We start from the raw sequence: 68,977 nt of genomic DNA, 5'->3' as shown, positions 1-68,977 counted from the left end.
TTTTCTGATAGTTTTTGTGTTTTATCACATTACTTTAACAGTTAATAAGTAGTTTTAAAAATCATTTGATTAAATAACAAGAAGAATATAAGTTGGTTAATATAAATAAAGTATTTTTGCTATTAGGTAAAGCAAAGCAACTGTTAATAGAAAGAGAAGGTGGTGCTACAGGTTATGATTTAGATGAAAAAGTTTTAAGCGAAGTATTTCTACAAGATGAAATCAAAGATCTGCCTGTTGCTATTATTTCAATTGTGGGCGAAAAACGGAAAGGAAAATCTTTTCTCCTAAACCTCATGCTTTTATATTTAAAAGCCAACTCAAAAGGAGAAGTGGTTAGTTCTAATAATTATTAACGTTTTAACCTCCCAAAAATTGTAAAGTTAAAACGTAATACTGTTACTTAAAATGTATTTTTAATTACAAAAATTATAAATTTTAAATTAGAGATAATTAAAGCTTTTTGTGTGATCTGGTCATGATTTGCTTCAGTAATACTTGTTTACACAATCCCAGCTAAAAAAAAATTTTAATTGAGACATTCAGTTTTTACAGTAAAAATTAAATTTTATTTTGCTATAAAAAACAATTTAACCATTTTAAAATAATCTTTTAAAGATGTTTAAGGATTCTAATCCTGTGCAAATTCCGAATTGGTTTGACTGGCGAGGTGGCGATAAGGCAAACACAAAGGGAACTTGGATTTGGACTAAACCTTACATTATTCGCGATGCATTAAACAGGAAAGTAAGTACGCTAGCAAGATTGGATTACATGTAATCCTAACCCTTCTGTGTTGAACTCTGTTGTATTCGACTGTTGCTTAAAGCTTAAACCACAATTTTAAAATGGCTGGTAGCTTTATGTTCTGTAAGTAAACATATATATATTTTTTAAATGTTGTTTTAAGAGTAATAAAAATGTCACTTTTTAAACAGATTGCAGTTATAATATTGGACAATGAAGGTTCATTTGACAATGATTGTTCAGATAGTTTGAAAACAGCTTGCAAAGTATTTTGCTTTAGCACTTTACTGAGCTCGGTTCAAATCTATAATCTTCAGGCCCAACTTAACCAGAAAGATCTTGGACCGTTACTGGTAAGTTAAAAAGTAAAATGTAAATTGACTTGATTACTTTGGCCCCATAGCCTTCAAGTTAAGTTAATCTAAATGTTAAGTACATTGACTTGTTGTTTTTGTCTTTGTTGTTTTGATGCAATTGTTTTTGTCTCAAGTCATGCTTGACTAAAAATTTCTTTAGAGAAATACGTGTACATTTCTAAACGTAAAACGTTGTATTACACGACATCTAAAGTTTTAGAATTTTTAGTATTAACATTTAAATAGCCTAAATTATATTCAGGTATTTTCTGACTACACAAAACGAGTTAGTGAGGGGCAAATTTTAAACTCAGAAAAAAAATGCAAGCCATTTCAGGTAAAATTTTTATGTTTAATAATATTTAAAATCGTTAGTGGCAGTTCGGATATACCATCCACTTAAGGGACCAAGAAGGTTTTTTTTGGCTTGACTACAATTTTATCACGTTTAAACATAACTTAATGGTTATTTAAGTAATTTATTAATGTAAAAAATAAATAAACGCTTTTTTTCAGAATTTAATTTTTTCGATTCGAGACCGACATGACACTTCAAATTACGGTTTTGGATTTGATGAAGGACAAAGATATCTGAACAATGAAGTTTTTAAGAAAAGCGAGGAAAATCGAATGATCCAAGAGTCGTATGATTCAATCAAATGTTGTCTTTTTCCATTTCCCGGTAAAGGAGTAGCCGAAGGTAACCAAGAAACTACCAAAACTTTACCTGACGTGCGATTTACAGGGTGTTCGTCTCGGGGGAGTAGTTCAATGAAATATTTAGTACAAAGCGAAGGTAACTAAGTTGAAAAGATTTAGCGCGTACCCATAAGCACTTTAAATTAAACAAGTAACTCGTTTTTTTAAGATGTTGAACAAGATAAGCAGAGTGTGTTTAGTCTTCCGGAAGAATACAGAAGAATATCAAATGCTGGAGGTAAATATGCCGTCCAAAACCATCACCCATTGTACGTTTTATATCACTTAATAATATATCTACATTTAAAGTATAGCATTTTACCTATTAGTAATGCTTATTTTTTTATTTTGGTATACTAATCAACGTTGTTATTTGTTAGGTTGTTCCAGAAAGACTTTGTATCACACAGGTATATTTAGTTTTTATATTAAACATAGAAATAAAGTAAAATTTATTATGTTAAATTTTTACCATGTTCTTGTTAGCAAGACTCTGTTTAAATGGAATCAAAATATAAAAAATAATTTTAATTTTTTTTAATACCACTAAATAATAAGTTATGTTTTTATTTAGACATGCGATTACTATTTCGAGAAGAAATTGTTTCAATGTTTGACGAGATGTTTTCCCCTAAAAACATTGTGGCAAAAACGATTAATGGCAATGCCATACTTGCAAAAGATATCCCAAAATATGTTCGAAATTATTACAAAATTTTGAACGATGGAACTGTTGGCGAACCCAAGTCAATTTTAGAGGTTAATTTACAAAAGTTGTCACAAGAGTTTTCTAAGATTATAAACATTAGTTAATGTAATATTTTTAATTACTTAAAACGATATTTTTTTTGGTATATATCTATCTCCTTGATGTGAGTAGGTCGAATGCCCGACCTAAAAATAGAGTAAAAACTGTTACCCTGACCCAGTCTCGAGTTGTCTGTGGCAGGTTGAGATTTTATAGATTATAATTTCCCGATAATTATGGTGCTTATTATGTATTGGCTCAGCAAGAGTTCTTACTGTTTATTGCGCCTACCTTAAGAGCGCTACAGCATGAGAGCAGTGGGGGTTGAACCCACGACCTCTTGTGGTGTAGCATGTTTTCCCACCACTACACTAGGCTGCCGATCATATTACAGAAAGGCATGTGAGATATTTTGTAAACTAAATGCAACATTTTTAAAGCTTGTTTAATACTTGGCAAAGTGAAGTAAATGACAAAATCTTTAAAATATTTTAGGCAAATTTGTTGGCAAGTGCGCAAAGTGAAGTGACAGTGATATTGGGAAAATACAGCGAACAAATGGCAAGGGTAACTTTTTCTTAAAAGTCATTTTACGACTTATTTGCATTTAGACTAACACATAAATATATTAAATACCAATATTTGACAAATAAAATATCTGCAATATAACTATTTTTAAGTTAATACTATGTACAATATGTAATAAAAAAATATAACAGAAAACTAATAGTTTGAGCAACAAATAAATCAAATTTCCTGTATAAATGTAGCCCTTATAATATTTAACAAACTTGAATGGTCATAAACTGTTTTATTTTTTTTAATAAGCTTATGAACGACGATTATATTGAATCAGCAACGTTGGAAAAAACACACCAACTATTGGTTGAAGACTACGCTGAACAATTTTTGGAAACATTTCATTTTCCAGATAAGGAAGATGTCGACTTTATAAAAGACCTAAAAACACGCTTGGATAATAACTTTAACTGCTATACAAAGAAAAATGAAGCGTACAAAGTAAAAATTTGTTTATATCTTTATTTTATTTTTATTAACCTTAAGTTATCCCCCAAGTTGTTTTTTTTTTGCCTTTTGTTCTCATTTTTTAAATTTTAGTTGAAATATAAGAAATTAAAATGACTTAATTTTTAGGCTCAGTTGGAGCTGAATTACAAATCTACTATATCGGATCACATTTGCATTTTACAACGTCAGCTTCGTGATAAAATTAATCAGGTTTAAACAATATTTAGTAACCATTTTTTAAAACCATTTTTATCAAATTCGTGTAATGCTATTTTTGTCTTCAATTTAAAAAAGTCAAAAAATGTCAGTCTACTATAAGCTTTCTCCTTTTTAAAATAACCCCATTTTAATATTTTCCAGGAAAACCCAAGTCTTAGTTATAACACACTAAAAGAGGGGGAGATGCGAAAATTCAAAGACAAATATAAAACTAAACCATTATATCAAGTTTACAAGGAAATACTTGAAAACAAAATCAACGAAATTGTAGACACAGCAACAGAAAGAAAAGACAAAATGAAGGTAATACCGTTTGGTAAAAAAAAACTTTTTTTAATTCAATTTTTTTGTAAAAAGCTGATTTTATAGATTGTAATCATAGTGCATCATTTGTTACCTTGGTCTAGTTTCAAATAGGCAATTTTAAATGTTATTAATTTCGTTTGTCGGTTTTCAATCTCTCAGTCATTTATTTACGTCATCATTACTTGGCACCGTTTATAGTATTCTCGTTTAAATAATGAAACCTAAACCCAGAAATATAAAATTGATACATTTTAAATTAAACTTACTCACATTAGAAACTTGGTGAAGATGAAATAATGGAGCAACAAGAAATGGAAAAGCTGTTGGGTGAATTTCAAAATACAGTCAAAAAAACGGTAATTTTTTCATCACTTTCTTTATACTAGATAATGTAGTAATTCTTAAGCACGTTTTTTACATGCAAATATATAATTTTTTTGATTTTTTTGTATATATCTTCATCCTAAACATAGAGTAACATCAATTACTCCGACCCAGTCTCGAGTTGCGTCTAGCAGTTTGGGATATTATGAGTTATATTTGCCTTTTATCTATGCTGCTGATTAAGTGCTGGCTCAGCAGAAGTTTATACCGTTTATAGTGCCATACTCAACAATCTAACGTTAGGTATTTCAAATGCCTAACGTTAGCATTTTAACAATAAGTCTATTTTTAGATGGAAAACAAACAAAGGCTGCCAGAAGAGTTAGACAACAAATTGGAAGAAATAAAAATTGACTTTATTTCTACAGCAAAAAATAAATGGAAGGACAGTCAACAATCAGAGTATAAAGAAAGAAAGGAGCGAGGAAAAAAATTAAGGACTTTACTTGAAAGCAAGATCGAAGAAACTAGCAATGAGTATGAGGTAACAAGTTAGTAATAAAATATGTATTTTAACGTGCTTATTTTTTGATTGGTAAACTTATTTTGTCTTAGAAACATTTAAAAATGTTTATCATTAATTTAATAAAAATTAAAGAGCTTTTAACTTAATAAATTTCTAATTGGTGAACATTTGCGGTTTTTCAAATGCTCGTCCGCGAAAAAAAGTTTGCGAAAAAGGTTGACAACCCCTGTTTAAGCAACTGTACCAAGTCACCATTTCTAACTTTTTACAAATAAAAAATAATTTTTACTTTTTTTTTATTTAATTCAAGGTAACCTTCGAGAACCAATTGGATGCAGAAGTTAAAGACGTTGATGCACAATTCTCAGATTTTATAAAAAAGGTTGTTAATTTTTTTTTGTATATATCTTTATCCTCGATGTGGGAAAGTCGAATGCGCGACTTAAACATAGAGTAACATCAGTTACTCCGACCCAGTCTCGAGTTGCCTATGGCAGTTTGGAATAATATATAGAATATAATTGCCCGATATGTATAATGCTGATTAAGCAGGAATTTATGCCGTTTATAGCGCCAGGGCGCTACAGCATAAGAGCAGTGGGGATTGACCCTACGAGCTCATGTGGTGTAGCAAGTGTTTTTACCACTACGCTGCTGGTTTTTTGTCACTACAAAATTATTTTAAAAATTACGATAACAGTTTAACAAAAAAATTTAGACTTAAAATAATTACAACAAAAAGTCACTTATTATAGACACTGTTTTTGGTTTATAATTATATTTTTAATTTTAATGTGCCATTTATAGTCAATTGAAGGCAATAATATTGATGTTGCTACAGCCGATACACTCCACAGAATGTTTGTCAAAAAGATCGACTACAATACCAGGAACGGAACAAAAGGTTTTAACGACAAAGTTCGAGACTGTGTCGAAACCCAACTTAAAACCACGCTCATTCAATTCAAAGAAAAATGTGGAAACGCCGAAAAACAACTTTATCCGGATGCTAAAACCGAAGTTCTTACAACAGGAGAAAAATTAGCGGCGGGTTTGCATATTTCTGTTATTGTAGTAATAGCTATACCATTGGCCATCATAGCCTTGCCTTTTGCCCTTATTGGTTCCGTTGTGTATCTTTTTGTAAGTATCGGTCAAAAGGTAAAAGAGAAGTTTAGCAAACGTTAAAAAAATTAAACAAAACCCAATGTAAATATGTATTGACTATAAAATTTTGTCCAACAACAAAATACCGCCATAACTAAGTTAGCTAGTAGTATTTTTCCTAAGACCAACATTTGCAAAATTCGTGAATAAAAATGTTTGTAGGCTAACAACAAAAATATTTTTTTCTATTTGTTTATAGTTTTTACACATGTAACTTAAATGATCTGTTGTTATTCGACTATTGATCACATTCCTTGTTGTTTTTTATTAAAAAGGAGTTTTGTTGTGCAAATGTAAACTGCTTATGCATTTAGTATATCTAAATTGAAAAATTATTGTTTTAATACGTATTTTACTTTTTGCTTATTTTAATCATTTAAAGTTTTTTAAAATGCCTCTTGCCTACAAGTTATATGCAGTTGGTAAAGTTTTATATATTAGTTTTATATTCAATGTGTATAGAAAATAACAGTCGGACCTAAACTTTGATAATAAATAGTTTTTACAAAAAGACTACTAAATGTTTATTCTTTTTAAATTTTTCAGTGGAATTGACTTTTATCTTTTGTTAAATGTTCAATATGTAGACTTGCCCTTTATGTATTTAGTTTGTTTTTGAACTTCGGGGGGGTGCGACTGAACTAGAAATTGTAAAAATCAAACACAACATTTACTTGGTAGGCATTTAAAATTTTGCAGCCTTGTTTTTTGCAAAACTTTAAAAGAAAAAAATTAATTAAAAAAGTATATTAAAATTAACCCTTGCTCTGATGGTACTTAAACTTTACTGTTGGCTTTTAACAAACACCGATGAACCTTGGATCCAACATAATATTTACATTTTCCAAACAGTAAACATTTTAAGCGCTATTCAAAGGTCACTTGATAAGCATGCAAGTTTCAAAGTCAAGTTATCAACATAAAATAACCTTGATTTTAGTTCAGAATTTACAAATTTTAAGACAAAAAATCTTTTCTCAATCAAAAGTACCAATAATTTATAAAAAATCTAAACTAAAACTTTACAAACAATGTTAAACTAGAAAATTAAGTCAAATATTTTTGTTTTTGGGTAAATAATAATAAATAATATGTTTAAAATTAATTTTTAAACATTTTGTGTTATTTGACAAATACCATAAAATGTTAATCGAAGTAACATTTTTTGGTACAATATTAATTTAAAAATCTTAATTTTAAACTTGTTTTTTAATTAAAAAAATGTTTTTAAAGCAAACTAGACAAGTTTATTAAAGTATAATATAAAAAAATATTTTCGTTGTTACCATTTTAAGTTTTGCAATCTTGTTTCTTTTGTGAAACTTCAAAGACAAAAATGTTATTGTTTAAAATAAATTTAAATGATGGCCTTGTATTGATGTTAACTTAAACTTTACTTGTTGATCGTTAACAAACACTGATGAAACTTTGATCCAACATAATATTTACACTTTTCCGACAGTAAACATTTTAAATGCTATTCGAAGGTCACTTGATTGGTATATTAGTTTCCAAGTCAGGTTATTAACATTGCCTTTTTGCCAATTTAGTTCAAAATAAAAAAATTTTAAAGTTAAAAATACCATGAAACTTTAACAGCAGGTCAAAATACCAAAAAAACAAGTTACTAAACATTTCTAATGTGCGTCTGTTTGTAATCATACTGACTAAAATATTGATTAAAAAATAAAAATATGTATATTAAAATGTACATCCCAATAGATAAAAAAAAGATAGAAGAGAAACTAACATATAAAATCTTGTAAATATTGCTGTAAAAGAAATCGCAAATAAATATTAAATGCGCAGGTAATTTAAACAGAAACTTAGAGTTAGAGCAAGGAGAGTAATCTAAATATTATTTCGGTCATTATTCCATAAGTAAAATATCTGGTAAAACAAATCTTTAATAGCATATTTCCATTTTTTTCTAGTTAAAAATTAATTATAGGCTTTGGCACATTTTTGTAATATTACATTTGCTTTAATATTAAAAAAATTGAAAAGTTATATTCTTTATATATTTTGTATATTAATTCATGTAACCCAATTTTAAAAACAATTAGCGTTAGACTAATTAGCGTTAAACTTAAAACAAAACAGAAATAATATAAAATAAAGTTAAAATCTGGAATAGCTCAGCAAAAATATTTTTTTCACTTGAAGCAATATACGAACAGTTGTGTATTTTTTGGTTAAGGTTATAATAAAATGAAGAAATCAATAAAAGATTTTCAACGAGGGACAAGCGAAATGGCGATGAGGTGTATGGAAAAAATAAGGCATCATTTTCCCAAAACAGAAAGTAAGTATGCTTAGAATTTTAAACGTTTTAAATGTGGTTTATACAATTTTACCTAAATTAATTGACTGTGGTAATATTGCCATAAAAACAATTCGTTAATTGTTAGGTAGCCTGGATGTGCTGATGTATAAATAAGAAAAATATTATATAAGAAAAAAAAGGTTTTTTGTTTAAAAAATAAAAAATGTTTTTTTCTGTTTTTTTAAGTTTAATAGGTACATACAAACCCTTTTCATACTTAAAAATCTTAAACTTTTTGGCAAAATATAAATTTACAGCTGGGGAAATTCGCCAATTGCTAACAAAACAGTCACCAGACGTATCAGGCTATGACTTAGACGAAAAAGTTTTAAGCGAAGTATTTCTACAAGATAAAATCAAAGATTTACCTGTTGCTATTATTTCAATTGTGGGCGAAAAACGAATGGGGAAATCTTTTCTTCTCAACCTCATGCTCTTGTATTTGGAAATTAAACCTAATAAATTGGATGCGGAAGTAAAAAGATAAATATTTTATGATTGATATATTTGTTAAAAAGTGTATGGGTTGATTAAATCTTTTACTAAAAATAATTTCTTTGTTAATTTTAAAACTTTATACAGAATTTAAAAAATAATGTTCTCCCGAAATCGTTTCATTGTCAAGGAGGGGATACTGCATATACAAAAGGAACTTGGATTTGTACAAAACCTTACATTCTTCGCGATAAGAAAAACAGAGAAGTAGAATATTTATATTATTTATAATATACACTTTTGGGTTGCTTGTTGTTTATGATCGGCACCACATTTTTTCATTAATGTATAAATATTTACAGACGTAATTCCTTTAGAGGACAGTAAAAAACAAGTGGGCTTTAATTAGTAGGTCTATGGGTAAATTAAACCAATCTTTAAAGAAGTATATAGTTTTTTTTTTATTTAGTTACGAGATAAAGAATGTAAGGTTTATTTTATTAGATTGCTGTAATACTGCTGGACAATGAAGGATCTTTTGACAACGAAAACGATCAAAATTTAAGTATGGCTTGCAAAGTATTTTCCTTCAGTACTTTGCTAAGCTCTGTGCAAATTTATAACCTTCAAAAACAACTCAACCAAAAAGACCTTGGACCTTTAATGGTAAGAGTTTAAGCACCCTAACCTTAAGTGAAACTCCTTTATTGTAGACCGTACCCTATGTTCTCTATTTGTAATTCTAGTAACAATGTTTAGGTATTTTCTGACTACACCAAGCGAGTAAACAAGCGTTGCAGTTCAGAATCACAACACTTAAAGAAGCCATTCCAGGTAGAAACGACTTTACGCTTAATTAGTCTTTTAATGAATAACATATAAGCGTGCTGTATCAAGTTTACTGAAATACAAACACAATTTTCTCCTTTATACAGACTTTAACTTTTGCGATTCGAGACCGACATGATACTAAAGACTTTAAGTTTGGATTTAAAGGAGGTGAAGAATATTTACAAAACGATGTTTTTAAAAGCTCAAAAAACGAAATGATTAAAAACTCGTACGATTCGGTCCAATGTTGCCTTCTACCTTTTCCGGGAGATATTGTAGCAAGTGATAACAAACAAGATTCAAACAGTGGCGAACTGCAACTAGCTTTGGTGGAAAAATCAGAATTAATCCAGTTTGATGGTAAAAAATAATTTAATTTTTAAAATAATTTTACTATTTTTTTAATTTTATGTTGACCCACTAATAATACAAGTGGTAAAAATATTGGACGACATTAAATGTAGTTATTTTTTTAATCCAACGCATTTAAGACATGGAATCGGAATTTCTAAATGAAGTAGTTACAATGTTTGAAACAATGCTTTGCCCTGAAAACCTTGTCCCAAAAACTATCGACGGTAAAGAAATACGTGGAAAAGATATTCCTAGATACGTTCGAAATTATTACAAGATTATAAACGATGGTAGTATAGGTGAACCTATGGGAATAGTTGAGGTATTTTTATACAGAAAAATTTATTAAGTAAACAAAATGACTTTATTTTTGCTAAGCCATAAAAATAGTTTTAAAAAATAATAAAATTTCAAATATGCCATTTAAACGATAATTTAACTAATTTAATTTACATTAAGCATTATTTTTAAAGGCAAATTTTAAAGCAGGAGCACAGACCAAGGTTGATAAGATTTTAACTTGCTATGGTAACAATATGACACAGGTGAATAGATTTAAAGTTTATTTATTGAATATTTGTGTTTTACAAAAAAAATACTTCTTAATTTAAATGTAAAATTGATTGTAGCCTATGCAACTTGTACATTAATATAGTTATAGGCCTACAGGACTGCAGGATTGCTATACAAAGTATGACAAGTTGACTTAATTTAAAATAGTAAACCAAATTTATTAATACCATTTATTTATTTTTTATTATTTAAGTTTCTTGGTGATCGTTACATTGATCCAAAAATCTTACAAGACAAGCATCAAGATTTAAAAAAGGAATATTTAAAACAATTTTTTCAAATGTTTCAAGATCAACAGATCGACAGTGCAGACTATTTAAAAAATCTTGAAGAAAAATTAAATGCTAATTTTTGTACACATAAAACAAAAAATGAAGCATACAAGGTAAGTTTAAATTTATTAAAATCACATGTGTGACACACGACTGTTTAATATGTTTTATAATATAATTTCCACAGAGAAATGCACCCAATGATATAATTAAAACAACTCGCAAAACGGTGTGATACTTTAGAATATATAGATAGGATTTTTTAAAAATTCGAAACCGTTGGGTACACCAACAGTCAAAACAAGTTTAACTAATAAATTATAATTAGGATTATTTTTTTTATAATAAACAAAATGTTCTTTTTACTTAGGCTACTTTAGAAGCAAATCTGGTATCCACTGTTCCTGTTTCCTTTTATGAATTTCATCAAAAACTGGAAAAATTACTTGAAAAAGTAAATAATTTAACAGTTTAAATGTTGCTTAAGTTTTTCGGTAATTAAAAACGTGTAAACTTTTATTTAAGCAATGAATTTTTTAATTTATTGACAAAAATCTAATTTAACTCGGGTTAAATGATTACCTAACAATGATTTTATGTTAACTTTTTTGTTCTATATTTCTACAAATTTTTTTTTGTGTTTATTCAATAAAAATTCAGGGGGGCGATGAAACTAGCTTACATAAGCTAAAAGATTCCGAGTTAAAAGAATTTAAAAACAAACACGGAAAGAATCCAATCTTTAAAGCCAGGAAGAAATACTCAAAACAAAAATGAAGAACGCCATCATGAATGCGAAGCAACAGAAAGAAGTGGTATTTGCCTTTTTTCTTGTTTATAATATAAAATAATTTAAGTTTTCAATTTTTCTAATGTTGGTAAAATTGAACCGTGGTCACTTTGTACGCATACACTATTTTAAAATGTTTAAAGAAACTTAGCGATCTTGAAAAAGCGGACGAAAAAGCAATAAATGAAGTTCTAGCTAAATTCAAAACAAGTGCTGGCAAAAAGGTAATTGTAAAATAATAAAAAATAAAAATATTTAAAAATTACGATTCTTACGTACGCTTGCATCTTTTTAGTTATTGATTTAAAAAAATTAATAGCCGATAACCAATTATTGTTTAGTTAAAGGAAGTCGGTCAACTGCCGAGTGAATTTGAATTAAAGATAAGAGATATTAAAGATGATTGCGTTTATGAAGAAAAGAAAAAGTGGAAAAACGAAAAACTTAATGCTCAGACTATCAACAAACGATCAGAACACGTCAAAAAAACGCTGAACTCCTACATAGGGAAAGCAACTACAGATTTCTGGGTAAAATGACATCAAAAAATAGCAGCGTTCTTCAAAAAAAACTTTTAAAAGTGCATTTTATTTCAGATTTTTATGTTAAAGTTACTTAAACTTTCTACCTCTAAATGATGTTTTGTTAATTGAATTGTTTAGTTTAATATTTTTAGACGACGTTCGAGAAAAAGGCAAAAGAAGAAGTTATGAAAATAAATGCACAGTTTATAAAGTATATGAATGAAGTAAGTAAACTTTCACATTCAATAAAAAATAAATAAACTTATATGCTACTAAGCTTTTCTACAAAAATTGTTTATTGTTAGTCAATCGGATGTAACAGTGTAAACATCTCGACCGTGGATCAATTACATCAAAACTTTATGGCCAAGGCTAAGTTCGAATCGAAAAACGCGTCAACAGAGTATACTGAAGAAATCAGAGAGCGTGTTACTGCACAACTAGATGAGTCACTTTTGACTATCAAAGCTAAGTATGTTGACGATGCCTCTCCATATCATAAGGCAGACGTAGAAGTGCTCACAACAGGCATGAAAATTCTTGGTGATGCCTTAGCCTATTTTGTCGTAATATTGTTTTCACCATTCTTCCTACTACATTATTTATTTACTAGGCGCATGTAAATACGTAATTCCCTTTGTCTCATATATTTGTACATATTGTGCATAATTAACATTTGCTTGTATGATTTTAATCGTAGTGTAGCTTGTTATGGATAAAGCATATAAGCTTGCTTTAATTTTTATAAATTTTTTTAGAAGATTGCTAACAAGGGTTAACGTATTTTTCCTTCAGTTTTAAAATGTACCGCTTTAACAACTCTTTTCACAATTTTAAATGATGTTTATATAATGCACAAATGTGAGTTTTAAAAACAGATTTGGCAACATTGTTTTTCTTTTGAACGTATGCCGCTTAATAAATATAGAAGTAGATGTAACGTTATTTTAGCATTTATTTTTAGAAGAAATGGACCAAATTTTATTATTTTTGTTCCCAACCAGCCATAAAGACAATGTAAACAATAGCAAACCTCACTATCTTATAAAAAAAATTTTCCTTTATGCCATGTCACTACAACCTAAAATATTTAAAAACGGAAATTACCACTTAACTGAACAACTTATTCCAAATCTACTAACAAAAAACACGCGAATAGTTCAAGCAACATTTAAGCAAACCTCCCACATTAACTTTTGTTTCACGTCTATACAGTTTTTTTTAAATAGTTTAAAAAAAAGTTTTGTTTTTAAATTTAAACAACTCGGTAATAAAAAATATGAATAAATTTGCAGTAACCCTGCAAAACGGAACTAAAAAGTTGTTGCTTACTTTCTTGCTAAAGCAATTGGTCTAATCATATTTCATACTTTGAATCAGTTTATAAGCTCTAACTCAATATAAAATAGTTACATATTTTGTCCCTAATACTTCGAGTCTGCAGCAAAAAAAAACATAATTTGTGTTTCTACTTATTTATTTAATGTAGAAAATTAGACAACTCGGTTCATTTACTGAAGCTCCTAAATAAAAAGAAAAAATATTTGTTTCCATCGCTTTGAGCCACATAAGAGTTAGTCTAAGTTGAAAATACTCAAGATAGTTTATACAATAGAAGAAAGGGGGTATTTGCAGCATGGTGTGTTAGGTAGAGGATCCAAATTGTAGGTACATAAGATGTCCAAGTGACAAATAGAATTTTTGACTTATTTGCTTTGGAATGTAGGTTGATAATTATGCCAAAAACAAGTAATGCCACTTAAACAGCATCTTCTTTTTTTTGTATATATTTTTATCCTCGATGTGGAAAAGTCGAATGCGCGACTTAAACATAGAGTAACATCAGTTACTCCAACCCAGTCTCGAGTTGCTTTTGGCAGTTTGGGATATTATATAGATTATAATTGCCCGATAATTATGCTGCTGATTAAGTGCTGGCTCAGCAGAAGTTTATATCGTTTATAGCGCCATTACCCAAGGGCGCTACAGCATGAAAGCTGTGGGGATTGAACCCACGACCTCATGGTGGCGTAGCAAGTGTTCTTACCACTACACCACACTGCCGGTTTTAGTTGGAATGAACAAGTGGCAAAAAATATAAAGCATTAACAAACCCAAAGGTTATTATAATTTTGGGTTAATAAAACTTTGGGCATCATATGATAAGAAAAATTAAAAATATAAACTAACTTTGTGACAAAAAGCATATAATATTTAGATTTTACCAAAAAATTTAAACATGGTAAATAATTAAAGAAACAAATAATAAATTTATACTTAGAAATAATGCTGTCTTTTACTGCCAATCGATTTAGACAATCGTCAGATTCGCCCTGAAAGATAAAAAAAATTAATTTTAAGAAACATTTATAATAAGGTAAAAGTGCCTACCAACCAATAATAAAAGTGCTTACCATTCTTCTGATATCTCCGCAAATAGTGTAAGCTTTGGAGGTATTCTGAGCTCGGCCACTTTCATCAACATCAATTATTGCAATCTAAATAAAAGTTAAACTAAATATTTAGTACTAAACATTATTTTTTTTAATATTGTTTCGTGTGACATAGAAAGTACCAAGTATTCAAGTAAATGTATACAAGCTGGTACTTTCTACATGGGGACCAGAAGCCTCGGCCGTGAGAAGATTCAGCCAGAAGGTCGGCCTGCAAAAAAAACAGGGGGGGGGTGGCGGTGACGCAATTGCCGCGTAAAATGTCAGCACAAGACCATATTTTACTTCTACGTCATCAATAACAGGGCTTCCCTTTTCTTTTTCAATTAAACTTAATACTGTGTCGTCCATTGAGTTAAAGTCAGGAGAAAGGTGTTTTTTTTACTATTCCTGTATGTATACACATATTGCTAAAATAGGCCCCTAATTTGGTTCACATTATCTAATTTAAGATGAATATATATTAATATAGCCTATAAAAAAGCCATTTCAAATAAAAAACATAAAAAAATTTTGGAGAACATAATCTGGTATCTAAACTTTAACAGATATATACCAAAAAAGTAACAAAAGAATTTACAATATTTTTTTAAAAAATAATTTCTAATAGAAAAGCTATAGATATTTTAGTTTTGAAAAAATATAATTTACCTGAATAGAAGCATGGTCTTTAGCAGAGATGATTCTGCCACTAGCAGTGCACTTTCTTGGGATATAAAGATCCACAATTTCACCGGCGTCGTTCTGCATATTTGTGATTAGACGAGCAAAGTTCAAAGTTGAAATCTGTTACGATCTTCGATCTAAAAATTTAAAAAAATTTGTAAGAATTATAAATAATTATTAAGGTACACAAACATGTTTTAAAAAAATATTTCATAGTACTTTAGATCTAATTTTAAAAATACAACACAAAACAAAGTAAAAGTTGTAACTACATGTGACCACTGCTTTAAATTCTACCCTCTTAAAAATACTTGCATTTTTGGTAATTTGTTTTTACTACAGATCTCTTACTCTTTGGTCATGTTTAGTTACAACGCCTATTTTGTTTTGTGAAAAAAACTTGCTTTTAAATAAGATTTTATATATTACTTTACACAAGTGGAAAAAAAATTGGATCTCTATTAATTTCGCACGCCCTACATAAACAGGGTGTGTAACCGAAATACGGCACATGTAATTAAACGAAGAGGTTGCATAAATTAAACCCTTACCCTAACCCTCACATATTCAGTTTACCCATTAACACATCTGACTCGTAAAGCGGACTAAGTTATACTCATTAAAACATATTTCAACTAATTTTGAAGGTCTGGGTGAACAATTGTCATACTTAGGTTATAACGCCTTGTTAAATTCGGGCGTGCGAAAGTAATAGAGATCCAAAAGATTAAACCATATTATATTTTACATTAGAATAATCTTGTTAGGAAGTTTAAATGACTCACAAAAAATCATAATTTTCAACCATAATTAGCTACAAATTTTACGTAAATATTTCGGATTTTTACATTTAAAAGTTTAAATTTATCAAGAACTTCACAACTTTAACTAAATAGTTAAAATAGACGTAAAACTTTCGCTGTTTTATACAAAATTTAAGTAAAATAACTCAAAACTTACCAAAGCACACGTCTTTCAATTTTATGCGTGGTAAAAGAAAGAAAATGTGACACCGTCTAACGACCAAATTTATTTCGACATTAATTTTTGAATAATTTAAATATTTTTAGTTTATCCTCATTGCTAGTTTAAAAAATAATATTTTTCGTATTTCATTTATATAATCTGATTTATAAAGTTATTTGGTTTTATTCGTAGTGTTTAATTTTTATAAAATTATTTAATAATCAATCAAAGATTTAATTACAAAATATACACAAATCTGTGCTTTCAGTTTTGATTTTTTAGGATAATAAAACTGTAAGGAAATGTAACAATTTCACTGATATTCTATTTATAGTTTAACAATGAAATATTTTAATCTTAAACTATTATGCAATAGCCCTATACCCTATTTCTTTTTTTTTTATACCTTAAAAACAAATGAAAAATGTTTAAATATAAAAATGATTTTTCTTAACAAATAAAATTTGTGAATGTAAAAAGTGTGTATTTAAATAATATCTCTTAAAACTTCTTTAAAAAATATTTTTAAATCAACTTCCCATCATTAGCGAAAAAAAATAGCAACAAAATTTAAACTTTCCAAAACTAATAGATTTTGGTGAAAAAGATATCAAATTAATTCTAATTTCGAAACCAACACATTGTTTAAAAATTCTGCTTCATTTTCAAAAAAAAACAGTTCTAGCTTCCTAAAGCTTATTAAATTTAGCTCAAAGTGCTAAAAACCAGATCTATTGCAACAAATAAATAAAAAAACATAACTTTATAAAATCACATTGCATCGAAATGAAATCTGTGAGCTTCTTGTATTTTCTCTTTTTTGTCTTCGTGTCGTTCGATACAGTGCAGCAGGATAATTGCGATAGATATAACAATTAAAGTTGAAAGTAAGACAAATAGAGTTGACAATAGGTTCTGACTAGGGGTAACATACAACCTACTTATCCAACTGTTAAAAAAATGTTCAAAATAAATAGTATAAACATTTTTTTTTTAAATATAAAATTTTTTTTTAAATAAAATTTTTTTTTAATTAAACCTGTTTAGTTGATCAATTGGGTTGGGTATTACATATAATTGGGAATTAGGAATAACCATAGTCCATGTTTTACTCAGAGGTGTATAGGTTTCATTAGAACTGTCTGTAAAAAAAATTAGTAAAAAAAATGTAAACCAATCATTAAAACCAATTAAAATATTATATGTACAAATCCCGATCTTATTTTGGCATTTCTTGTGTAAAAATCATATTAAGAAATTTCAGTATAACAAAATAATTGCTTCTCATTACTTAACTTTTTTACCTTGATTATTACCAGTTGGTAGTAAAGGAGTTGGGACGAAAACTTGTAGAGAATCAATATAATTGGGAAGCCTGCCTAACCCAAACATAACATAAGGGAGTATAAGAGTAAAGTGAGCAGTCTGTGATAATTGGCTGGCAGATCCTTTTTGACTCCCTCCCTAAATTTTTTGATTTCAAAACAAAATTTTCAATAAATAAAAAAAAGAATTATAAGCTAAAAAATTCTGTCGAAACACAGAAAAATATTACCAGTGTGTTTGTAGTGGTGTAAGATATAGTAGGTCCTGGTATATTTGTGTTTATTCCATCTCTAGTTAAACCTGGCAGAACCTTAAAAATAATTTTAAAACTTTATTAATAAATTAATTTTTTTTCCAAAACACACTAGTGAATTATGTTTTTACAGCAAATTTTTGGCAGCATAGTTAAGTGGTTGGAACACTTCCTTACTATATGAGGTCCTAAGTTTGATCCCCAATGCTCTCATGCTGTAGCGGCCTTGAGTAAGGCGATGTAAACGGTATGAATCCAAGTTGGGCTAGCACTTAATTAGCAGCTTAATTATCCGGCAATTATAATCTAAAATATACCAAACTGCTAAAACCAACTTGAGGCTGGGTAGAGGTATTAGTTGTTGATTTATGTTTAGGTTGTGAAGTTAACTTATCATATCGAGGATAAAGATATATATATACCAAAAAATCCAAAATTTTTTTTTTTTTTAAACTGCAATGGTATCTACCTTAACCATTAAAAAGGTAGCATCTTTAATAGCAGTGTTTTTATAAGCTCGAACGTAAGATAATTTATCTGTTTTAACCGATACCATCACATCTAAAGAACCATCATTTTCAATGTCGAAAAAAGCAGCTGAAAACGATTCTTCAGAATTCGGAAACGCAAAACCGAAACTAAATTCGACGCCAACTTTTAAGCAGTTTGTATTTCTAAAAAAATAAATAAACTTTTTTATTCAATTTTCTAAAAAAGTTTATTCATACACCTTTAAAAAAACTTTATATTCATCCGGCAGCATGGTGTTGTGGTAAGAACACTTGTTACACCACACATGAGGTCGTGGGTTCAATCCCCACAGATCTCATGCTGTAGCGCCCTTGAGTAAGGCGCTATAAACGGTATGAACTCCTGCTGAGTCAGCACTTAATCAGCAGCATAATTATTAGGCTATTATAATTTAAAATATCCCAAACTGCCACAGGCAACTCGAGACTAAATCGGAGTAACTTATGTTACTCTATGTTTAAGTCGCGCATTCGACTTTTCCACATCGAGGATAAAGATATAGATAAAAAAATTATATAAAACAAACTTACAAGCATTTTTGCCCATACAGCATCACAGTTTTTGTTTTTAAGGTCCCATTATTATTGACCATAACAGCCAAGATATCAACAAATATATCTTGATCGTAATCTCCTGTAACCAAAGTTATAGGCCTACCAGAAGTACTAAAAAAAAGACCCGAAAAAATTATAAAACATTTTAAAATAATTTTTTTGTAGGCAAGTATATTTTTAATTTAACAACTACTGCTACTCACCTAAAGGGTACAAAATTCCAATCATCTAATGCTTTAAAGACTTCAACGAAATTCTGACCATCATACATTAATATCCGACTTTTAGTACACCTATTCAAAGTAACAAAGTCTTCATTAAATATCAAAAAAAAATTAAACATGAAAAAAAAAATTTTTATAAGATTTTTTATCAAAAAAATTTTTAAATAAATTTTTAATATTTTTCTATATATAATTCTATTTTATTAATATTTAAATTCTATCAATGTTTTATCTTACTTGTTGCCTGATACTTCACAAACTGGTAGTAAATGATCCTGTATACTGTCCTGGTTAATATCAGCGAACACTGATTGCCCAACTTCAATGTTGCTTTCGTTTAATTTGTAAAATTGATCAAGAACTAGTCCAAGTTTGGTGCCCTTAACAAATAATTTAAGAAATGTTAGAGGCTATAAGTAGTAAAAACAACAACAACACAACAAAAATTTTAAACCGTAAAAGTAATGGGAACAATGTGCATTTATAATCATAAGATATATAGTGGTTGTAGAGTATGAATTGCCTACATATATATATGGCTAGTGTATAAATAAACATATTAAAGTATATACTGTAAAAGTAATATAAAAAAATTTAAAAAGTAATCAGTTTATGCAAGGACCGTAAAGTACACATGTCCCAAAATGTTTTTTTTAAATAATTAACTTAATTACTACCCAAGCCATTACCTTCCAAACTTCAAATACATAGTTTTTATCACCATCTAACCCAGTAAAAAACAAATCAGCAGACCCATCCTTAGTTAAATCAACAAAAGCATGAGAATGTGGAAGAGTAGGTGCACTTAATATTGTGTTGTTAGAAACAATTGTAAATTTTTCATTTTCAAAAGTCCAATTTCCAGAGTTAGGTTTGCTAACCAAAAATTGTCTAAAAATAAAATATTTCTTTTAAATTTTATAACTTTGTATTTACTGGTTTAAAAACAACAAAGTTTTTTTTAAATTGACATAGCATCTGTTTACATAAGTTATAACTGTTAACACCTTACTTAAGGACACTATAACATGCAACCATAGTAGGTAAACTGGTGACCTTCGGGTATAAATAAATAAATGTTGTATATACCATTGAATTGCTTGTTGTAACATTGCGCAAAAAGTTTAAACCCATAGGCCACAACTGATTTTTTTTATTTCAAGTGTTAATATATTAAACAAATACACATTTAATTAATCCAAAGTATAAATGTATAGCCTATATAACAAAAATGCTCAAAAAAATAGTAGACCTTGTGTTATTTGGAAGCGTAACAAACAAATCCGGTATCATATCAGCATTTGCATCAAGTAATAAAGGTTCATCTTTAAGTTTTAACTTTGATTCAAAAACTTTGTCGCCAAACTTTCCTCCACTTTCTCCCCATATTATTTGAGTGGTAAACTCATTATCTGAAAAATCATAAATAAGTTAAGCCCACAAATATAAGCAGAAAATAAATTTTTAATTTTAAAATATTACATATGTAGCCTAAAAAAAAAAAAAAATTAAAATTTACTGAAACAAAAATACTAAAAATATCTACTATTTGAAAATTAATTTTAATGTAAGAACAGTAATAGTATACCTTCTATTTTCATCGATAATAATAAGTCAACTGTTCCATCGCCATTGTAATCAGCTGGAATCAAACCTGAGATTAGGGATTGGGTATTATTAAGAGATATAACTTGGTGTGTTGAATAACCGATTGAGTTTTTTGAATTTTCTGTCAGAATCGTAACTTCTAACTGACTTTCTAAAAAAACAACGTATTTATTAATTGTATTTAAAACAACTTATTTAAGTCTTGTATAGAAATACCAATTTTTTAAAACAAAAAAAAATTTAATAAAATAGGTAGCGATCAAAAAAACAAAATTTTAATTTTAAGTCAAGACAAATTAAAATTAAACAAATAGTATAACCAATCACATAATAATATTTAAACTTTATAAATATTTAACCTAATAAACTGTATTATATATATTCGTAAAGGTACATCACCTAATTTACATACATTTTTCCATTACCCTAATTACCATACATACCTAAGTGAAAAGGAAAAGAATTACATTAAATGTTATTGGTTATTTCCTTGTAAAGGAAACCTACTTAAAATATTTAGAGCAAAAACTTACCTGACAAAATAAAAATATCAGTATGTTTATCATTATTAATGTCACTAAATGCTGCCAGTTGTCCTTTTAATCCTAAATCATTTCCAAAAACCTAAAAAAAATTAATAATTTTATTTTTTTTATTCGTTTATTTAAAAATATAAAAACACTATTTTTTAGGTGCAAAAAAAATGGCACGATTTAAATATTAATGTTTCTATAAATCTTTAACTAATTGATTCACCTGCTCAGTTATATCTTGCATTGACAGTACACACTTTAAGAAAAGTAAAATCCATATTCCAAAATATTTAAACAAAATCATTGAAAATTTTCAACTACATTACAGGCCTTGTTTTGGGGACCTAACGGAAAAGACAGAGTTGAAAACACATTTAATTCACTCAAAAGCACAGAAAATTTCATTTTTAAACATACAAAATTTGCGATAGAATTTATGGCTAACGTTTCAACATAAAATATAATGCTATTTTAAAAATAAAAACAGTAGCCTATACAATAAACCAACTTTACTTTAAATGCATTAAAGCCAGAACAAAAGATTACAACATACGATACTGTGAGTCATAGTCATTATACTTTGTTTTAACTGTTTAAAAATCAATTCAATTTAATTCTGAAACCAAAAATATTAAAGTACAAAACATTTTATAAAGTAAAATAAAATAATGCAAAGCTTAGTTTTTGAATATATAGTTGCAACTTGAAATATATTTTTAAATAAAGTTTTTAACTTTAAATTTCATTAATCGTTCTTAAAATTTTTAGTTTAAAGCATACCGCACTTCAAAATTATCATAAAAAAATCACAACAATAATTTTCTTTTAAATATTAAGTGTACATCATTTCTGCCATTGTAGACATTTTCTTTGGTAAAACTAAATAGTTTTCCATATAATCTGCCAAAGTATCGGCAGAGATGTTATCAGCCTCAATATTTTGTTCAATAATTGGATTATTAAAATCGTCGATTTCAGTAATTCTTGATTTGCTTGCAAAATCTTCGCGCAACGCTTTTGAAAATTTAGGGATGACATTTTTGTATTTTGAACTCAAAGTGTTATAATTTTTTAAACTTCTAGAAACACTGAATTTTGCTGTTTTTCTAATTGTTGGCACTAACTGCGATTTTATTTTCGGTTTTCGAGAACGAAAAACATGTTTCCACGCTTTATCCTGATAATGTTTTCCAGTGTTGCTTGTATATTGTGATGTCATAATCAAATGTCTGTCGTCCAATACTACACTACAAGTTAACGCCGATGGAAAAGAAATTTCAAATAACTTTAGTTCAAGTTCTTTCAGCAAAGGAAAATCATTTGAAAAACTGCATTTTGAAACAGCATTATTTGGTTCTTGGTTATTCTCTGAGCTAATATTTGTATCTTTAAACCTTAAATTATTATTTGTAGTAAAAGGTACAGTGTTGATAGCAAAATTATTGTTTTTATTCTGTTCCAACGATAAGCTGTTTAAATGTGATACAAGCATAAAAGTTCCATTGCTGTTGTAATGAAACGTCGGCGATTTTATGATTATTCGATTTGAGTTTTTTCGAATTTTCATTTTCAGATTTTATCATTTACAAACACAATTCTAAATATAAAACATTACAATTTAAAAAGGATAGTACTAAAATACGGGAATGCGGGTAGTTGTGGGGCGCGGGAAATACAGAGGCCGTATGTAAACGTTAACAAAAAATCACTGAATGCGGAGAAGGACGGAATTTTTATACCCTCCCCCAATCTTCCTTTGTGCTTTATATTTGATTTTGCATCATTTCTTGGCCTTTAAAGTCAATCCCCCATCAACCCTTAGCCCTTTCAATAAATACAGCAATCTTCCCGCAGAAAATTACAAAAATTCTGTTTCGTCCCGCATTCCGCGAATTTATGTTAACGATTACATGCGGTCCCTCACTATCCCACATCCCGTATTTTAGTTTTGTCCTTTAAAAAGGTTAATTTAAAATTTCTATGATTTAGTCAAAAAGTTGGTCTAATTTTTTTATACTTACTTAACAAGTCAAACACATGATTACTTGTCATTTTTTAAATGTCTAAACGTCACATAGTTGGATAGTCTAATAGCAAAATAGTCAGATAGTTAGAGCTCTATTAGAGTCGTCCGCCCGACTAGTCTTAAAATAAATGCGAAAAAGGCGGAATTTACAGTAGAAGATTAGGGTAAGGTTATAAAAATTCCGCCCTTTTCGCATTCATAAACTTGGCCTGGCCCTGATGGAGGACGACGCTAATGGAGCTCTAAATAGTTAAGCCTATTTTGTTCTAGCGACTTACAGACTTACCACTACCTACCTTTACACACTGCCACTATCCAATACTCAATAAAATTAAACACATATACATTTTAATTTGTTTAAACTGATTCAAGACGGATTTTTAACTGAAAACTTTTAAGCTAACTACGTCATCCGTAAACATATCAACAAAGCAGTAACCATCCAAGATCAAAACAAAAACGTCATGTATGACAAATTTATTCGTGTGAAACATAAACTAAGTTTGTCCTCAAACATAATTAAATTGAAACAAAAAATCTAAGAAGCAACAAACAAGCCCACAATACAAAATAAAACAGTTATGGTGTCATTATCATTAAAAAATAAAAACATTTTAAAATACTTTAAAGTAACACTAAACCACATAAAATGGCTCATAGTTCAAATTGTTTAAATTCCTATGAGTAGCATAGTCACGAGACATAAGAATAGAATTGCGACAGTATGGTGTAAGGGGTTGTATCCATTACCAAAATGTTCTGATAATTTATTGCAACCGTCTATAAATTTAGAAGAAAATAACGATCAATAGAATTTCAACGATTTTGTCTAAATCTTTAAATTTTTCCACCAAAAATTAATGGCCTATCAAAATAGTTTTAACTTATAAACTTACCTGATGTACACGAAGAAGCGCACATAATCACATCCTCAAACATGTAATGTTTACACCCATCCACTCTGATTTCACTACATTCACGTAAAATCACAATTTCCCCCTCGTATGGGCCTGCAAATATGACCTTATTTTAAGATTGAATGTTTCTAGGTTGTAACGTCTTAGGTTTGTTACTAATAGCACTTATAACATACGTTTGCCTGTTTGAAAACAACTATCGGCATGTAATAAACGGGCAATACCAAATTTGGCTAGGATTGTAAAGATAGCCAGTTAATTTGAGACTCATAAAGTAACCTCGATTTGGTAATCTTTTTAAGACTGTAACGTTAACGTTACCCTTTATTACATAAACGATATATTAAAAAAAAATTTATTTTTTAAATATCTGTTGTTAATACCTTCTAGAGTAATACAGTAAAGGTAATCTTCTGGGCAAGTGGTTAAGCTACTGTTATCAATTGCTGGGTTTAAACATTTGTTATCCAGCGGGTCCATGCTACTATATGAGCATTCGTGACATTTTATTCCATTTCCTTTATTTAACAAATTTTTACAACAGTTATTTAAATTGTTTTTAAACGTTTTATTACCTAAGTATATAGCTTAAACAGTTTATATTTTAAACGAAAAAAATAGTTTAAAATAGTTACCTGGTATCGCAGCTAGCATCGAAATTAAAAGCAAATAAACAAAAAACTTTAACATTTTTTTAACATTTAAATTAAAAATCTTCTAGTTTCAATTTGTTTTGATTCTGAATAGCTTTAGACTTACCATTGACGGATGGAAAAGTCAGGTTATCTGATACTATTATTCATTCGTTGGTGTAACAACCTTTTGTATTATTGTGTTTTACAACAAAACATAGTTAAAGACTAAAACACATCTGGAAAGTACCCTTTGAACTGTTTTTTTACAGAACTTTTTTGAAAAAAATTAAACTTAGAACACAATTTAACTGGCAGCGTGGTGTAGTGGTAAGAACACTTGCTACACCACACATGAGGTCATGGGTTCAATCCCCACTGTTCTCATGCTGTAGCGCCCTTGAGTAAGGCGCTATAAACGGTATGAACTCCTGCTGAGCCAGCACTTAATTAGCAGTATAATTATCGGGCAATTATAATCTATAATATCCCAAACTGCCACAGGCAACTCGAGACTGGGTCGAAGTAACTGATGTTACTCTATGTTTAATTCGCGCATTGGACTTTCCCACATCGAGGATAAAGATATATACAGAAAAAAAAAATACTTTTTCATCAATTTTTTTTAAACTTTGTTTGTAAAAGGTTTTATTATTATACAGTACAAAATAACAAACAGCAGCTTATATTTTTTGTATATTTTGGGTTGACATTGATTTTTAAAAAACAGTATTATAAATATTAAAAAATAATTAAGTGACAAAATATTAAAATCTAATGTCATGATTAAAATATATTGCAAAAAAATTTAGAATTAAAATTGTCAGAAAAATTAAAGTAATAAAATAAAGTAAAAGCACACATAAAGTACTAGATACACCATGCTAAATAAATAAAAAAGCATTATTCCGTTCCAAAATAGCGGTCGCCAAAATTTCCTAAAAAAATTGAAGTTTTTTTTTTGTATATAAATTTATTCTTGATGTGGAAAGGTCGATTGCGCAACCTAAACGTAGAGTAACATCAGTTACTCCGACCCAGTCTCGAGTTTGACTTTAGCAGTTTGGAATATTATATAGATTATAATTGCCCGATGATTATGCTGCTGATTAAGTGCTGGCTTAGCAGGAGTTTATACCGTTTATAGCAACTTACGCAAGGGCGCTACAGCATGAGATCAGTGGGGATTGAACCCACGACCTCATGGTGGTGTAGCAAGTGTTCCTACCACTACACCACGCTGCAAGTTTGTAAACATTATATAAAAAATTTAAAAACTAATTCTAATCTAGAATCTATTTTTTTTAATTGTTATAACAAAATAAAAACAAATAAAAACAACTAAAAAGTATTTACCAAATCCTGGTACGATATGATACTTTTCGTTCAAATGTTTATCTATAGCAGTTGTGACGATTTCAACTTTAGGAAAAGCGTAAGCTACTGAATGAACTCCAGTTTCAGCCATGAGTAAAGACACCAACAAAATATTTTCCTCCTAAATTAAAAATTAGAAAAAAAATATAAATTTCTTTACATAAGAGCCAAAGTTTAATTCCAACTAATAAAAATATGATTATGGCACTGAACTACACCAGGGTACGAATTAACGGTTAAAAAACGATTCGCTAAAAATGAGGTCGTATTTTTAGAGCAATAGTTAGGTCCACTTCATGATCTTCGTTTTTTGATAACACTTGACGCGTTGCGTGGCATTTTTAAAATGTAACGCGTTGTTAAACAATCGTTAGTTATTTTTTGCACAAAAAACGAGACTTCACGACTGTCATGTATCTAAAAAAATGCGCAACTACTAAACAAACTGCGAGAGTGAAAACTAGGCATTGTGAGATCGTGAAAAATTTTTGTTGTTAAATGCCCTATAGTAACCTACATTTACGCAGGATTATATTGATGTATTTATAAATGTGTGGAACCGGTTACAAATAGATCGTAACAATACACAAATATACACGAAAGTTTTAATGTCGGTTGAACTTTTTTGGTTGATTCGCTAATTCTAATATATTTGTGAAAAATGATTCGCTTTTAGCGAATAGCGACCCGTTATTTCGTTCCCTGTACACTATCTGAGTTTACTTCCCACTGCTGCCAAAACTGATTCCCACTGCTGCTAAAAGCAGGGTATGTACACCTCTTTATCCATATTAAGCATTTTTAAACCAGCTTTACCGATCACAGGTGAAAGCATCTTAAGACTACGACAAAAATTGTTGTTCATTAAGACATTAAATTCAACCCAAATACCCCCCCAAAAAAGTAGCATATAGCATATACTTGCAAATTATTTAAGGTATTTAGTTATACTTGAATAAAAGGTATAAAAATTGTGGTCTTGATGTAAATCTTACCTTTACGTCATGATCCAGCAAAACTCTTATTGCCATCATCGCTGCGGCACCAGTGGCCACCGTGGCATCCATTAAAATCACATGATCGTCACAAATCTTCCGCGGCACTCGAATATAATGTAACTGAATAAACACAATAGTTTACAAAGTGTCTACCCAAAAATAATAAAAAAAGTGTCAACCCTAAAAGTTTTTACCCAAATATTCAAAAAAGTGCCTACTCAGAAAAGTAACCACTTTTATGTAAAAGTGCTTACCTCGGGTTCTGAAGTCAGTGCATTAGTTTGAATTAATATTTTTCCGAGTCTGATGTCTTTTGTGACAGAAAATAAAGCAGGCTCCATCGTTTCACCAGCTCTTAATATTGAAACCCCACACAACTATAACAAAAAATAAGACAGTGTTACATTGTATTAAAATGTAAATTTTCAAGTTTTAAAGCTAAAAAAGATATAAAAGTTCAGGTAGTTTTTTTAATATTTTTTGAAAATAACGAAACTAAGAATTTAATATTTAAAGTCTAAAAACTTAAAAAAATTTACATTTTTTAAACAATTTGTGTAAAAAATGGCAAAATATTCTGAGAGGTCAAAACTATGATTTTATGACTAAATCAAAAATGAACAAAGAATATGATGAAATTGTGACTTACGCCATGGCCACTGAATTTTCTTCCCTCGTATGTATTTTCTTGTGGAGTTACGACTTTGTGGTCAGAATGTGGAAGAAATGATAACGCAAACTCGAACAACAATCTCATCAATCTCTTAGAGTAAAACACAAAGTCGTCGCGAGATGTCGTCTTGTCTCTAAAAACAAAATCCAAATTCTAACATTTTTTAAACATTAAAAATTATATTCTTAGTGTGTAAAAATTAAGGCACTGGTAGGACCCTAACTTAAGACTACACAAACTGATAATAATTTACTCTAGTTCATTATCATTACTTTCTACTTTAAAAAATTGTAAAGTGCCGAAACTAATATTTTTAAACATAAAATATATATACATCTGATGTGTATATACTAGTATAGTAAACCCATTACCATTAGGCAAATAGTTTCAAATTAAACAAATAATAATAACTAACCTTAGAATAGTGTGTATGCCCTGTACTTGAGGTGTTTCCTCTAATACATTGAGAGTAGAAGGTAAAGGTTGACCAATGTGAGCAGTAGCTAGCTGGCTTCTACAACCATTTAAAGTTTTATTAGTGCTATAGAATTAGCAAATAAAATACACACAATTTAACATACATTTTTAATATCTTTTTAAACTTCAATTTTTAAATTTTTTAAAATTTTTTTAACTGTTATCTAACATTTTTTTATTTTATATTTGATTTGATGCATAACTTAAAATTAGAAACTTTTTTTAATAACTCAGGTTCTATAAAATTTAATTTTAAATTTTTTAACCATTTTTTTATCAAATCTTACAATTCAATGTTGTAATGTCTCTATCAAGATTTTGATCCCAAATATTTGTAGAAAGAAAGAAGATATAAAAGAAAAAAGGTAAAAAACACAATTAAAATACCACTAATTTAAATTGAAAATTCAAATTTCAAAAAAAAATTTCAAAAAAATTTAAATTTAAAAAAAAAATAGGTATATACAAACAAATCATTGTTATTACAATATAACATAGTTAAAAAAGTTAAGTTAAAAAATTATTATGGTATTTTATGTATTTACATAATTTAGTAAGGAATGGTTACTTGATTATGTCACTAATATAAAAAACAGCTATCAACAAAATGTGTTATCTAGGTCACTAACATTACTAAATCAATACAATAATACTAAAACCAAAAACTACAAATATAAATATGTATATTCTTAAAAACAAGAATTGCCCTAAAAGCCTAACAAACACACAGAAATAAAAAGTAGCATTTTTAAACTAACTTTAGGTGAAAACAATTTGTTCATGCATAGTGTATCTAATAATATATTGTGCTGATTTAAATACAGAAAAAAGAAAGAAAAATTTGAAATCAAAATCAATTTTTTTGCAAATAAAACTCTTTAAACTAAAAGGTGGCTATGTGTGGGTAATTATGGCTTTAAAACATGCATCAAATCAAATATGAAAATCAACCAAAATTTGCTAAGAAAATCTAATGTTTTAGACCCATTTGTCCATTTATTTTTGCAAATAAAAATAATTTTAAAAAACTATTTTTCATACTTCGCCATTTTTGTGTGAAAACTATAACATTTTGTAAAAATCATTTAAATATTATTTTAAATTTATAGGTTTTTTTTAAAATCTGATTTAATTGAACCGGTAGCGTGGCGTAGTGGTAAGAATACTTGCTACACCACCATGAGGTCATGGGTTCAATCCCTACTGCTCTCATGCTGTAGCACCCTTGAGTAAGGCACTATAAACGATATAAACTCCTGCTGAGCTAGCACTTAATTAGCAGCGTAATTATCGGCAAATATAATCCTTAATATCCCAGACTGCCAACGGCAACTCGAGAATGGGTCGGAGTAACTAATGTTACTCTATGTTTAAGTCGCACATTCGACTTTCCCACATCGAGGATAAATTTATGTGCAAAAAAACAAAAAAATTACCTGAAGTTTAAATTTCTCTTTAAATTTCCAGTTCATTTAGAAGCGCAAAACAAAAAAACTTAAATTAGTGATAGAAATAATGCTTTAGCTATAATGTTCATGCTGGCAAAATATAAGTCATGCCAAAACCTGATTTAATTGTTTTATTTAGAAAACTAATTTAATTAATTTAAAAAGTTGTACTCAAAAAAAACTTAAAATTAGATTAATTTCTAAATTGAAAAATGTAAAAAAATTACAAACTCTATTTAAATTAGTTTAAGTTAAACTCTAATTGCTAATAAAATTAATTCATAAAATTATAGTTTGTTAAATATTGCTAACTACTAAATACACATAAAAAAATTGAGTTTAATTCTAAAACACAAAAAACTAAATTAAAAACTAATAACTCTATAGTATAACTTACAGTTTCAAGTTGTGTATGAACGTGATGTGTTATAAGATCTATTGCAACTGCATTTGAACCACCTTTAAAATCATAAATAAATTAACGTAGCTGGTAAAGTAGTGTTGTGATTAAACACTTGATTTTATTACATGAGGCCCAGGGTTTGATCCCCGCTATTTCCATGCTTTGTGCTCTTGGGTAAGACACAATAAGCAAAACAATTGCCTGAGTCAAAAACCGGTTAATCAATTTTTAGTTGAGCAATCATAATCAATAATATCCAAAACTGACAGACACAACTGGAGACTTAGTCAGTATAACAAATGTTACCCTATGTTTAAGTACTAAGGTCAAGCTAATCACAACAAGGATAAATACATCCCCATAACAAAATGTTAAAAAATTACAAACAAAATAGATTTTATTGTTTGCTATTAAAAACCCATGTAATTTGTAAGTAATAGTTTTTATAACTTACCTCTAGGCACCACTATATCAGCATATTGTAAAGTAGGTTCAATAAATTGCTCAAAAGCTGGTTTAACAAATTTGTTATATTGATGTAGCACACCCTATTTCAAAATTAGTATTTTTTATAAAAGTATTGGTATATTTAATGTATAAGCAGACAGTTTTTAACAATCTTTGTTGAAGTAGCAAAAAGGATAACCTTTACTAAATTGACACATAAATATATTTAAATTAAAAAAAAAAGTAAATCTTACATGTAAGTTTCTTCCTCTTTGCGTAATATCTCTTCTCAGTCTACGAGCCAATCTTTCATCTGAGTCAGTTTCAACAAATACTTTCATATCCAATAACTAAATAAAAGTATATATATAACTTAAATTTAAACACAAATTTGTATATTTATTTTTAAAAAAATTTAAAGGGTTTTTAGCAATGATGCCAGTATTTCACCTAAAAAACTACTTATTTATTACTTTGACATTCTTAATAAAAAATTTTAGTAATTTTATAAAATTAGTGTTAATAATAGATAGATGGTAAATTAGACCCTAACCTATGTCCTTACTATGCAACAAATCATCTAAAATATTTAACAAAATGACATTATCTGTTTATTACCTCTCTTAGCTCAGGTTTAACAAATGACATTATTCCTTCGAAAATAACAACATTGGCACCATACAAAGTTTTCTGTAATAAAAATTAAAACCCAATTTTATTTCAAATAAAATTCATGAAAATAAAAAAAAATTATATAATAAATAAACAGTTACGCATACGAAACAATTGGTTTTAAAGCGCTTATTGCAAATAGAGCAATTGCTTAAACATTTTGACAAAATCTTTTTTTTTTAAATTGAACTTTGAAATGTAAAAAAATGTTGTTTGATTAAATTTTTTGTACCGTTGTTTTCTTTCTGCAATGAGTTGAAAAATCATACATCGGAATTTCCACACTTTTTCCTTGTTTCAAGTTTTTAAGGGTTTCGCAACATAAATCAAAATCGAATGCATCAACGTGGTCGAAATTATATTCATTCTGTTCAGCTATTTCATGTTGCTCTTTAGTCAATACCTAACAATTTAATAAAAATTATTTGATTCAATAAATGCAATATAAATATAAACCTTGGCCAAGATATATATATAATGCAATTAAATAAACCATGAAAAAAGACTTTTATAATTAACCCTTTATTTTACAATACTAAAATTTACAGTTGGTTATTTTTTCAATTTATACATAAAATTTAAGACTTTGGACTAACAAAACCCATCAAATAACAAATACCACCTTTTTTTTGTATATGTAAAATCTTTATCCTCGTTGTGGGAAAGTTGAATGTGCGACTTAAACATAGAATAACATCACATACTCTGACCCAGTCTCGAGTTGCATGTGGCAGTTTGGGATATTATAGATTATAATTGCCCGGTAATTATGCTACTGATTAAGTGCTGGCTCAGCAGGAGTTCATACCGTTTATAGCGCCTTCCTCAAGGGCGCTACAGCATGAGATCAGTGGGGATTGAACCCACGACCTCATGTGTGGTGTAGCAAGTGTTCTTACCACTACACCATGCTGCCGGTCATCGGTGTGATCCTTATAATCACACCAATAAATATATTATTTCACGGTTTAACTAGTATTAACCTACCTTATAAAATGAGTCCATTGACAACAAAACAACCCATGGAAAATCCAAAGCTTCGATAATTTTTTCAGCAACTGTTGTTTTTCCCGAAGCACTTCCCCCACTTAATCCTTGATACAAATAATCATAAACAATAAATTATAACAATATATTTATGTATATTAATAACAGAAAAAATACTGTATATATGATATAAAAATGAGGTCCTACTAATTACCACATAGAAATGTACAGGACCACACAGGAGCAACTATTTACACCAAATACCAACCATGAGACACTTTTTATTAACCCCAGGCCTAACCCTCTTTTAGAAAATGCCCTTAGATGCCCCAAATATTAAAAACAGTGATTTCGCATTTTATTTTTTATTCTGTGTGGCAAATGTATTGTCCTGTGTTCTGTGTTGTCCTGTGTGGTCCTGCATTGTCCTATGCGGTCCTGTGTGGGTATTAGTAGGGTAGATAAAAAGGCAAGTAAAATAATATTGTTAAAGGTTGATTTAAAGTCAGTTTTACCGATAACAAAAGCTTCTTTCAGTTCACCAGATTCGTTATACCAAGGTGGTCGACCAGCTGTGTAAATTGTTTTCTTATTTGTCCGAATCACACTGATTGGCTAAATATAAAAATCAGTATATATATATAAAAAATTATAATAAAAAGGTAAAATGGAATTTAGAAAAATAAATTTGCGAAATTACCTCGGAAACACTGGTGTTTCGCTTCCGAGTACTTCTTACACCAAGGTTTAAATTTCTTTCAACAATTCCAATCGTTTCATCTTTTTCACCTTCTCCACTAAAATTCAAATTTTTTTATTGCGATTACTTTCGATTAAAATTTGTATATATATATTATATTATATTATATAATTTTTTTAAAACAATATTTATACATGAAATCTTACAATCTACATCAATATTTTAATACCCTAAAGAAATTAATTAATTTATTACATTTTAAAAGTTTAATTGAACAAAAAAAATTTAAGCTGTCGTAAAAGACAGAAATACCAAGACGTATCTTAAACCTTGAAAACATATTACCTGTTAGAACGTGAAGACAACCGTCGTTCTTTAGAATTATTCACAACAATACTATCCATTTTGTATTTAAGATTTTATAACTACAACAAAAAGTACTAGATTTTAAATTCAGAAATTAGAAATTAAAACTACATAACTTTGTTCTTAGCAGAATTACTAAAAAAATATATATCTTTCTACTTTAAGGCTTGTCTGTAAAGTAAATGCAACTTCTTTATTTTATTTTATTAAATATATCACAAAACATTGCCACTTTTTGACTTCTATTTGTTTTTGTTAAACGACACGTTTTTTTTGCAAAAATTCTACAAGGTAATTTTAGCAGGCAGGGAAATCCCCTTTAGCATAGAAATCATATATTTTAAAATTACTTGGTTGATTTATCATGGATTATTAAAAGTAACTTAAATTTTAAAAACTGATGCTTTTATTATTTACAAAGCGCTAAAATTAAAACTACATAATATATAAACAAATAAACTAGTTATTTAAAATGTAAGACATTTAATCATTAAACGACTTCTTTATTCAAGGACGAAGAAAGATCGACATAATCAAAATCTGTTAAATATAACACATTAAGTAAAATAAATATTTTAAAATGCAACAAATTAAACAAAATAATCCAAACTTGGTAAAAAACGAAAGTAAAGCAAAAGTGTTTGCTAAAATATGTTTAAATAACCTTACTTGATTGATGTATTGGTATGTAATCAGTTGTCGGTTTATATTTGTCCATGTTCCTGTATTAAAAGTTTAAAAAAAAGTAAAGGATCATTATTTTAATTTATTGAATTATTCTATTCGATACAAAAAATATTACTTGTCGTCTGTATCTATAAACTTGATTTCTTTTTTATTCTTTAGTTCACTTTGGTTTACTTTGATAATTCCACCTGTTGCAACTAAATTGAAAGGTACTTTAAATGACCCCTTTTTTACAAATGTAAAATTTCTATAACAGCACTACTATTAAAAAAATATTAAAAAAATTAAAATATCATAATATAAAGTTGATTTTCTTAGGGTAGCCTATCAAATAATAAAATAACATTCTACCAGAGTTAAAAGAAGTTTCTTTTATTAGATTGTCCTTTTGTTCAGGTTCTCCATTCAAACCACACAAAACAGCATTCTTAATAAACAAACAGTTAATTGAATTAAAACCATAAAAAAGAGAGCAAAATAATTTTAAAGTACAATAAACTTAGCTAGGTGGAGAATCTATAAAGCACTGAAAACATTGCATGCTTTGTATGGCCACAATACAACGTACTTTTTTAAATATTAGTAAATTATACCTAAAGGTGTCTTACTTTTAATATAAATGATGCTGTTCCAAGACTAGAGAATGGATTATTATTTTTCTTATTCTCATTTCCTTTTAAAACTCCGTTTAAGTTCTTGGTTTCAACTTCAGTTTTTTTACCAACTTTATTTCGATATAAATCCTTGGTTCTATTTCCCCATGCTGTATAATCATAAACATGCACCCGTCTGTTAAATCAAAATAACAATCTTGTTTTACAATATACATTAATACATAACATTACAAATAAAACTAGGCATATTAGTTTTATTAAAGCTTGTTGTATTTTAACGTAATTTAACTTACGTAAATAATTATTGGGCCTACTTGATTTGTTTTAACTAAAATTAAAATGCAACTCTAAGTCTGTATAGTTGTTATAAAATGTTTTACAACCGTGCTTACGACATAGGTTCATTTGCCGCACTTTTATCAACAGAAGTATGTTTGTTCCAAACATTCCTGGACAATCTTCGTCTTGCCAGTTCTTGTGATCTTATATGTTGTTGCTTGGCGTATAATCTACGAAATAGACAAAGTAGATTAACAAGTGGTAAGTTAAAATGCTGTTGCAAATATAAATATATTTTGACAGTGTTAATCTACATAACTTAGTATGTAAAAGTGCATCAACGTGTTTGCATAAACCTTGAGAAAGCTTTAGAGCACTTTACTTGAGTCTTTACAGAAATATAACAATTAATACAAAAGCCTATTATAACTTAAAACAACCTGCACATAATAGTTAATGAAGAGATTGCTCCAAGCAAACCAACTCCAAATAAGCAACCTCCATAAATATTCAATCGAACCCAAACCAACCTTTCCGTATCTTTGTGATAACCTTTAATGCAAATATATATACAACAATAAACCTTAGATTTTTGGATTCTCTAGAAACTTTAGATAAAAAAATAAATAACATAAATACTTTAATTCACAGACAAGCCAAAACCTTTCAGACAAGCCAAAACCTTTATTAAAAACTTAAACTTTAAAAAATAAACTTTAAAAATTATGACTAACAACTATATTAATTATTCAAGAGATAACAAAACCTGAAAATGTTGGGTAAATTGTGCTTAAGTTATCTGATTTTTTGTTTAAACCATCGTTTGCCTTTAGGTAAATATCCTTTTCATAGCTGAGAACGTTTTCAAACATCCTGCTGACTGGTAAAACTTTTGCAATAATCATTAAAGACGTTCCTAAACAGTTTAAGGAAATAAGTGTAATTGATAAATAATAAAGTTTATAGGTTAATTCTGGCAAATGGCATATTGTAATACTACTAACTTACTTCAAAAGGCCATTGTTTAACAAACTAAATTAACAGGTTTATTAGTTCCCCAAATAAAACATCATTAACTACAACTAAATTAAAAAGTCCTGTTTGTAAATAACAAAGTTTTTTACATCATAAAATATTAGAACAATTTTCAACACACATGTTTAAAATATTGAGTTTTAAACTTACCTATTAAAGCATATAAAATATTGCTACACACCATTGCTGGCCCCGTAGAAAATTGATGATATACGAAGACGTTGTAACAAAATAAAGTGTAAGTAACTATGACCGAAAACAGTAGCAATATCATTCCTAAAAAAATTTTTAAGTTATTTTTAGGTTAAGAATTTCGTTAAGGTATATAGCATCTAGACAATCTTAACTTATACATTAGTTAATCAATTACTGCTTGAGATCGTTATATTCATATCAAATATTACAGCTACATGTTATTGCGGCGATTACTTTACAACTACTTCGAGTTGTCATTCTTAGATTTTAAAAACTTCGCTTACCAACTAATGATACTGCATTGACCACTGAATCTTGTAGTTTGACCATTTCAATTCCAACCATCACAATTCCTATTAGACCAAGAAGGGAACTAATCATTGTAATATAAAGCGAAATCTGTTTAAGTTTTTGTGTAGAAGGATGTCGTATCAAACTTTCGCGAACTGTATTGCCCATATTTTTGCTTAGCCTAAGTTATACTTAAAACAGAAGGTTAAAAAATTAATATGCCAAGTTTATTAATTTTTTTAAATATCAATTTTTCATATCAGAAAACTAAGTGCATTTTAAAGCTGAAAGACCAAATCAATCACCTTAAATTGCCTTTATTTTAAAAATAACACAAACTTTACTAAATTTTTTTTTAAACTTTTTAAGTCTACATTACATAGCAAAAATTTCAAGATCTTTAAAATTAATATTTCATTCGAAATTGGAAAAACATAGTTAATAATTAATGCTATTTTCATGCACTTTACAGCTTTAAGCTCGGGTAGAAATTTTCTTTTAACTGTTACCAAAAAGATTTAATATAGTATTTTATTTTTAGAACATTTTGGAAATTATAAACACTGTATTTGTAAAGTGATTTTAAATTTTACGCTATTATACTGAAAAAACTGTTTTCCAACCTTTTTTTAAGATGTTTTAAAAAGTCACAAATATTTATGTATTTTATATTTTTTTAAGCAATACTTATTAATGACACCTTTTTGCAATATTAATGACAAGAACTGCTGTAGCTTATCTTGGATAAATCCGCAAAAGCTAAATTTAATTTTTATTTTTATAAAGCTTTAATATTGATTTACAGTAGAGTTGTTATTAATTTGCTGACAAGCTTTAACGTATTTTTCCTCCCCTATTTTAATAAGTACACCGAATGCTTTTAACTACAACTTGTTTATCGAATTTGCGGTTTATATTTGACAACTCTTTTGACATAAAAACTTTGAACTCCTTTTTGCAAAATTATCTATATACTTAAACGATTTATTTTTGCTTTATATCAAATGTAAATGTTGGTATTAAAATCAGAATTTGCAATTTCGTTCCAATAAACAGGCGCCAACCTATAAACGTAGATTTAGGCAATACGTAAATTTAGTGTATTTTGAGTAACATAAATTCAAGAAAAAGGTCATAGGTTCTACTGATATAATTTTATATAAAGTGGTTTGTCAAAACAGATAAAAATTTAAAGCTCATCTAAGTACTTTGTCATAAGGCTTAAGGGCATACACTTTGGTTATTGAAAAAAATGAAGCTAAGTTAACACACTTTTTTCAATTAAAGTAATACAAGCAGTTAAGTAATATATTAGTTGGCAAGACAAAAAATTGAAATATTTTTATAAAAGTATAGGTAAAATTTAGTAAATGAATATTAGAAATTTGCATTGTTATAATATCATCCCGAAAGTTAATGTTAAATTTGTAACTTAAAAATTTTAAAATAATAGACTAAAATTTTTTTTTAATTTTCCTTTTAAGTTTTTTGTAGTTTAAATAGTAAAAATACAAACAACTGAGAACTTTAAGGGCAGCAAAAAAGCTAGTAGTTTAATTTTAAATGCATTGTATTTATATTTTAAACCTAATGCAATTTTTTTTTAATTTTAGAGATGTTTATACAAATAAGATAATTACATAAAAAATGGAAAAATGTAATAACAACCTTATATCAGATTTATTTCTTAACGCTAACAAAAAGGTAAGCAAAGTAAAAGTTGGTATTTTTAATATAACACCAACAATTTTTTAAATTTTTTGAAATGTAATGCAAGCCTACTTTTTTACTTTTTTTACAATAGCCTACTTCATTATGTTAGGTTATATATTTTATTAAAAACAAGCGTATTGGTGGATTTTTTCTAATACTTAAATATTTACCCAATAAACCACACCTTTGTTTTAGGCAAAACTATTAATTTTAATTAAGCTCAATGTATTCTCGTAAACTTTAATAAAGATTAAAAGAAAATTTAAAAATGTTTAGACAAGAAATTTCTTATCATTATTCCACGTACAAGAGACCAACTTGAATACCGTGGACGAAAATGTTATAGAGAAAAGTGGCAACATTTTAAAACCTGATAATGTCAATATTTTTGATAAAAACTTAAAGGTAACGTATATACTTATATACAAACGAAGTCGTGCCTGGCCTTAAGCTATTAATATTAATTGTTTTTTTATTATAAGGAATTTTTTATAGTTAGTAAAGGTCTATAAATATTTAAATATAAATTATTAAATTGGTGATTTCGAAAAATGTTAAAAAATTAAAAAATGTAAAAAATTGGTAGTAAATAAATGTATTGCAATAAACCACAGTTTATATAGTATTTAAATCAATTAAAAAACCAGGAGAGTTTGTGTGAAATTACAAAGCGGTAATCAACGAAAAATTCCAAGTTAACCGACGCGCGTCGGATTAAAATTGGAAATCATTTTAGGGCCAGAGTGTACGTGTTCTCTTTCTTAACGTATATGTTAACATAGTAAACGCTACACAAAAAATATTCTAGTAGTTTAAAAACTATAGTTTTTAAATAAAAAAAATACTATTTAAACAAAAACTAAATTTTAAATATTTTACTTAAGAAATCTGAAACAATGCAAACTAAAGAAAACAACAATGATAACGAATTTCATCGCAATATTTTTGCAGGTATATATTTTGCGTTTAAAAGCAATTATAAACAAATGTTTGTGTTAAACATCTTGTTTTTAGATCTTTTAGAAGCCGACACATTTGATTGGGATTTTCTAAAGTGTCGATACTGCAAAAAAATTGGCACAAAAAAACAATTTGTTGGAAGATTTTGCAGCCGGAAGTGCATTACAAAAAATCTTAAGAGGACTCTTAGCTCAAGCTCTAAAGCATTAAGTTCTTTTCGCTCTGATCCCAAAGTAAATCTCGATCTAATTATAAATGGAAGCCCTGAAATAAATGTTCAAACTGCAAACTTAAAAGAAAGCATCGAAATGAGCAGCCCTGTACAAAATAGCGCTTTAAATAACAAATTGAACCAATTTAATAGTGAAACAGGTGTACAGACTGCCATTATAGATGTAAATTTCTTGAAAAATTTCGAAAATGCTAACAACAACAATCTTGAAGAAGATAATGACTTTAAGAATAACGATGTAAAATTAAGTGGCAACACTAAAACTGATAATATTTCTACATACAAGTCATTATGCAAGGATTTTAATAAAGATCAAACATTGACAATTAACCAAAAACTTTATAGTTCCGACTTTAGTTTTAACAATAAACTTCACGAGAAAAATAGGTTCAACAAGAGGTCGTACCTCGCCGAAACGCAGTCTTCGCCTGTTCCAATTACAGCCTTACAAGCCTACTCAAGTGAAGGAGATTTTTCCTTTATGTCGAACCCATTTCAAGTCGGGCAATATTTAGAAACTGTAAATACGTTTAATCAATCTCAATTTTGTTTAGTTTCGATTACTGAGATACAGGGATTTCGGATTCGAGTTCATTTCGAAAATATATCGGAGAATTTTGACTTTTGGCTGAATGTAGATAGCCCGTTAATTTTTCCCTGCGGGTTTTACGAAAAAACGAAACGAAAGGGATCCTATTCCAACCTTTTAAATATCCCAATATCAGAAAAAGCCCCAGAAACCGTATTTAACTCTAATATATATAAAAATTTAACGCGTTTTAAAATCGGAGACAAGCTTGAAGCGTTTGACCGTTACAATCACAATCTCTGCTGCGTAGCAACCGTTGCTGACGTCATAGGAAAGCAAATTCTAGTTCATTTTGATGGCTGGAGCCAGGACTATGATTACTGGTGCTCAATATCTTCACCTTTTATTCACGAAATCGGTTGGTGCGAAAACAATTCATACAAACTATCAAAACCGCTTAACTTCAAGGGTGATTTTGTATGGGATGAATATTTGACTAAAACTCATTCATCGGCGGTGAGTAAAGAAAGTTTTGGAGCGGCAAAGCGCGTTTTTCAAACTTGGGCAAACTTAGAAATAGTAGATCCAAGAAACCCGATTTTTATTCGATTAGGAACAATTTTAGAAGTCACTGATTTGAAAATTAAAGTTCACTTTGACGGTTGGGCTAACGACTACGACTTTTGGATTGACGCTGACAGTCAGGACATTTACCCTGTAGGGTATTGCGCCAAAACTGGTCACCCGTTACAATTTCCGGGTAATACTGACACCGTGGGAAAAAATACTTGTCCGGTGAACGGTTGCTACGGAAAAGGTCACGTGAACAACTGCAGAATGTTGGTCTATAGAAAGCAGCATTATAGCGAGCTAGGCTGTCCTTACTCAAAACAAAACAAGGATAGATCACGTGATGGCCACGTGACTGGCCTTAATGTAAACCGAAACGTAAGTAGATGTGCCCTCAAATCGAAGTCTTCTAAAACAAGGTCACCTAAAACAGTTATTCAACACACACCTATAGTTAATATTTCTGATTGTAAAGTAATATTGGATAAATATTCAATATGCAACAACACTGAACCTAAAAATGAATTAAATAATGACGTCACTTCGAAAGAGAAATCTGCTAAACGAAAGTTATTAAACGATGCATCGTTTCCACTGGATCTTACGACTAAAAAATTAAAGAATTTTACAGAAAATCAAAAAACTTTGGAATTCGGAAAATCTTGCAAATTGGCTACAAAGGAAAATTTCTGTTTTTAGTCTTACAGCGTTACATCATTGCCAGGTTTTGCCACTACAAAAGCAACTGAAATCACAAATTGGGACGTAACACAAGTCGCATATTTTGTCGAAAAATTAACTGGCAACACTGAAATCGGCAATATTTTTGCGTGTGAAGAAATTGACGGCAGTGCTTTTCTGTTACTAACACAAAATGACATCACAAATAATCTACATATTAGTTTAGGACCAGCTTTAAAAATATTCAACGCTGTTATGTTGTTTAAAGTCAATATTTGCAATGAAATTGCCTGAATTTACTTTCACTTTATGTAATACTTTATCGCATAAAATAAACTTACAATATGCCTAGTATTTGCTTTTTAAACATGTTATTAAATAAACTAGGAACACATAAGAAAAGGTAATGCCATAAAATGAGCAATGTTTCTAACATAATGAGTTTTTTTAATTAAAATATGTTACACAATTGTTCATGACCGTGTTTATTTTAATATGATTGAACTACGCGGTAATGTGTACTAAGCAGAGCTTTGCAAACAAATGTATATTTATTATTTGCTAGTGTCGCAATTAGTTGACTACCTACCAAGAGCTGTTCATATTAATTAGGAATTTAAGAATAATGTATGCAATAAATTTTTTTGTAGGACTATAGCCTAAAAAGCTTTAAAATTGTGTAACTTAACAGCAAAAATGATGTTTTAGGCTTATATCTTATGATCTCTTATGTGAGTTGGCATAAAGTGAAAACAGCATGACAGAAGAGCAAAACTTACAAACTGATTTAGAAGATAACTTTACAAATTTACCAGAAGAAATATCTTCGCTTGAGCGGACAGAGAGAAATGTAAAACGTATAAACAGAAAGTTTGAAATAATGGAAATAAACCAGCAATGTTCTATAAAACCAATACCATTGCCACGTAAAAATAAACCAGCAAACATTAAGAAAATAGTAAGCGAACCATCAACCAACGAACCATCCAAAAAACCACCGCTACCAACTGCACCAAAACCAAAACTCGAAAAAACAGTAAATCCACCAAAAACTAAACAAAGAAAGAACTCACAATTTAGTCCAACACCAACCAATCTAACCAATTCACCAAAAAATAAAAACCAGTCAGAATTTTTCTTTCAAAAATCATTTTCCGACAAACAAGGTCAAAACGACGAAGAAATTTTGCATGCAAAAGGTAAAATTTGTTTCCATTTAACAAAAAAGTATAAATAAAACCACTAAGTGCATTTTTAAACCAATTTCACAACCAATTTTTGTTGTTTTTAGAGCAAATCAAATTGCAATTCCAGTACAAAAACTTTGAGGCAGCGAAATCTATTCTAGAAAACTTGCTAAACGACGTTGCAGAGTATGATAAGCTAACAACATTAATTCACATCGCGTTCTGTTGCCTAGAAACAAATGACGTAGAAAACGCTGTAACATTTTGCGAGAAAATCGTTGCCACGGCGCCTATAATCGAAATGTCAACATCTAACTGTGACGTTATAAGCATCAATATTTTTAACTTAGCGAAAAGGCTAACCAGTAGACATGAAAGCAAATCAGCATTTGATTTACTAGATTTGTGCTTTAATGTATGTGATTTAATAACTGATAATGAAACAAAGTTGTTAAAATTCGAATGGCTATCACATCATCTCGTAATTATTGCCAAATTAATGTCAAAACTTAATTTAAATGATGATTTTAGTCAATTAGGTATTACACTTCTAGAAAAAATTCGTAAAAAAACTGAAACCATAGAATCTGATTCGAAATGTGAAACCGAGGCATTTTGTTTGTGTTATACTGGCCAATGCTACAACTATATCGGTGACTACAAAAATGCAGTTCAAGTTAACAAAGAGGCCATTGCTGTTTTACTTAATAAGTTCAACAAAGGGGCAAGTGCTCATCGCATTTTGGGCTACTGCTATGTCAATATAGGGGCAGCCTATGAAAAAATGAAGAATTATCAAGAAGAAGCAAATGGCTCTTATTCTAAAGCATTGGAAATATTTATTGAAGTAACTGATTGGGTCAACAGCAAAGAGAAAGTTAATGCAACAAATGCCACACTAAAACGAATTACAAAATCAAGTTTCGTCTGATACTTTGTTAATATTTAACAAAATAAAACTAATATGATTTCTGTGTTAATAATTCATCTTTGACTGAATTGTAAAGTACTTGGTCGCATATCTATTTTAATAAATAATTTAAAATGAAATATATTGCGTCGTTTACAGGAAAAATCAAAAAGTAAATATTTAAATATAAATAGTGTAATTTTTAATTAAAAAAAATTATTTATCCTAATTCAAATAACTGGTAATATCGACTTAATATATATATTCAAATTCTATTTTATTTTTAGGCTTGAAAACTTAGTGCTGGTTTAATTAAGCCGTTTTCAATTTTTACTGCATAGTTAAGTCAATGTTAGCCTCTAATACACGATGTTTTTACTTAAGAACCGAGTACAAAGTTCATGGCTCAAAGCCTATTAAGTAACATATATAAATACGTACATTTGTTGTGCAAATTGAAGCCACACGGGCACGTAGTGTACCACTGTGTACTAGAAGTATCAACACTGACAAAATGCTTTTGGTTTTTGTCAATTTATTTTATAGACAATTTTATTTTAAATTTAAAAATGCAAAATTTATTAAAAATTTCGAACACAAACTAAGAATTGCTATGTAGTTTTATTAGTTTATTTATTCTAAATTATAAACAAAAAATAGTTTTTGCATTTATTCTTCTTCGGACATTAGAACAGGAATTATAAACGATTTAGTTAGTGCGTTGGTCACATTAGCACCATATCTTTTTGCTCGCCCTTGAGCTCGTTTTTCGTAACCTATTAAAAAACATTAAAAACATAAACAATTGCTTTATCCCAAAATAAGAAGGACGACTTTACAGCGAAAAAAATGGGGTCTCTTTCGTTACCCCAACACAGTCTTAAGTTGTCAAATATATATAAAATATATTGGCCAATTTTTTGCAGGCCTATAAATTATGAGAGGTTATGCAAGACCAAGTCCTGTTCAAATCGCATTACTCAATGGCGCCACGACGTGGAAGCAGTGCGAATCCAACTTAGAACCGCATTGTAAGTCTTAGTGCCTTAACCACTACAACATGCCGCTGTTTTTTTTGACATTATTGCTTAGTCCTTTTTATCATTATGCTTTAAAAATAAACACTTATATTAAATGAGCTGCTATACAAATTCGTTAAACACTCACGACCTGATCGGTTTAACGACTTTCTTGCCTCCCTTACCATAGCTTTTGGCTCTAGGGCTTTAGTTTTTTCGTTTTCAATTTCTTTTCTAGTTCGAGGTATGCGGCATTTACAAACGCAGCAACAAGCAATAACTATGAAGTACAAACAATAAACGCCGTTTCAGAAACAGATTTTCTCCTATGTATGTAAAATGATGTAACTTGTTTCAAATATATGAAGCTTACCCAACACGAAAAAGCCGCCAGCACTTAACGCTATAAGATGCCACAATCTAAAGTAACCGACCATCAAAGTTTCGCTATTCCAGTCATTTGGCAGGTTTTTATTTAACAAAGGCTAAACAATAGTTTATGCATGTTTAATTTATGGGTTAAACCTAAAACAGGCTATTTTACCAACGTGTTAGAATCTGATTAGTCCTACTTACCATTTCTATAGATTTTTCTGCAACTGAGACGTTTATCATTTGAATAAGTTTTAAGATTATTTTTTACATGAAGCTATTTTTTACATGTACTAATTAGCAAAAGCATGTTATGTTAATTAATTAATTCGTACATGGACTTAATTTCCCATGTGAATATTATTTTATTGTTTTTTGCTTGTGAACTTTTAAAAAATGAAGAATACTTTATTTAAATGATAATAATGTATTTTAGATAAACTATTTTAAAAGTTAAATTTAATAAATTGTCAAAACCAGCAATATTATCTAAAAACGCTGCCATATCTTAAAAAAAGATTACATAGTCATAACACTTACTGCGTGACGTCAACTTAACACAAATCAGTTATTCCACTGATGCTTTTTTCTTAGGAGTGGCTATAAAGCGAATTTTATAACAAAATAAATAAAACAAAAGTTTTTAATTAATAAAATGATTTTGTAAATTATCAGTAAATAATACCAAAGTTAGCCACATAATAAGAGTGTGGATAATAGTTTTTAATTCATTTTTTGTACAATTTGATTCCAATTATAGGTAGTTTAGTTTTGTAAGTATTAAGTCTGTAAAATTACACGAAAAATTTTGTAATTTTTATTATTAGATAATGCATTGAAATTCTGGTTTTATTTATGAATTATTTTGTGTTTTTATTTATAGAAAAATAAATGCAATGTACATACATATCTTAATATTAAGTCTGTAAGTTAACCCTATTTTATCGATTTAGATCAGTTCGTTTTCATAATTTGATTTAAAATTGTGATTTTTCATAAAAATTTCATGTAGATATATATCAAAGATGGCGGATAATAAACAATATGATCATCTTTTTAAACTATTAATTATTGGAGATAGTGGTAAGTTAATCTTTCAGTTATAACATCAATATATATATATGTCAAATAATCTTTTTGACCCTGTTTTTTTGGAGCATTACAAAAATATGTGATAGGCTTTTTTTGTATATATCTTTAACCTCGATGTGGGAAAGTCGAATGCGCGACTTAAACATAGAGTAACATCAGATACTCCGACCCAGTCTCGAGTTGCATGTGGCAGTTCGGGATATTATAGATTATAATTGCCCGATAATTATGCTGCTGATTAAGTGCTGGCTCAGCAGGAGTTCACACCGTTTATAACGCCCTACTCAAGGGAGCTACAGAATAAAATCAGTAGGGATTGAACCCACACCCTCATGTGTGGTGTGTAGGCTACTTAACGAACTTGGCAAAACTTTGTAAATTACTTCTTAATTAGTCTTTTATAAAACAGGAATTAAACCCTTCAAGTTTTTTATTTATATAATATTTATATATAAAGAATTATTCATTTATACTTAGTATAAAGTTAAAATTTGGGTTCATTGATTGAAAAAGTTCAAAAGTTTGGGTAATTAATTGAATACTAGTTTTTTAATTAATTGTCTATAAAAAAAACCTAATACTAAATGAATCACATCTTGTGACTTGAAAATTACATGGTTAGAAAATAATATATCAATGACATAAAAAATGACTCATTTATTATTGTTCTTAGCTAGTAGTTTATCCTATATGTGGGCCTAATATTTTAACTTATCAAAATTCTATGTATAGATATATATATTTAACATCAATATTTACATTTTTAGGTGTTGGGAAAAGTAGTTTATTGTTAAGGTTTGCTGACAACACATTCTCAGGTAACTAAAACACCCCAAAACTACTATTTTTTGTGTAAGAACAAACACCAAGTATTGGCTATAATGTATATACTTTGTCTTACCATTATAATCTATATAAATGTATATAGTATATAGGCCATATGCTACTCATTGTTAAGTTTATACTTTTAAATGTAGAAAGTACTAAGTTGCACAGTAAGTGTATACAGGCTAGTACTTTCTACGTCATCTCAAACAGGGCTTCCCTTTTCTTTTTCAATCAAATTTAATTTTTTTTTAAAGTTGCGTAACTTAAAAAGTAAGTAAGTAAAATAATTCGAAGTTAAAACCATTTCTGTGTTCAGTGAGACCAACTTTATCAATTTTTAATAAAAAAAATTGCCAATATAGGACTTTAATTTTTAATTTAGGTTCTAACCCTTTAACAATGTTTTAACTTATGTTTAATATTAAGGGAGTTATATCACAACAATAGGAGTGGATTTTAAGATAAGAACAGTTGACATTGATGGGGAGAAAGTTAAATTACAAATATGGGACACTGCTGGGCAAGAAAGATTTCGAACAATCACAGCAACGTAAAAACTTGTTAATTTTTCTTAAAATTGTAGAAATTCATTCTAGAGTTAATATTATTTAAAGTGTGACACATTTCAAGCATGTGATGCATTTATTTTTAAACAGCTAACTTTCTAAAAATAAATGTAACATCAATTTATTAAATGACTAAATTATTTTTTTTTAATTCTTACAAAATGATTTAAAAAAAATCAAATTAAATGTTTTACTTAATGAAACTAATTTTTAACCTTTTTTTATTTTTCAGGTATTATAGAGGCACACATGGTGTGATTGTAGTTTATGATGTCCAAAATGCTGAATCATTTGTTAATGTAAAAAGGTGGTTGCATGAAATTGAACAAAATTGTGATTCTGTGAATCGGATTTTAGGTGATGTTTTATAAAAGAAATCCCACTTTTTTAATAATTACCTAACTTTTTAAATTTACTACCTACTAGATTAACTGTTTCGATAAAAAAAACACATATAAATAAATACAATATAAAGTAGACTAACCTAAAAACAAAAGAGAAGTAAAGTGTTTTAACATTTTAAATGATCCTTATTTAAAATATTAAAACGTCATTTCTCAGTTGGAAATAAAAACGACAACCCTGCCAACAAAGTTGTTGAAGTTGCTGACGCACAAAAATTCGCCGAACAAATTAAAATCAACTTTTTCGAAACAAGCGCAAAAGAAAACAAAAATGTAGAAGAGGTAATAAAATAAACTCAAATTATATATCAAAAATTATTATTCATAAAGTAAACTTATCTGTTATTAAAGGTGATTTTTTACTTTGTTTATTAGCTTCAGGCAATTCTTTATTTTGACTGTAACTTACTTAAACATAATAATTAGCCTGTCTAACAGCGAGCCTTATTTAGTAATTACTGTTTAATTATAATACAAATCTTTTGAAGTCATATTACAAAGCCTATATTAAAGTTATTACAGTTTTGGACCTAATACAACATTGACTAAAATCAATCTTTAAAATAACTGGTAAAAATACAAAAAAAAATTTTACAGATGTTTACCGAAATTACGCGTCAAGTTTTACGCACGAAAAAATCCTCCCAAAACCAACCCGGTCAAACACCGGCCGGTAACGACCGGATAAAACTCGATCGCGGGCAGAAAAAAAAGAAAAAGGGAGATAAATGTTGCTGATGGTTGCAATTCTTATTGTTTTTGTCGCAAAAAAAACAAACACACAAACTAACATGGTTTTCTTTCTGTGAGAATTCTAACAGAAACAATCTGAAACAGTTATATTAAAGGACAGCACAAAAAACAATTGTGTTTTTAATAATCAAGTATTACCAAAAGGTGGACAACTTATGGCAATTTAAGTTAAACAACTAAAAACTTAACTGAAGCAGTCCATAGTTTAATTTAATTCACTAAAAAGGTGCCTTTTTAAACCTTATTGTTATTAGTTATAACTGTACTAAATCAATTTATTATTGTCTATTATGGCTTTGGAGTAAGCTTTCAAATGAAAAAAACTTGGGTTTAAATAAATTAAATTATAACTTTACCATTTTTTTGTTGGAAAAATTATTTAACAGTAAATTATGTTAGCAATTTGCAATTAGTAAGCCATTTTAAAGAGCCATGTTCAAAAGATATTCTTTTAATAGAACAAATCCAAAATTTAGTTTTTATTTCATTCCGTTTGTAACTACTTATTAAATGTAAAGTTAACCAAATTTTACCATGTTTTTTTGTCATTAAAAACTATATTATTGTTCATACATTGCATATTTATCTAACTTTTTCATTTTTGTTAATATATTTAAAGTAGTGCTTAGAAATCACCATTTTTGACCAAAATATACTTATAATTTTTTTTAAGTTTAAAAAAATTTTCATTGCAGTTTTAATATGCGTAGCAGTGTTAATAATAAAAAAAAATTGATTTTAGTGATTATTGTTTAAATATAACAATATATTTAAATGTAGTTTTATTTAAAATAATGTCATATTCTATTTAACATCAAATTTCATTTAAAAAATATTGCAATTAACTATAGCATTAAGTGATTTCATATTGTTACTTATTAAAAGAAAAACTGCATAAAAATGCACTTTACTAATAATAAATAAATTGTGTATTTTGATTTTTGTTAAGTTTTATTATAGAGTGTATGGTTTTTTAAAGTTTAAGATATATATTTTTGGGTATATAATAATCACCTAATTTTTTTCTATAGTTGTCACATCCCATAAATTGTTAGTCGAAAATTCTTCCATTTAAAACATTTTTTTGCCTTAAATGTTCACTTATTTTTCTTATGTTATAAAACGTTCTGTATTTTTTTCTTTTGTGTAACTTATACTGCTAGGAATTTTAAGCAAATGACATTTTTTTAGTGTTTTTGCTTAATTTAAATTAAAAGGACAACATTGTAAAACTGTGGCTTTTTTAATAGATTAATTTTAAAACCATATTAACTTAAACTGTCATTTTAAAGTAAATATATTGACCTAATATCTTTTTACAAGTTTGCCTATGTGACAGTTTTTTTATATACCTTTATCCTTAATGTGGGAAGGTCAAATGAGCGACCTGAACATAGAGTAACATAAATTACCCCGACCCAGTCTCGAGTTGCCTGTGGCAGTTTGAAATATTATAGGTTATAATTGCCCGATAATTATGCTGCTGATTAAGTGCTGGCGCAGCAGGAGTTCATACTGTTTATAGCGCCTTACTCAAGGGCGCTACAGCATATAAGCAGAGGTTATTGAACCCGCGACCTCATGTGTGGTGTAACAAGTGTTCTTACCACTACACTACCGAATTATGTTTTAGAGGCTATTATTTAGGCCTTGTAAATTTTTGTATAGGTGATAGAAAGAGTTTAAATTGAATCAGATTATTTATATAACTTACCTATATTAAACTTATTAAGATATTTAGATCTGAAATAAAATAATCATTTTGTTCCAAAAAAAGGTCAAAATAAAAACCATTCTATTTTAAATGTAGTTTTATGTAATATGAACCTATTTACATATATTACATATATTTTAAGGCCTAGTTTTTAACTATTTAACCATGACTTAGTTAAACCAAATATTGGAACTTATGTATTAAAATTAAAACGTAAAATAAAAAGGTTTAAATGAACTCAACAATTAAAATAACATCCCTGATATACAGTGGAGAAATTATATCTTGGTGTAAAACTAATTTTAGTTCAATTTTCTTCATCTAAAAAGTTGATTTTAGATTAAAAATGATTTATTTTATATATAATATATATATATTATAATGCATATTATGTGAAATGCTTAACAATAGTTTTAAAACCGACAACATGGTGTGTTGGTAAGAACACTTGCTACACCACACATAAGGTCGTGGGTTCAATCCCCACTGATCTCATGTTGTAGCGCCCTTGAGTAAGGCGCTATAAACGGTATGAACTCCTGCTGAGGCAGCACTTAATCAGCAGCATAATTATCGGGCATTTATAATCTATAATATCCCAAACTGCCACAGTCAACTCGAGACTGGGTCGGAGTAACAAATGTTACTTTGTGTTTAGGCTGTGAAGTCAACTTTCCCACATCGAGAATATATAAACATATAAAAAAGATATAAATGCAGTTGGAATTGAACCCCGGGCTCTAAGAAGTAAAACTCAGCAGGTTAACTACTGTGCCATACAATTAAACTTAGATCGGATCAAGAACTTAAAAGATAATGGAAGGGGCATAATTAGTATCTTAACATTATTTTAATATAAATAACCTACCACTAAATTCTTCCTTTTCTCCTTCAGAGGAAGAATATATCTTATCTCCTTCTTCCTCTTCTTCCTGCTCTTCTTCTTCCATGTCATCAGCAAACTCCTCATCATCATAACACTCCTCTTCCGAACTCTGAGATGCAGTCGCATCCGCATCATTGTTCTTATTGGATGGATGCTGCTCTTTATATTCTTCATCTGATACCTTTATATTGCAAGATTTTACTTCAGCTTACGTTAATATTTTAAAGGATTTTATATTATTTTTATTAATTACAGAAATTAAATTACAATTTTTAGACATTTAATTTAACTTGTCACAGTTTTATAATGGCATTAAGTATAAATAACTAGAAAAAAGATGGAAAAAAGTTGTTGTAATATTTCCTTTTTTAAAGATATTTTACTACTTATATTGTTCTCATTTGACCCCTGTTCAAGTCTACATTATGTGTTTAACCTGATAATGTTGATTTTGGGAATATTCCTGCATCTGGTTTGAAACTTGGGACTCCGCCCAAACGCTCGTGTCACCATCAACATTGTCATTTTCTGGCTTCTCATTGGTCAAATCTGGGCTGCACAATTATTTTAAGAAATTTAAGACAAATATTTTTTTATTGTGTTTTTAATTTTTTTTTACATTTATTTATTATTGATGCGAAAAGTCGACTTCACCACCTAAACATAGAGTAACATTAATTACTCCGACCCAATCTTGAGTTGCTTTTGGTAGTTTGGGATATTATAGATTATAATTGCCCGATAATTATACTGTTGATTTATGGCTGGCTCAGCAAAAGTTCTTACCATTTTTAGCGCTTTACTCAAGGGCTATACAGCATAAAAGCAGTGGGAATCGAACCCAGGACCTCATATAGTAAAGCCAAAGGTTCTGACTACTACAACACAGTGCGGGAAAACTTAAATTAATATTTAAAACTTACCTAGTAATATTTTCTTCTTGTTTAACATTTTCATTTACTTCATCATAAGATATACCAGAAAAATTTTCACTTAAATCCACTGTATTTTCTGCTACCTTTTCACTTAACAAAATTTTGCTTTCTTTTTCTATTGCCTCGTCTGCAAGCATAGTAGAAAGTTGGCCTATACCTTTACTTAAGGCTGAACTTGTATCATTAGATAACAAACTAGGACCTGTATTAACTAAAAAAGACACTTCTTTTTTTGATGTTAACTGACTTTCTGGTTGCTTATTTTTAACCGGATTTTTTTTATCGGGAATTATTTTTTTCGGCTTCGAAACTGGGTGACTCTCCTCTCCGAATGTTGCATTTGATTCTGTACTGACATCCGGAAGATACACCGATCTAGGGATCATGCTCATCTGGAGTAAGGAGGAGTTATTTATCATCGTAGAACTATGATCAAGGTTTAAAAACCCCGGTACAAAATTAACGTTATTTTGTCGACAACCTTTGGTTGAATCTTGATTATTTTCTGCCATAACTTTGCTATAACTTTCATTCAAATTCTGTTGCTCTTTTAAATTTTGTTCGGAATCTTGATTGAACAAAAAAGGTTTATGATAAACGGGAGTCGAAGTTTTAGCTTTCTCTGTGTTAATCAGTGATCGGATTCGTGGCAAATTAGCAGGAGTACCAGAAGCTTGGTTTTCCGTGCTTTCCAAAGCAGTGGTGTACATTATACTATGTGAATCACCACTTGCATTATCACAGGTTTGGGTCGATTTTAATTCATTTTTACTGAAATTTTGGACATTTTCATCTGAAGTATTTGTATCATCAGATTCGGTGGTATCCGAATTTCTGTCTTCAACATTTTGATCGTCTTGTGTTTTTTGCTCTTTTGCTGTTATAAAAGTTGCTGAAACTTGATTTGAAACATCATCAGGTTGACTTTGGGTTGATTTTGATTCAAAAACCGATAATTTTCGATGGAAAGACCATTTGCTTGGCGTTTTCTCCAAACTCTTACTACCATCAGATTGATATTCATTTCCAACCGGGCTCTGATATCCAACATCATCTAAATTTTCAAGATTTTTATTTTTCGATGTGATTTGTTGATAATTTCGAAGGTCTCCATCTGTTTGGATGTATCGAGGCGATGTCTGGCTAGATGTTGCACTAGGGGGCTGGTAGCTAAGAGCTAAAGCATGACCCAAACTAGGTTGCAAATGGCTTGCTGGGATAATGGCTCTTTCTTGTTTTAGAGATTTTCGAGATTTCATATTTTTTTGATTACTTCTAGGGCTAAATATATCAAAAGGTCGATTCAAATTTTCGATTCCGCTTTCCAATAGTTGTGTTAATTCTTGAAAACCTTCAGTCTGGGAAGAAAAATCGCTGGTTTGTACTAAAAAACCTGGCTCGCTGGACTTTGATTTCGCGTTTTTAATAAAACTTGAAATTCGAGGTGGGTTTTTTGGTTTTGTCTTGCTTTTTTTTGTCTTTGACTCGGTTTGTGAAAATTTGTCGCATTGTGCCAAATGGATATCTAGTTCACTGGTCTGTGAAGCTCTAGTAATTTTTACTTTTTTATCCGGACATATACCTTGTATTTCTATTTCATTATTTTGGTTTGATGGTTCTGCAGTAGTATATACCACAGGACTCTCTACCATATCTATTCCTACACTATCTTGGTCAAGAATTTGATTATCTTCACAATTCTCGTGACTTTTTCGGTTTGCAAAATCAGCAAATACGTCTTCCAAATCATTGCTCGTCATACTAAACCTTCTTTCTTTAGGATTTTCTTCATTTTGTGTTTGATTACGATTTGCGAATTGGCCGAATAGGTCAACTAAATCTGGGCTTTTGGATTTTTTTCGTGATGTATTTTCGATAGCTCCTGATGGAAAAGGAACATCTCTTACACTGACTTTAGTTGCCTTGGTAACTAACTGTTGTGATTCCTTCATCAAGTCTTGGAGTTCAGCATCAAGCGCTGGGTCATCGAATTCAGGATCAATTTGAAAATCCTGCGACATTTGTTCGACTATATCATCCACTTTGCTTTTTCTGGATGACATTTTATTAAGGTTAGATGGAAAATTGCTAAAAAGGACTTCGACTTTGCCTGCTGAGGTGTTTAAATTTCGTTTTTCCAAATCGTTTTGGTGTTTTTTCCGTGGTCTTTGTTTTGAGTTTGAAGAGACGTCTAAAACTTCCGACTTCATTTGAACAGATGGAAATTTCCCCCTTTCTCTTTTTTGCCCTCTCACTTTTGACTTTTTTCCTCTCGGTTTTGCTTCAGCAGTTTTTTGCTGATTCTCTTTTTTTTGTGGAATAGCAACATCATTTTTTGGTTTATTTTTGGGTGTTTTACTTTTTAAAACGTTTTCAGGATTCCGTTCATTTTTTTTCTTCGTTTTAGTCTCAGTTTTTTTAAAAGTTTCAGATAGATTTTGGCCTGGATAATCAATCCCAGCTGCACTTATAACTTCATTAAAAAAATCCTCGGTGTTAGAATGCAACAAACTATCATCATCTAAAATATCCTTATCATCAAAAAGAGGCATTTTTTGTAAAATTTTGGCATTCTTCTCAACCAAATTTTTAGTATTTTTAGAATTTTTCTTCTGTTTTTGACATTTAACTAAACTTTTTTTTAAAGTAATATCATCTTTTTGAGCTAATTTTTTAAGATCCATTTTTTCCTCATTTTCTGCATATAGTTGTTTAATATGTGGTGATTTTACTGCATTTTCCTTTACAGTTGTGCTGCCATTTTCTGTGGTAATATCTTCATCATTTTCACTCCTTGGTGTTATCATTTTTGAAAGTTCAACAAAGGAATTATAAACTTTATGAACAGATGTTTGTAGATTAGCATCAGAATTTTTTACTGTTTGTTGAGAATCAGCTTCAGTGTATTCAGGTCCATCTATAAAAATATTAAATTTTGGGTTTGCAAATATGTATATTTTTTGTATATATCTTTATCCTCGATGTGAAAATGTCGAATTCGCGACCTAAACATAGAGTAACAACTGCTACCCCGACCCAGTTTCTAGTTGCCTGTGGCAGTTTGGGATATTATAGATAATAATTGCCCAACAATTGCTGCTGATTAAGTGCTGGCTCAGCAGGAGTCCGTACTGTTTATAGCGCCTTACTCAAAGGCGCTACAGCATGAGAGCAGTGGGGATTGAACCCACGACCTCATGTGGTGAAGCAAGTGTGTTCTTACCACTTACCACTACACCACACTGCCGGTGAGTTTATGTATGACATGTTATTTTTAAACATAAAAATGCTGTTTTGACAAAAAGTTTAATGTAAGACAATAATGAAAAAGTCAGTTACAATAGTTTCATACCTATTTTTGAATTGTGCCTTTCTAATTCAGTTGCGTCTTTATCATTAGTATCTCTATAAAAATATATATAAGTTTAAACATTTGAACATATTTATATATATAAACAAAATACAAAAATATATAACATTTTAATTGCTTACTTACATTTTTGGTACTGATCTATGCGGAGTATCACTTTCTTTTTCTAACTGATTGGCTAAAATTAAAACAATTTTATAAAATATTAAACTAAATAACTCTTAGTGCTATTGCCTAACCTTTGTTAGGGTAAACTTGTGCCAAATATGATGAAGCCAGTGTCATTGAGCTTTTATCTTCTTCTATCATATTTTGTGATCTTTCAGCTTCGAATTATAAAGTTTCACATAAACATTGAAATTAATAAAGTACTAAAGTAAAATAATCCGGGAGCGTGGTGTAGTGGTAAGAACACTTGCTACACTACTCATGAGATTGTGGGTTCAATCCCCCATGATCTCATGCTGTAGCGCCCTTGAGTAAGGCGCTATACCCTGTATGAACTTCTGCTGAGCCAGCACTTAATCAACAGCAAAATTACTGGACAGTTATAATCTCTATAATATCCCAAACTGCCACAGGTAACTCGAGACTGGGTCGGAGTAACTGATGTTACTCTATATTTAGGTCGCACATTTGACTTTCCCACATCGAGGATAAAGATATATATACAAAAAAAAATCATTAGAGCTGTAATGCAGTAGTTAAGATACTGTTCATCACCAGTCTTAAGTTTGATCCCCACTGCTTCCATGTTATGCTGTTGTTTATAAAGAAGCTTATTTTATCTAGTTACGCTTAAACCCTAAAAAATCTACTGGTTGATAATATGGCAATCAACATATAAAACAATGATTAAATGTGACAAAAATAACTGAAAACTGGGATTAGATAATGAAATTCAGAAATATTGTTTATGTATATATATATATATATGTTACTGATTTATTCTCAATGTGGGAAGGTCGACTTCACGACCTAAACATAGAGTAACATTTGTAACCCTAACCCAGTCTCAAGTTGCCTTTTGCAGTTTGGAATATTTTAGATTATAATTGCCTGATGATCAAGCTGCTGATGGTTATTTGCTTAGCAGGAGTTCATACCTTTTATAGCGCCTTACTCAAGGACACTAAAAGCTGTGGGAATCAAGCCAAGTTGTATTTAGACTTCAAAGTTTTTTATCCTCGATGTGAAAAAGTCGAATGCGCGTCTTAAACATAGAGTAACATAAGTTACTCCAACCTATTCTCGAATTGCCTTTGGCAGTTTGGGATATTATAGATTATATTTGCAAGATAAATAAAGTTGCTGATTAAGTATTGGGTCTGCAGGAGTTTAAACCGTTTATAGCGCCTTATTCAAGGGTGCTACATTGAACCCACGACCTCATGTGTGGTGTAGCAAGTGTTCTTACCACTACACCACGCTGCTGGTGAATTATAAATAAAAAATTGAAAAAAAATTAAATATATTTACCGTGAACTGCAGGTAAACCAGATAAAACATATTCTCCAGGTGAATTTCTTCTTTCAGTTAGGTCTGGATAAGGACTCGATCTTTCCGAGGTTTTCACTTGATTTGAACCACTAGGTGTCCTCGCTGTTACCCTTATACTTCGTTCCTTAGCAAGAGGTCGATAGGTTGGCGTAACTGATGTGTTTTCAGGAATATTTGGTTGGCTAAAGAAAAATTAAAATTTTTTTATTATTTTTTTTATCTAAATAAAATAATTTTTTTTTGTAATGTTTATTTAAAAATAAAATTTTTCTTGCAAAAATTTAAAAAAAAGTTAACTGTTAAAAATATAGAAACTTAAAAAAAAAACAGGCTTTTAGGTGATATATAAATACAGTTAATTTAAGTATCAGTAATTATAAATGTTGGCTACATACTTGCATAGGCTTGCCACAGAGTTTTGGTTTTCAGCATTTAAACTTGAATCCCTTGAATCGGTGTCCAATAAATCTGGATGAACACCGACTAAATCTTCATCGCTACAACAAATTATTAAATCAGATATTAAAACTAAAATTCATAATAAATACAAACTAAAATACAAATTTAATTGAGCTTTTTTAATAATATATTCCATAGTAGCATGATCAGAACACTTGGTTCTATATATAAGATCATGGGTTTAATTCCAGCTGCTTCCATGTTTTTTTGTATATATCTTTATCCTCGATGTGAGAAGGTCGAATGCGCAACCTAAGGATAGAGTAACATCAGTTACTCCGACCCAGTCTCGAGTTGCATGTGGCAGTTTGGGATATTATAAAGATTATAATTGCCCAATAATTATGCTGCTGATTAAGTGCTGGCTTAGCAGGAGTTCGCACCGCCCTTACTCAAGGGCGCTACAGCATGAGAGCAGTGGGAATTAAACTCACACCTCATGGTGGTGTAGCAAGTGTTTTACCACTACACCACGCTGCCAGTGCACCTTCAAGTAATTTGCTATAAATGAACAAACTCCTGCGGAGCCCAAAACCAATTGCCAAGTTTATTATTGAAAAATAGGGCCAATTATATCACAAACTTATTAACTCAACTTAAAATCTTTGTTTGTTTATTAAAGAATAAATAAAGGCACTTATGCATTCAACTTACAGACTATGATTCAGTTGATTGGATTCATCGTTTAAAAATCTTTCCATCATTATAGAGCGGTTTTGGGAATTGGTGGGCGTTCTAACATAAAAAATAATATCTTTGTTGAACTAAAATAAAACAAAAAATTGCAATCTCTTTAGGGATAGTTGTAAAAATTGTACAAATACATTTTAGTATAGCCCATATTCTATGTCTTTGGTATTCTACTATCTTTACTGCATATTTAAAAATACTTAAAAAAAATGTCAAATTTTTCAAGCTTTTATTTTTAACTGTTACCTTTGCTGTACAAGACCATTATATACTGAAACCTTAACACTGTTCAATGTACTATTCTCTATTAAATATAAAACAGTTTTATGTAAACTAATTTAACTAAATCTAATTAAACATTAAGCTTAAATATTAATATTACTCTCTTATTATTATTTCGGTTAAAAAACAAATTGGCAGCATGGTGTAGTGGTAAGAACACTTGATACACCACACATGAGGTCGTGGGTTCAATCCCCACAGCTCTCATGCTGTAGTGCCCTTGAATAAGGTAAGGTGCTATAAACAGTATGTACTCCTGCTGAGCCAGCACCTAGTCAGCAGCATAATAATCGGGCATTTATAATTTATTTAATATCTCCAAACTGCCACAGGCAACTCGAGACTGTGTAGGAGTAACTAACCTTACTCTATGTTTAAGAATAAATATATATATATGTATTTTTGGATAATTACCTATATTAATTAGTTTTTTATTTTTATAGAAATAAATTATGTTTAGAATAACGCTTTGCTTTTTAACAAAATTATATTAACTTACTAATAGAATTTTCAGACAAATAATTTGAATTGTCCATTTGTGCATTTCGGACAGCAGCTATTGGCTAAATATAATTTTTTTTAAATATTATTATTTAACAAAACTAGATTATAAAAAAAATAAAAATTTAAAAAAAAATAATAAAATTAAAATCTTACTATTGGTGGTTTAGAAGTAAATGATGATTCCAATTTTTGTAAACCAGAAGGAATTAAAGTTTTTGTTTCCGCTCGAATTGGAGTGACTTTTAAGTAATTTTGGTCAATGTTTGCTCTACTATCAGGTTCTGTTAAACTATGTTGAACATAAGGGGCTAAAACATAAAAACTTATTAAAATTTTTGTTAATTGTTTTTATATAAAAATAGTCAATTTAAAAAAAATAATTTATTTATGTTTTTCTTTTAATAATTTTTCTTAAAAAATATTTTTTTAGAAATTAATCTAATAATACTTTTTTAAAAAAAAAAAAAAATTTTGGAAAAAGTTTTAAATGCATCCAATGCCAAAAGATTTAAATAAAAAATTGTTTTTTTAAATATATATTAGAATTAGTTGCTTAGGAGAAAGTAAAACAGTAAAATTAACTTTAATACACTTTAAAAGACACAACATTTTGGGTGGCAGCATGGTGTAGTGGTAAGAATACTTGGTACACCGTATGGGGTCGTGGGTTCAATCCCCACTGCTCTCATGCTGTAGCGCCCTTGGGTAAGGCGCTGTTAACGATATGAACTCCTGCTGAGCCATCAACCGGAGCGTAATTATTATAGTTTATAATATCCCAAACTGCCACAGGCAACTCGAGACTGGATGGGTAACTTATGTTACTCTATGTTTAAGTTGTGAATTCGATCTCCAACATCGAGGATAAATTTATATACAAAAAAATGCAAAATTTGTTTAATATTACCTGCATCGGGTAAATCTCCATAAGGTTTGAATGAATTCCTTTCATTTATTAAAAGAGAGCAACTTCGTAATGTAGATATATCTTAAAAAATAATGTGTAAAAAAATTAAATTTTATAACTTCTCCGAATTATGTTATTGTATGTTTATTACCATGTGGGCTCTTTATTGTGCTGCTGGCTAGTAGTACGTTGTCCGACTAAAATAAAAAAATATTTAGCTAAAAGTTGAAGAATAACATTTTATGTCCATTACCCAAAAAATTAAATAATTAAATATATTTTTATACAATGCAAGTAGCTATAAAAAGTAAAAAACATTGTATAAATAAAACACAGGCAGCACGGTGTAATAGTTAGAACACTTTCCACACTACATGTGGTCCTGGGTTCGATCCCCAGTGATTTTATGCTGTAGCGCCCTTAAGTAAAGCGCCATAAATGGTATGAACTCCTGCTAAACCAGCACCTAATTAGCAGCTCATTTATCGGGCAATTATAATCTATAATATCCAAAACTGCCGCTGGCAACTAAGGACTGGGTCAGGGTAACTATTGTTACTCTATGTTTAGGTTGCCCATTTGACCTTGCCACATCGAGGATAAATATATATACAAAAAAAACAACCCAGACCTTATAATGCAAACCTTGAGGTCTTAGTCAGAGTTCAATAAGTTACATTGCAAACAATTACTTAATACAACTGCCCTTAACCTTTAAGAACTGTTCCAATTGATATCCAATATTTGTAATATGATAAGTTCTTTTTCTTCTAGATATGGAAAGTCCTTTGCACAAGATAGGGTAAAAGTGATCTGGTATATTATCCGGTATTGTCATCATTCTTCCTTTTGAGACAATTTGGTGTCTGACACTGTCTGGGTCAAACCCTTTCCAAGGTAGAACTCCTGTTTAAATAATACAGGTTAATTGTATAACTGATTTACATTTTTTTAAAAATTTATTTATTCTGAATGTAGGAAGATCGAATGCGCAACCTAAACATAGAGTAACATCAGTTACCCCAACCCAGTCTTGAGTTGCCTTTAACAGTTTGGGATATTATATAGAATATAATTGCCTGATAATTATACTGCTGATTAAGTGTTGGCTTAGCAGGAGTTTATACCATTAATGGCAGTTTACTCAAAGGCGCTTGGAGTTCGAATTTGCCGGTGTTATCTCAAAGTGTCCTTTTTCAAGGCACTTTAAAATTTAGATAACAAAATCAGCAATTTATAAATAATTAGGTAACAAAAATTTAAACTAAAAAAAAATCTTAAAAATAAAAGGTAAAATGAATAGGCTAACTGTATTTTACCTGACAATACTTCACTGACAAGCACACAAAAGCTGTAAATATCACTCTCAAATGTTGGGTTCTTTCCAGCTAATATTTCAGGTGCTAACCACCTGTTAAAAGCTGGTGAGACTTGATTGGAGATCCCAGCTTTTTCCTCACTGAATTAAATTAAAGTTTTGCGTTTAAATAATTTGTAAGAGATTCTGTCATTTACAACATTGTATTATTTTGCTTTTTTTGTTGTCTTAAATTGTTGAATTCTTTACGATTATTTATACTTTGGGTTTGCTGACCATGCCTTAATATACTATAAAATCTTTGTGCAAACATCATTACTTTTGGCATGTTTTAAATCATTAAATTGATTTTGTCATTTTTTTCCGTCGCATTGTTGTAATATTTATTGTATATCGTATTTATTATTTACTTTTATCAATGTGCGAAAAGCCAAAATAAAAAAATAAAAAAATACTTATGCAAATTTAGTTAAGCAAAAATATAAACTAAATTAACCTTAATTAAAAAAATAATGCAATGTGATACAAAAAAAAGGATTTTTTAAAAATAAAATACTGAAAACAACAATTAACCAAAAAAAACAAAACAAAAATTCACCTATGCACTGCATAGTAAAAATCAGATAGCTTAGCACTATTATGGTCTACAATATAGATTGAATGAGATGTAACACAACAATGTATTAAACCACGCTGGTGGAGATAAGATAATGCATCAGCACTCTATAAAAAAAAAATTATATATAGGCTAGCAAAAAGGGCAATTTACAATTTTTAGGCACCCTTGAAGGTATTTTAATTCTTCAATACCAGCAGCATGGTGAGATGGTTACAACACTTGACTAAAGTCGTGGGTTTGATTTTCACTGTTTTCAAGCTGCAGAGGCTTTAAATAAGGTGCTATAAACAGTATTAACTCCTGCTGCGCCAACACTTAATCAGCAGCATAATTAACGGCCAATTTTAATTTATAATATCCCAAACTACTAAAGTCAACTCGAGACTGGGTCAGGGTAACTAGTGTTACTCTATGCCTAGGTCATGATGTCGACCTTTCCAACTAAAGGTTGAATAATAAAAAAAACAGAGATATAATTACCAACTAAAAATAGATTTTTTTATGTTTAAATATAACTTCTTTTTTTTTTATATATTTTTATCCTCAATGTGGGGAAGTCGAATAGAGTAACATCAGTTACTTCGACCCAGTCTCGAGTTACCTGTGGCAGTTTGGGATATTATAGACTATAATTGCCCGGTAATTATGCTGCTGATTAAGTGCTGGCTCAGCAGGAGTTCATACCACTTTTATAGCGCCTTACTCAAGGGCGCTACAGCATGAGATCAGTGGGGATTGAACCCACGACCTCATGTGTGGTGTAGCAAGAGTTCTTACCACTACATCATGCTGCCGGTCTATTAGTTACCTGAATTAAGAATGTAATTGAGTCATAAATTGGAAAACTGTATTTTTTCTCATGCAGCAAATGATATAAAGTTCCCAAATTGATTCGTTCATAAACAAATTGTTGAGGTAAAAGAGAATTCTTGTATCTTGTGAGTGAATCTGTGTCCTTCATGTCAGTATTTCCATCAAAACCAATTCCCATTAAGAGAAGGATGTGATTGTGTCTTAATAAACTAAAAAGAAATTGTGTATATTTGTGGCTTGAAGTTTATATTATACATTTCAGGTTTATGTTTTTAAAGAATAACCCTCGTACTTTAGCAATTTAAACAGTAAAATATTAAAACAAGTTAAAGAAAACCAGCAGCATGGTGTAGTGATAAGAACACTTGCTACACCACCATGAGGTCATGGGTTCAATCCCCACTGCTCTTATGCTGTAGCTCCCTTGAGTAATATGCTATAAACTCCTGCTGAGCCAGCACTTAATCAGCAGCATAATTACCTGGCAATTATAATCTATAATATCCCAAACTGCCAAAGGCAACTCGAGACTGGGTCGGAGTAACTAATGTTACTCCATGTTTAAGTCGCGCATTCGACTTTCCCACATCGAGGATAAAGGTATATACAAAAAAAAAAAAACTTCAGATTAAATATCTAACTAAGTAACTATATAGCCTATATAAAATATATTTTACCCAGATTATAACTCTTAAAATAACAAATGAAATCAGCAACACCAATAATAATAATAATCTACTTAAATACTTGTGTAAAATACGTAAGTTTATATGTATTTTGCCTATCACAATAGTTTATATAGTGTATTAAAATAAAGATATTGATGTGGTAATATTTTGTACTCTACCTGTGAATTTTTTGCTCAGCAATTAGAAGATCAGTGGTACTTGCATGCTGCCATGTTGGTTTACGTTTCATTTTTCTTATTTTTTTAATGGTGACATTTTGATTCCCCCATTTTCTATCACATAATGTAAAATAAGGGGGCACCTAAAACACATTAATCAAAAAAAATAATATATATATATACCATATTCTATATTACAAATCTTTTAAAAACATAATTGATTTTCCCGGGAGCCTGGGTAGTGGTAAGAATACTTGCTTCACTACATGAGGTCATCGGTTTAATTTCACTGTTCTGTTCACATGCTGTAGCGCCCTTGAGTAAGGCACTATAAATGGTATAAACTTCTGCTGAGCCAATACTTAATCAGCAGTTTAACTATTAGGCAATTATAATTTATAATATCTCAAACTGCCACAGGCAACTCGAGGCTGGGTTGGGATAACTGATGTTACTCTATGTTAACATTATGCAGTCGACCTTCCTGCATCAAAGATAAATTTAGATAAATAACAAAATCTTACATTATAAGATCCAGTTAGTTCATTTTCAATGCAGTTCAAATGCTGTGCATTAACCACAGGTATAATAGACTTATATCCAATTTCTTGTTTTCCTTGTAAACTTGTATTACTGTCCTTTATTAATTCAATGGCAACAAAATCACCAAAACTGTTGTTTAAAAATCCAGTTTGTTTAAAATGAAGGGTTGATGTGGTCGTTGATATATTGGTGGGCTTTGAATGTAATCTTAAAGACCTGTAATACACTTAATTGGTAATATTACAATAACATTGATTACGATTAAAAAGTTGTTTTATTGTTTTTTATATCTGTTTATCCTTGATGTGGGAAGGTCGACTTCACGACCTTAACATAGAGTAACATCAGTTATCTTAACCCAACCCATTCTTGAGTTGCCTTTGAGCATTTTGGGATATTATAGAATATAATTGCCCGATGATTAAGTGTTGGCTTAGCGGGAGCTCATATCGTTTACATTGCCTTACTTTAGAGCGCTACAGCATGGGAGTAGTGGGAATCAAACCCCGAACCCAGGTTTATTTAGACTAATATAAAATAATTCAACTTAAAAATGAACATACTTGGTTGAACAAGATGTTGTTAATTTTTCAGAATAACTTGTAGACAAAATTTTTTTCATCGTTTCTCCCTGCCAACTATCTATTAACTCTAACATCTGAACAAAAAAATCAGAACATTAAAAATTAAATTGTTACAATAAACCTCTTACTGTTTAATTTTACATACCCTTTTAAAGTTACTTTACAAAAAAACTCACTTTTCTATTTTTCTTGATACCGGCCTCCACAGCCCAATCTCTTGGCATTAAATCACGATTGTCGTGCAATCGCAGGTCACCACCTTGATCCACTAAAGCTTGTAACATAATTGTGTGGCACGAAAAAGCTGCAGCATGGCATGCTGTGCTTCCATCATCACTCCGCCTAGAAAAACAAATAAATGGTAGGCTAGTATAATTGAAAATTTTAAATGTTATAGCCAATATATATATAAATATAGCGTCGTCCGCCGGTTTAAAAAAAATATATAAACCTACAGATTATGCTAAAAAAAAATTAAAAAAAAAATTTAAACCTGTTCGGATTGGCCCCAAGTTGAAGCAGAGTTGTGACACATTTGTAATGCCTGCTCATGCATGTAACAAACAAACAAGTTTGGCCTCTCGTGTTACAAGAATCGATGTCACAACTTGAACCTAATATCAAATAATCAAAAGTATTGTAGGTAGGTAAGAGTAAAATAAAATAGTTCTAAGTTGCTAAATTTAAAGAATATTCAGCTTTAATAAACCCAAGTACATTTAAGGCTTTTTTTAAATTGAAAACTGTATATACAATGTATATACAGAGTATATAAAAATAAATAAGTATGAAAATAAAACCAAAATATACAACAAACTAAACTTTCTAGCCTTCAACCAATTAATAGTAGCTCTTGAATTAGAGTTATATATGCTAACAAACCTAATAACCTACATAAGTATTAGATACCTGGGTTATTGGCAAATAAAACCTCAATTTTTTTGGCTTTACCCTCAAGAGCATATCTGAATAATTTAGATTTAAATTCATCAGAAGCTTTAACTCTTCCCAATGACACAAATCCCCCACTTGTCATTGTAAAAACAAGCCTAAAAAGTACAGTTCAGTAACCAAAATAGCCAGCTATTGTTTGACATTTTCTATATTATTTTATTAAAAAGTTACTTCTAAAAACCGTAGTAGGCAATGTACACCTATAGGTAAACTGATAGTGATAGTATTACTTTTATTGGATCTCTATTACTTTCGCACGCACGAATTTAACAAGGCGTTATAACCTAAGTATGGCAATTGTTCAACCAGACATTAAAAATTAGTTGAAATATGTTTTAATGAGTATAACTTAGTCCGCTTTACGAGTCAGATGTGTTAATGGGTAAACTGAATATGTGAGGGTTAGGGTAAGGGTTTAATTTATGCAACCTCTTTGTTTAATTACATGTGCCGTATTTCGGTTACACACCCTGTTTATGTAGGGCGTGCGAAACTAATAGAGATCCCTTTTATTAGCTTGACAACAGCTGATACTAATATTACAGAAAATTTGGGCAGCCGAGATACTATGTTTAGTTACTAGTAGTAAATACTATATTTGGTAACTTTTATTAATGCTTGATAAGGGTGTTTAGACATACCGTACCCAAAAAAATCAAGACGATAATTTTTGTTCAGGTAGGTTACAAGTTAAAGTTTCGCAGTTTTTTATATATAAACCCAAAAACAAAACAACTTTTAAATTAGAAAATTATGTAGCAGTTTCTTGTTATATTGCCGTTTTGACGTTACTGTATTTTATTAGTAGTTATTTAAAAAACAATTTAAATTTGTATTTTTAAAACTTACTAGGCTACTTGCCGTCTTCTTTTTTTGCGGAATTACATTTTGCCGCCTGGCGGTTTAAAAATTTGAAATTTACGCGATTGTAAAGTATCGTTTATCCTCAATATTATCTTAGACCAAATTTTTAATCTAAAAAAGCTTGTGGCAATTTTAATTTAAATTAATAGAGCTATTTCAAGGTAAAAAAAGCTTATATTACAAAAAAATTGTTTTAATTTAAATGTTTTAAACAAAACGCAAATAGAACGGTCATCATCCACAAATATTTGTTTACGTAAAATATGTATAACTTTATTAATTTATACAGCACCCAGCTACCACACCTAAAATACATTGTTATACAATAGGCTACAGTTTATGTTAAAGATAATTCTAATCACAACAATTAGTTTATTATGCTTCAAATAGAGCAACAAATTCACTAAAATCGATTTGACCGTCGTCATTTAAGTCAGCTTCTTGAAGAAACTCGTCAATGTATTCGTCGCTTGGTCGTTCGACGAAAAGTTTAAGCATATCTCCAACCTCGTCACGTGATATAAATCCGTCTCCATCTTTGTCGAATACCTTTAATTTAAAATAAAACTTAAAGTAATTATGCTTTAATAAAAAATCTTAAAAGGTATTTGAAATAAATATAAGATATACAGTTTAATCTAACTTATTTTTATTTAGATTAAATAAGTGTCTCAAAAAATACAATTTATTAATCAGGCTTACTTTAAACGATTTAAACATTTCTTTTTTAAGCAAACCAGAGTTAATATTTTTTTGAAACAGTTTTACAAAACCATCGAAATCTAATTTTCCGTTTTTGTTTCCAATTAAACTTTTGACTTCAGATTTTGTTGGGTGAAAACCATATGCAAACATAACTAACATCAAGTCGTTTTCATCAATATAATTTTTTACTTCTCTGTCAAATAACTCAAATACCGGCTTTAAATTTTGAGTTAAAAAACTTGGATTTTTATCTTGGTTTAATTTGCTTTGCATTTTGGTTATTTCAGGTTTTGATTTAAAAAGTTTTCCTTTTTTGCTGTCACGATTCTTCTTGAACTACTAGGACTAGCCTACTAATAAATGTCTGTGCTTCAAGTTATTTTTTGTAGTCTATAAATACTTTTTTTATTGGTGAATGTAGAAATGTACAATTTATTAAAAAAAACACGAAGAATCAACTACAATATAATATACGTTTAATTAAAATTTTTATTTAAAACAGCTGTTACATAAACTATTTATATTAACTTTTAAAAGTTCTCCTAAGTTAATTAAATTTAAAATAATTTTGGTTTTAATTACGTTTCTTTTAATATTTAAATTCTGGTAATAGCCTTGCTTACTTAACACAATCTTAATTTATAAACTCACAATGACATTTACTCTATTTGCTCTTAGTAAACATAAACTTAACTGCAAGGTAAAGTGCGTGAGCACCAGCAAAACTAAATTACAATTTTTTTTGTACATCTCTAGCCTTATTGTGGGAAGCAGTGAGGATCGAACCCGCTACTTTATGTTGTAAAGCCAAGTGTACTTACCACTACACTATTTTTTCGTTTTTTTAATTTTTTTACAATAAAGTTAATTTTCTATATTTAAAATATAATTCTAAAAAAAAACGAAATCACAAACATTTTTTCAAGAAATTTTATTACCGTTATTATACTGACAAAAATGGCAGTTGCAAATTAACTATACGTTGTTATGGTCATGTTGGTATTAAACACATTCAACAATTTACAGAGAGGCACAACAAAAATTTTAAACTTAATTGAAGTTGTAAAATGAAAAATTTGAAATGTTATTTTTTTGAACTTTTAAATTAAGAAGCAACAAACTTAGAGAACAGAAAATTATCTGAAACGATAATTATTAAAGCAGTGGATTTAGGACCGCATAATAGAAAAGGGTTAATATAAGTGAAAACCAAAATAATATCCTCAGTTTGAGTAAAAGAACCTTGATAACAAAAAATTATCGAAAAAAGCAATTTGAAAATCAAACTTTTCAAAGTGAATTTTTGAAAACTGAAAAATTTCATATTTTTTTTTCTGTGAAAGTTTTTCTAAAAACGAATTTCTTTTTAAGTTGATTTTGATGGAATATTGTTTATAAATCGTCATCCTCATCTGGCAACGCTGCCGTTTGAGCTACTTGAAGTTCCTTTTCATATTGTGCCATTAGACCAGGATCAACCTTAACTTCAGGAGGTAACAATGCTGGCATAGCCACAAACTCAAGGTTGGGGTCACCGATAAGTTTTCGTGCCATCCACAAAAATGGTTTCTCAAAGTTGTAGTTGGATTTGGCAGAGATGTCGTAATATTGGAGATTCTTTTTGCGATGGAAATTGATTGCTTTTGCTTTAACTTTGCGGTCCTTAATGTCAACCTTAAAAAAAGATAAATTAAAATTTATAAAAATTGCTAAAAAATCACCCTCCAAAAATTTCTAGTCACAAATGGTAGGTGTTAATAAAAAAATTGACTGAATTTCTGTCTAAAACTTAAATCTAATAATGTGTGTACTAAATTCAAATAATTGGCCTAGCCTAACTAATAAAAAGTTTAATAAAACAAACGTAAAAACAGAGTTTATATTTCTAACAAGCAGAACAAAAATATCACATCATAACATTGTATTTTTGTCTAAAAACAGAATCTAAAAATTTACAAGGAAAAATTTTTTAAAAAAACTTTAAAAACTTACCTTATTTCCAACCAACACAATTGGTATGTTTTCACAAACTCGAACAAGATCTCGATGCCAGTTTGGCACGTTCTTGTACGTGACACGAGACGTTACGTCAAACATAATAAT

At 29.4% G+C, this 68,977-nt stretch overlaps 10 protein-coding genes across 12 annotated transcripts in view; 3 read left to right on the top strand and 7 right to left on the bottom strand.

Annotated features, from left to right (window-relative positions):
* The window catches only part of LOC145750241 (atlastin-2-like), a 6,810-nt gene extending 190 nt beyond the window's left edge, over window positions 1-6,620 (top strand). The window contains exons 2-17 of one of the 2 annotated variants that reach the window (XM_082566226.1): window positions 127-335; window positions 619-747; window positions 939-1,100; window positions 1,366-1,440; window positions 1,620-1,899; window positions 1,972-2,040; window positions 2,183-2,212; window positions 2,377-2,561; window positions 3,046-3,117; window positions 3,379-3,570; window positions 3,706-3,789; window positions 3,940-4,101; window positions 4,380-4,460; window positions 4,781-4,972; window positions 5,265-5,336; window positions 5,762-6,620. In XM_082566226.1, the coding sequence (XP_082422352.1) occupies window positions 127-335; window positions 619-747; window positions 939-1,100; window positions 1,366-1,440; window positions 1,620-1,899; window positions 1,972-2,040; window positions 2,183-2,212; window positions 2,377-2,561; window positions 3,046-3,117; window positions 3,379-3,570; window positions 3,706-3,789; window positions 3,940-4,101; window positions 4,380-4,460; window positions 4,781-4,972; window positions 5,265-5,336; window positions 5,762-6,142 (2,375 nt within the window). In that variant the 3' untranslated portion in view covers window positions 6,143-6,620. The remainder of the gene's footprint in view (window positions 1-126; window positions 336-618; window positions 748-938; window positions 1,101-1,365; window positions 1,441-1,619; window positions 1,900-1,971; window positions 2,041-2,182; window positions 2,213-2,376; window positions 2,562-3,045; window positions 3,118-3,378; window positions 3,571-3,705; window positions 3,790-3,939; window positions 4,102-4,379; window positions 4,461-4,780; window positions 4,973-5,264; window positions 5,337-5,761) is intronic. The other variant, XM_082566227.1, reaches the window with a different exon arrangement.
* Window positions 6,621-13,685: 7,065 nt separating this feature from the next.
* LOC145750154 (small ribosomal subunit protein eS21-like) lies at window positions 13,686-16,354 on the bottom strand. Its single transcript, XM_082566115.1, has 5 exons — window positions 16,306-16,354; window positions 15,331-15,482; window positions 14,641-14,724; window positions 14,504-14,559; window positions 13,686-13,749 (listed from the first exon to the last, which is right to left on the bottom strand). Exons 2-5 carry the CDS (start codon window positions 15,427-15,429, stop codon window positions 13,734-13,736), a joined length of 255 nt encoding a protein of 84 aa, XP_082422241.1. The 5' UTR covers window positions 15,430-15,482; window positions 16,306-16,354; the 3' UTR covers window positions 13,686-13,733.
* A 409-nt stretch (window positions 16,355-16,763) lies between these two features.
* LOC145749800 (T-cell immunomodulatory protein-like) lies at window positions 16,764-21,750 on the bottom strand. Its single transcript, XM_082565663.1, has 13 exons — window positions 21,564-21,750; window positions 21,341-21,431; window positions 20,788-20,958; window positions 20,452-20,611; window positions 19,889-20,090; window positions 19,437-19,579; window positions 19,179-19,268; window positions 18,952-19,086; window positions 18,360-18,564; window positions 17,867-17,947; window positions 17,616-17,775; window positions 17,351-17,453; window positions 16,764-17,260 (listed from the first exon to the last, which is right to left on the bottom strand). The coding sequence occupies exons 1-13, from the start codon at window positions 21,642-21,644 to the stop codon at window positions 17,083-17,085; spliced, it is 1,800 nt and encodes a 599-aa protein (XP_082421789.1). The 5' UTR covers window positions 21,645-21,750; the 3' UTR covers window positions 16,764-17,082.
* Window positions 21,685-23,423, bottom strand: LOC145749802 (uncharacterized). Its single transcript, XM_082565664.1, has 2 exons — window positions 23,362-23,423; window positions 21,685-22,937 (listed from the first exon to the last, which is right to left on the bottom strand). Exon 2 carries the CDS (start codon window positions 22,905-22,907, stop codon window positions 22,173-22,175), a length of 735 nt encoding a protein of 244 aa, XP_082421790.1. The 5' UTR covers window positions 22,908-22,937; window positions 23,362-23,423; the 3' UTR covers window positions 21,685-22,172.
* A 405-nt stretch (window positions 23,424-23,828) lies between these two features.
* On the bottom strand, window positions 23,829-25,073 carry LOC145751107 (uncharacterized). The gene is made up of 4 exons (XM_082567190.1): window positions 24,919-25,073; window positions 24,667-24,801; window positions 24,263-24,376; window positions 23,829-24,146 (listed from the first exon to the last, which is right to left on the bottom strand). Exons 1-4 carry the CDS (start codon window positions 24,971-24,973, stop codon window positions 24,037-24,039), a joined length of 414 nt encoding a protein of 137 aa, XP_082423316.1. The 5' UTR covers window positions 24,974-25,073; the 3' UTR covers window positions 23,829-24,036.
* A 483-nt stretch (window positions 25,074-25,556) lies between these two features.
* On the bottom strand, window positions 25,557-33,536 carry LOC145751369 (uridine-cytidine kinase-like 1). Of its 2 annotated transcripts, none has more exons than XM_082567491.1 (16): window positions 33,443-33,536; window positions 33,098-33,194; window positions 32,913-33,012; window positions 32,398-32,504; window positions 31,643-31,813; window positions 31,357-31,428; window positions 30,993-31,088; window positions 30,746-30,839; window positions 30,286-30,347; window positions 29,877-29,893; window positions 28,379-28,477; window positions 27,940-28,096; window positions 27,545-27,667; window positions 27,288-27,410; window positions 26,272-26,413; window positions 25,557-25,853 (listed from the first exon to the last, which is right to left on the bottom strand). In XM_082567491.1, the coding sequence occupies exons 1-16, from the start codon at window positions 33,499-33,501 to the stop codon at window positions 25,819-25,821; spliced, it is 1,554 nt and encodes a 517-aa protein (XP_082423617.1). In that variant the 5' UTR covers window positions 33,502-33,536; the 3' UTR covers window positions 25,557-25,818. The 2 variants fall into 2 exon arrangements, with proteins under 2 accessions (XP_082423617.1, XP_082423615.1); XM_082567489.1 differs by lacking the exon at window positions 29,877-29,893 and adding an exon at window positions 28,728-28,747.
* Window positions 33,537-38,180: 4,644 nt separating this feature from the next.
* LOC145750563 (lethal(3)malignant brain tumor-like protein 1) lies at window positions 38,181-41,494 on the top strand. Its single transcript, XM_082566631.1, has 4 exons — window positions 38,181-38,268; window positions 38,554-38,682; window positions 39,162-39,228; window positions 39,292-41,494. Exons 1-4 carry the CDS (start codon window positions 38,212-38,214, stop codon window positions 41,265-41,267), a joined length of 2,229 nt encoding a protein of 742 aa, XP_082422757.1. The 5' UTR covers window positions 38,181-38,211; the 3' UTR covers window positions 41,268-41,494.
* Window positions 41,495-45,688: 4,194 nt separating this feature from the next.
* On the top strand, window positions 45,689-48,455 carry LOC145751684 (ras-related protein Rab-35-like). Its single transcript, XM_082567884.1, has 6 exons — window positions 45,689-45,820; window positions 46,597-46,647; window positions 47,084-47,207; window positions 47,456-47,580; window positions 47,785-47,909; window positions 48,225-48,455. The coding sequence occupies exons 1-6, from the start codon at window positions 45,763-45,765 to the stop codon at window positions 48,363-48,365; spliced, it is 624 nt and encodes a 207-aa protein (XP_082424010.1). The 5' UTR covers window positions 45,689-45,762; the 3' UTR covers window positions 48,366-48,455.
* Window positions 48,456-66,544: 18,089 nt separating this feature from the next.
* LOC145750926 (uncharacterized) lies at window positions 66,545-67,147 on the bottom strand. Its single transcript, XM_082566997.1, has 2 exons — window positions 66,938-67,147; window positions 66,545-66,718 (listed from the first exon to the last, which is right to left on the bottom strand). The coding sequence occupies exons 1-2, from the start codon at window positions 67,145-67,147 to the stop codon at window positions 66,545-66,547; spliced, it is 384 nt and encodes a 127-aa protein (XP_082423123.1).
* Window positions 67,148-67,797: 650 nt separating this feature from the next.
* Window positions 67,798-68,977, bottom strand: part of LOC145751584 (GTP-binding nuclear protein Ran) — a 1,908-nt gene continuing 728 nt past the window's right edge. Inside the window, exons 3-4 of the mRNA XM_082567764.1 lie at window positions 68,867-68,977; window positions 67,798-68,548 (exon numbers count right to left, since the gene is read on the bottom strand). The exon at window positions 68,867-68,977 is cut by the window's right edge and continues 12 nt beyond it. Coding sequence (XP_082423890.1) covers window positions 68,267-68,548; window positions 68,867-68,977 — 393 coding nt within the window. The 3' untranslated portion in view covers window positions 67,798-68,266. The remainder of the gene's footprint in view (window positions 68,549-68,866) is intronic.

Source organism: Corella eumyota, chromosome 4, assembly GCF_963082875.1.
Source record: "Corella eumyota chromosome 4, kaCorEumy4.1, whole genome shotgun sequence".
Lineage (NCBI taxonomy): Eukaryota > Metazoa > Chordata > Ascidiacea > Phlebobranchia > Corellidae > Corella > Corella eumyota.
The sequence above is the reverse complement of the archived record's forward strand: the minus strand, read 5'-3'. Positions and strand labels throughout refer to the sequence as shown.

Coding starts and splice junctions, on each gene's coding strand:
- LOC145750154 (XM_082566115.1), bottom strand. CDS start 15,429: ATGCAGAACGACGCCGGTGAAATTGTGGATCTTTATATCCCAAGAAAG. Junction 14,725..15,330: donor AAGACCATGCTTCTATTCAG/GTAAATTATATT, acceptor ACTTTTATTTAG/ATTGCAATAATTGATGTTGA. Junction 14,560..14,640: donor GCGGAGATATCAGAAGAATG/GTAAGCACTTTT, acceptor TTTATCTTTCAG/GGCGAATCTGACGATTGTCT.
- LOC145749800 (XM_082565663.1), bottom strand. CDS start 21,644: ATGATTTTGTTTAAATATTTTGGAATATGGATTTTACTTTTCTTAAAG. Junction 20,959..21,340: donor TGATATTTTTATTTTGTCAG/GTAAGTTTTTGC, acceptor TTGTTTTTTTAG/AAAGTCAGTTAGAAGTTACG. Junction 19,269..19,436: donor TGTGAAGTATCAGGCAACAA/GTAAGATAAAAC, acceptor TACTTTGAATAG/GTGTACTAAAAGTCGGATAT.
- LOC145749802 (XM_082565664.1), bottom strand. CDS start 22,907: ATGAAAATTCGAAAAAACTCAAATCGAATAATCATAAAATCGCCGACG.
- LOC145751107 (XM_082567190.1), bottom strand. CDS start 24,973: ATGTTAAAGTTTTTTGTTTATTTGCTTTTAATTTCGATGCTAGCTGCG. Junction 24,802..24,918: donor GATGCTAGCTGCGATACCAG/GTAACTATTTTA, acceptor TGTTAAATAAAG/GAAATGGAATAAAATGTCAC. Junction 24,377..24,666: donor TTACTGTATTACTCTAGAAG/GTATTAACAACA, acceptor TCATATTTGCAG/GCCCATACGAGGGGGAAATT.
- LOC145751369 (XM_082567489.1), bottom strand. CDS start 33,501: ATGGATAGTATTGTTGTGAATAATTCTAAAGAACGACGGTTGTCTTCA. Junction 32,505..32,912: donor GAAAGAAGCTTTTGTTATCG/GTAAAACTGACT, acceptor ATTTGTATCAAG/GATTAAGTGGGGGAAGTGCT. Junction 31,429..31,642: donor ATTGCAGAAAGAAAACAACG/GTACAAAAAATT, acceptor TTTTTATTACAG/AAAACTTTGTATGGTGCCAA.
- LOC145750563 (XM_082566631.1), top strand. CDS start 38,212: ATGGAAAAATGTAATAACAACCTTATATCAGATTTATTTCTTAACGCT. Junction 38,269..38,553: donor TTCTTAACGCTAACAAAAAG/GTAAGCAAAGTA, acceptor AAAAATGTTTAG/ACAAGAAATTTCTTATCATT. Junction 38,683..39,161: donor TTTTTGATAAAAACTTAAAG/GTAACGTATATA, acceptor ATTTTACTTAAG/AAATCTGAAACAATGCAAAC.
- LOC145751684 (XM_082567884.1), top strand. CDS start 45,763: ATGGCGGATAATAAACAATATGATCATCTTTTTAAACTATTAATTATT. Junction 47,581..47,784: donor TTCTGTGAATCGGATTTTAG/GTGATGTTTTAT, acceptor GTCATTTCTCAG/TTGGAAATAAAAACGACAAC. Junction 47,910..48,224: donor AAAACAAAAATGTAGAAGAG/GTAATAAAATAA, acceptor AAAATTTTACAG/ATGTTTACCGAAATTACGCG.
- LOC145750926 (XM_082566997.1), bottom strand. CDS start 67,147: ATGCAAAGCAAATTAAACCAAGATAAAAATCCAAGTTTTTTAACTCAA. Junction 66,719..66,937: donor AATTAGATTTCGATGGTTTT/GTAAAACTGTTT, acceptor TTTAAATTAAAG/GTATTCGACAAAGATGGAGA.